The sequence below is a fragment of the Ammospiza caudacuta genome, chromosome 13, assembly GCF_027887145.1.
Source record: "Ammospiza caudacuta isolate bAmmCau1 chromosome 13, bAmmCau1.pri, whole genome shotgun sequence".
NCBI classification, from domain to species: Eukaryota; Metazoa; Chordata; class Aves; order Passeriformes; family Passerellidae; genus Ammospiza; species Ammospiza caudacuta.
The window spans coordinates 13,200,963-13,265,166 of NC_080605.1; the positions used below are offsets into that span (position 1 = coordinate 13,200,963).

General features: G+C 38.6%; 2 protein-coding genes across 2 annotated transcripts; one reads left to right on the forward strand and one right to left on the reverse strand.

Moving 5' to 3' along the window:
• Positions 1–23,196: 23,196 nt before the first annotated feature.
• LOC131563654 (leukotriene B4 receptor 1-like) lies at positions 23,197–24,675 on the reverse strand. The gene has a single exon (XM_058813771.1). The coding sequence runs from the start codon at positions 24,673–24,675 to the stop codon at positions 23,665–23,667; it is 1,011 nt and encodes a 336-aa protein (XP_058669754.1). The 3' UTR covers positions 23,197–23,664.
• Positions 24,676–38,858: 14,183 nt separating this feature from the next.
• Positions 38,859–57,222, forward strand: PLA2G15 (phospholipase A2 group XV). Its single transcript, XM_058813317.1, has 6 exons — positions 38,859–39,075; positions 46,493–46,649; positions 48,012–48,130; positions 49,539–49,637; positions 50,021–50,245; positions 52,988–57,222. Exons 1-6 carry the CDS (start codon positions 38,937–38,939, stop codon positions 53,497–53,499), a joined length of 1,251 nt encoding a protein of 416 aa, XP_058669300.1. The 5' UTR covers positions 38,859–38,936; the 3' UTR covers positions 53,500–57,222.
• Positions 57,223–64,204: the final 6,982 nt, after the last annotated feature.

The window sequence follows — 64,204 nt, forward strand, 5'->3', positions numbered from 1 at the left end:
TCATTGCTTCAAAGGAATAGCAGTCTCCACAATAGTCCCAACATATTGTTGGGGGGCAGAGAAGGAGGTTGTGTGCATACACATAATGAAACTAAACTAGTGGGTGTAAAGTAACAGCCAGTTCCATTTATTTGCACAGTTTATCTATAGTAGCAACCAAAGCCCCAGTAGGCAAACAGCCTGGACAGCTGCTGTGGAAGAATGGATTCCACAGTTCTGCAAGGATTTCATGTGAAGCAACACCCTCTTACTGGGATTAGCTGCCTTACTCAAGGCCAGCCTCAAAGGGATTTACAAATGCACTATATACCCTTATTCAGAGTCATAGGAATGTCTTCATTGTTTGTGGACAATATGCTGCATCAGAGACATTTGTTTTTTTCTCCTAATGTAGAAGAGAAAACACCCCTTCCTTAGAAAAATCATAAGGGATTGGTAATATGGGGATTAAGCAGGCAGGATTATACAGTCTCAGCTGAAAGAAATAGTGTATGACAACTGACAAAAACTGTTAAGTGCCTTTCAGGAAAAGGGATTATTAAGCCAACAGTTCTGCAAGATAGGCCCACAGTTCCTGGCTCTTGGGCAACAAGTATTCATTATCAAATACTGCTATTTAATATAAAATGTGCTCTCTTCAGTCTTCATGTGCCTTTCCACAACACAATCAAGGCCAGAGGACAAAAACACATTTGTCACATTTCAACAGGGAACTTGGTTTGACATTGGGCATGATGGGTTGTACAGTGGGTTAGGAATACTGAGGGAAAGGATGGGCACTGCAATGCTCTTAAATTCATAAAACCACAGTTCCTACCTTTATTTTTAATATGAAACAAGCAAATGTATGCATCAAGATGTTGTAATGTTTAAAGAAAAATTAGTATGGGCATGAAACACTGAGGAGTTTATTTGATCTACTCTCCTTGACTGAGACAAAAGACAGTAATTTCAAGAGCATTGTTTATACATGAAGGAAAATCAGAGTTCAGGGATCTATTTGTTTCTTTAGCCCTTTAGAAATAAAGATATAGACTGCTTGAACTGCTTCAATATCAAATTTCAAAGAATCAAAATATTAAAGTTCAGTTTCCTAATCTATTTCCTGAATTAAAATACATCTTTCAAACAAGGCAACATTAACATTTGGATAGCAAACTCCTCAAAACACATGATCCCACATTACAGACAAATATATATCTATATGCACATATATATAGATCCTTTGTTACATATTCATTTTCATTCCTCACCTTTCTGTTCCCTCAGAGTTCTCAAGTTTGGGCCAAAGGCATATACTTGATCTATTCTCATTTAGCATTTCTGACTTCTTTAATCTTCTTTTAATTCATATTTTTCTATCCTTTCTCTCAAGTATCTGAAAATACAGAACATTAGATGAGTACATACCAATGCAGAATAATCAAATGTCTGTAGAGATCACAGCTTTCCCACAACAGCATTACAAGTATAAATTGAATACATATTTCACACATCATTCACAAATTGCTGCCTCCCCCTGCTCCCCAGTGAAAGGAAGCAACACTTCAAAGAAAAACTGCCTTAGTAGTGTGACATTTACATCTGCTATAAGGCCATTTATGCTTAATTTCACATTTGATTTTGAGTGTGACTCTATAATTTTCCTACCAGCAGTAGATATGACCTTTTCAAGGAATGACTGCATAGGAGAAACATGCTCCTTTCACATAAGTGATTCTTTATGATACCTTTCCTCCACCCCTCCCAGCAGTGCCTTCATGTTTAAGCAGCTTCACCCTGAAGTTACTATAGCTATGCAACTCTTGCTCATTGTAGCCCTTAATAATTGCTTTCAATCTGGATAATGCTGTTGCCATATACTCTGTGTAAGGCTACACCTTAAACAGCTAATAAAATGAAGTTCATGTCAGAACAGCAAGGATTACTTCTGAACTGCTTGACTCAACACAATTTTTTCATGGGTGGTTATGAATAACAAGTGTTCACAGGAGGGTGGTAGAAGCCCTTCTCTTTTTCTCCTCATTACTCTTCCTCTGTGTAACACACACCAACACATGGCCACAGCTGCAGTCCATGTGCCTCACTGTTATTCTTGAGATAACAAAAGGCATGACTGGCAGAAGACTCTCTGAGGTTTCAGGACTCAGGATATCTGCTCCCACTTTACAATAGCATGAAATTATATTTTAGCCATAATTCTGAAGACACCCTCTCAGCAAGGCTTTTGGAAAGGGATGAGGATATACTCCCATTGATAAAGAACACACAAACCAGTTCTGGGTACATCAAACCAACTCCAGCATCAGGCTTTAGTCCAAAGTTGGATCATGACTGAATTTTTGCAAAAAATCCAAATATGATGTAAACTACATTTCTGCAAAAGATTTGGTATTTCTTAGCATTTGCACAGTTTCTCAAGAAGTTTCACTGGGACATGACAGGTACCAGCAGTGAAGGCAGAATTCAGCACAGAGCTAACTTTTTGCATTCAAGTTCAACAATGCTTCCTGTTAACCAGAGTCAATAGAAATCAGCAAATAAAAGACTCCCCTGGGCCTTGTCAAAATTCATTTACTAGTCATGAGTAGATCATGGGTGAATTCCTGTTGAAAGTTAAAGCCAAAGCTTTATTGTAATTAATTTTTATATAAATTAGCCATATTGTACTTCCTGGACTCTGGATCCATTCTGAATAAAGAATGCATTGCTAGTGTCATGTTCAATGTAACCTATTCCTTTGCAATATTTAGATGTATTTTATTTCACCACAGAAAGCTATGCAGCGATGGCAGGTTTTAAGGACATTTGTGATATTTGTCATTTTCATTTTGAACTTTCCAAAACTGTGTCCTTTGCCCACTGCTAAAGGGTGGAATTATATTAATGGAACATGACTGTCATTTAGTCTCTGCAAGGCCACACACTACTTAGGTATGCAGTCAAATATGCTCTAGAGAGCTGCATTTCTGTTCAGCTGTGTAACTATGAACCTCTTCCATGAGATGCTCTAGGAGAGGGGAGTGACACTGCCCCTGAGCAGTGCTCTGCAGTTACTGCCTTACCTTCAAATCTAATGGTGTTAGCAACTGAATCAACATCTCATGCTGAATTTTCTCCTCTGTACTCATTCAAAAAATAATCCTAATTTGTATGTTGTTCAAGAAATAGTAGAAGTAACATTAAGCTGTACTTTGACTGCTTTGATGATTGGACCACTGAGTTGATCTAACACTATTCAGACTTGCAAATCTTATATGATGAATTTTGTGTGAAGAGATTCTAGCTTTTGTTTGTTTTACAAAGTATTAGAAAATAAATCTCTGCTCAGAGTTGTGCAACCTCTGCCTTCTCTTTCTCTTTGCTTCCTTCAACTTAATTCTCATAATTCTGCTTAATGTCTTGGGAAGACTTGACAGTCAAATTTTACCCAATGATTAGACTTTTCCCTTTCCCTCCAGATTTGTGTGTTCTCTGGTCCAATTTGAATTTTTTGCCCTGGAGAGGAATATCAAAACAAGTAGATGTATCTGAAACTCACAGTAGGCATGTTCAAACAGTAATAAGTCTCACACTTTTGCACTACAAAGAAAACCACAGGATAATAAACTCATCCAATTTTAAGTATAAAATATGTATGTTTATATACATATAATAATGACATGTGGGAATCTGATACATGACTTTCATAATCTAGAGGTGATAGACAAAAGCCTCAAAGAGCCCTTGGATATTCTTCCCCTTTCCCTTTCCCTTTCCCTTTTTAAATGGGCATTTTTCTTTATAGCCCACCCAGAACTAGGTCACCTTTGAAAATGTTCTTGGGCAGTAACTGCACAATAAACCCAAGGCAAGAAGACAAACATACTCGTGCACCACTGTACAGTTTGTCTCAGTGAGGCAGGTGGAACAAAAGAATATTTTGATTTGCTAGAAAAGAAAAAAAAACCTGAGTATTTTACAGGAACTACAGCTCAAAAAAGACAAAAATAGAGGAAGATTTACAGTCCATAAGAACATTCAGCAGTAGCAGTATCTATGTCCTGTATGTTAAATGGTAAATGTCCATTTATTTGTTCAGTCTAGCTTACATCTTTACTTTTAACCCTCACAGCTGAGTAGTAGAGCATTCTCTGTTGAGGATGAACATTAGAGCTTGAACATTTTCTATTATGCAGATCATGTAGTCAGGCTATGATCCAGAAGGAAAACACAATTCAGCTCTCATGTGGCCTAAAGCTAACAATTTTTCATATTTTGTGTCACTTGTAGCTTGCTAACACAGAATCATGTTTGAATAGCTGGCCTGGCAAAGACATATTCAGCCTCAGAGTACGGTAAACGTTTCCAGACTGGTGTAGAACAAGAGCCACGTGTGACAACAGCCATGTGTGAAAGTATTCAATACTGTCACATTGCTGAGAGAATGCTGGACTAGCACTTATGAAACTGCTAAATTCATGGTGGACTGATGCACTGCTCTATCACTTTTCCTCTTAGTGGGCAGGATTACTGCAAAACTGGTTGAGGGTGTTTCAGTCTCTTTGTGTTTTGTTTCATTGCATCATAGAACAAAGGGAACTTTCTAAAACTTTCATATTGAGATAATACCTAAGTCTAAAACTTTATTGGTTTGAATAGTTAACAGACAACAGGCTCACATGACCACCTGCAAATTTGAGTTGAATTCTGAACTTAAACTCTGTTCAGAAAAATCTGAAATTTGACACATGTCTTTTCAAGTAAAGCTCCTGAACACAACTTTTGAAGTTAAATACTGCAGCTAAGCTGGTTTAACAGCTTGGCACTGCCAGAAGTGGGAAGCCCTTGTTGTTTCCCCACTTCTTTTTCCCAGCCTCATGTATCCCATCTCTTTGTACCTGCTGTAGTTGTGGTCAGACTCTGGCTGAGCCAAAACCACTTGTTAATTCACCAGTAAAACCCCTTTTGATCACCAGCCAGACTGACTGAATTCTGCTACTGCCAGAGCACACGTAAACAGAGGGGCCACAGTCAGGAGGCAGAAAAAAGAGTCTCCTTTTAGCAAACCATAAGACTGGCCAAAGCCTCCCTTTCATTACTAACACAATGTAAAAAGCTGATTTTGTCTTTTTAACCGGGGGTTTAGGACTTGTTTTGGCAAGTAAATTTTTGGGGGAATTTTTCGAAGCCTTGACTCTCTAACTACTCTTTAGCTGAACTAAGTCACAGTTTCACAACTTTTTTTTTTTGACAGTTGGCTGGGGCCAAAAATGCCATTTTAACTCTAAGCTGCTTTCACAAGTAGTGCTGTGAAGAGGAATCGCCATGATATCATGCCCTTACAGGGTCCTTCAAACAAATACTTTAGTGTGACAATAATGTAATCACAGACTTCCTTAAGGAAATTCCTTGGCTGAAGTGCTGTGGCATTCAGTTTAGTCAGTTTAGTACAGACCATATTGATCTAAAGACAAAAAAATAATGTACTTCATATGTAGGTACAGAAGGAGACAAAGCAATAAAGTGACAGTAAGCACCAAATTCTTCATCAGTTAATGGGTCATAGTTACTCATAGCTACTTAGCATATTTTGAAATACTCACAGCAACTACTTCAGCCTCTGGGTCGTTGGAATTTTACATTTTCAAATACTTTGAGAGTGACAGCTAGAGCACAGAAGAAGGAAAATGCTGAGGAAAAAAGAACTGTACAACACTGTACTTAAACTTTTTATACCATCAGTGCCTGAGACAGAAATTGATCTTGAATAAAAATGTCAGTGTTTGTTTACCAGAATATTACAAAAACCTGATGGTGTGAAGGGCAGATCTTTTCAATGTATTAGCTGCACAACCATATGGATTTTGAGTATTCCTTTCAGATAGTTCTGCACATGCATCTACAGTAGTATGCACTCTTTAAACAGTTCCTTTTAAAAGTACAACTTTAGTCAGCTACGAAGTGGTTCAGGTTTTCAAGAAAAGACTCCAACCTGATGGCTGGAATAGTAATTTTATAAACACCCTGTCCCCATTTGTTAACCAGCTTTGCTCATGAATAAATACCATGCTGCATTTTTCCTCCCCATCCCCACCTTTTAAGAACAAAAGCAGCCTCAGGCCATCGACTCTTCCCCATCACCCTTTTAATCTCTGAGAAACAGCTTCTTTCTCAATTGTTCTTGCTTAACGAATGCAACATTTAACACCCCAGATGAATCAGCACTGAGTTACAAGTAACCTTCTGACTACTGATCCTTCAGCTCCGCAGCACTAAATTTACTGATGAAAGTGCCTGGACTGTGAGCTCCATTTTGGGAGGTCATTTTAGAGCCCACATTTGCCTGTGATACTTTCTCACCTCTCGTTCCTTTGAATCTGTCTCTAGAATTCCAGTACATGCGATTCATTTCTGTGATGTGGTGATTTCTGATTGTCAGAACTCATGATATCTGTGTAGTTTTTGTTCTTATCTGGGCAGATCGTAGATGATGTTTGAAGTTTAGGGGTTCAGGGTTTAATACAATACTTCCAGAAATTCCCTGCATGACCTCACCAAAGATCACAAGGAAGCATTTGAAAAGCTATTGAAAAGACAGCAGCTCCAGTCAGCAGAAAGCTTCTTGTTCTCATAGGAACTAAACAAGAAACTCAAACAGATGATGGAAACAAGAGAACAGGTTTGTTACAAAATCTTTCCTCAACAACATGAATATGTATTTATTGGTACATACATATTTAAAATGTAAATTATGGAAATGTATACACACACACACACACACACCTTTTTTCCTCAGCAATTATTCCTTAGAGTGGACAAGGATGAAATCCTTTCATATTTTTGCTGGAGTTCTAACTTGTTCCTGTGTGCAAATTTTCTTTTTTTCCACTCCTAAGTTTCATCAAACAGAATGGTCTCTGTGTAATAGAAATAGCGTCTGTCAGCAAGATTGTGTCTTCAAGCACTAACAATTTCAACCAGCAAATAAAATGACCCAGAAATCAGAAAATTATATATATATATATATATAATTTTTGTTATTGTGTCTCCCCACTATCCCATCCAGGAAGAACATGCTGTCTTTAGGTAAGTGCTCTGTGAATGTTTTCCTTCAGTCGAACACGTGATCCCATCCACCCTCAAGAGGCGAAGGTGGGGCTGTGTTTGTTGTTTGTTGAGCAGCCTCTAGTGGTTCCCCAAGGAGCCACCCAAGGCTGTAACTGCTGCAGAGGCAGCAGGTACCTGCTCACACCTTGCCCTCAGAGAAATTCTCTGAAATTGTCATCTGGCTAGAACACTGAGAAAACTGTTAGGCCTTTCTTTAGCCACCTCCATTTAACAGAGAAATTCTCCTAGCAATGAAAAATCTTTATTAGGCACCAATAATTTGAATAAAACTTCCTATTACTGAGACATTCCTGCTTAGGCTGATAAAATCTTCATTCCTAAAACAGGTGGTCCCTGGGCAGCAGCAGTGTGAGCCGTTAATATAATAAAAAAAGTCCAGCATATGAAAGACTGAATATATATTAATAATGAAAAAATTAATTATAAAATGAATTATAAATTATTTTTAAATGTTTCCATTGTTTATAAAATTAATTGTCCATTAGTTATAAAATTAATTTTAATGGCTTTCTAACTGTTGCCACTGTTTATGTTTAAATACATAAACTTGGTGCTCTAATATTCTATTACCTTGAAAACGTAAAGAATTTCAAGCTTAGAAATTTTGGGCTCAGAAATGTACAAATCTATATCTAACTATTTTGTGATGATAGATTGATATTAATAAATTTTTTTAAACTTTTAGTACCAGATCTTTTCCACTAAATATCAAGAAGATTCAGCAGCATATATGTTAGTTCACGTGTAAAAACTAGCGATCATCACAGCAAAGAACAAAAGCTATATTTGAATTATCTACTAAATAATTCCTCTGACTGCCTAAAACTAAACTCCAAAGTGCTCCAACCATTTTTTTCAGCCTGGTTAGGATTCTGAGAAAAGATTTTTCAGCTGATTCTCTACATTTGCATCCTAAAACTACTGTTGAAGCTCTTCCCACCAGTAATTAATTACTCAGTGCACCAGGCATGTTTTCAGTACAGCCGAGATCCAGCAGCCCTGCCCCGAGGGGAGCACAGCTGCCCCACCTGTCAGCATGCAAATATGTTTGGTATGCCCAGTCACATTCACAGCAAAGCCTGCAGCCCACTAACAGAAAGATTAAGGTTTCCTATTACTGTGAGGCACGTTTCCAGCAGATCAAAACAATGGACTAAAGGGATACTCTGAAACTAGGAAGCCGAATTTGCAAGATTTTACACTTCTACTAAAGATACCTTGAACCCCTAAAAGAAAAAAAAATCTTTTTTTTTTTGAGTTTCTGAAACCCAGTACAGCCTGGGGTTTGATTTTTTTTTCTTTTTTATTTTAATTTTTTTTTCCCCAAAATGCTTTTCCAATTGCTTTTAGGTGAAAAAAGCTTCATGATTTTAGATCATTGAATAATGTTCTGAAATAATATCTCATCAATCCAGGATCACGAAATAATTTCAGAAATCTTATTTGTACTAAGTTAAAGAATATTTCTGTAGTCATTGCTTTGTACTTACTTCTTTGTATCCCAGGCTGGTAGTCCAGGATAGCCTCACAAGGTGGGAAGTGATAGGAAAGTTTGTCATCAAAGTTTCTCCGAGATCTGAGAAACAAAATGATTAAATATCTGGACTCTCATCTTTCATTTTTGCCCCCATCTCATCCTTACATTTACAGGCCTCAATGAGGTTGGTCCTCCACAGTCATTTTCACCTGTTATCCAATACTCCCAGCTAGATGCCAGTTTTTGCTGCCTGTTTATTTATGCTCAAACCTGTCTTTCACACTATCCCTTAAATCTAAAAAACCCTGCTCAAATTAGTTAGTATTCAACTTACCAACCTCAAGACATGTTTATGTCTGATGTTTACAGTAAACTGCCAGTTGCAGTGGAGAGGAAGGTTGTATGGAGGGAATTTTGATACCATAAACACTGTTACTTCCAGCTTCAGGAAGTCTTCTAAGTATGCAAATAACTCATTTTGCTTTATTGTTTATTATTTCTTCCACTAAATTAGCTGCTGCAGCTATTGCAATATGGCTGAAATAAATCTCAATGCATTGTTTGAAGATAATGGGACAGAAAGATGACTATTGCTGTGTCTATTCTGTTTGATACTGTGCTTGTATTAAGTAATTTCCATGTGCCAGGAGCAAAGCTACCTAATCAACATTTATACTCAGGTAGCACTGTGCTTAATTCACCTTTTAAATTTTTTTTAGACACAAACTGATTTTAACTGTTTTTAGAAACAAAGATATTTTGTTAGTACTATATAGTAAAATTTACATTTATCTGCCTTACTTTGGCAAAGGACTTGAAGGACTAAAACTTACTCTTTTACTTCAATCCTCACTCCATATCTCAAGGGGAAAATTCAGTTATCTGTAAAAAAGGGAGAGGGAAATGTAGTAAACTGAGCTCCATCAGATCAAATCAGCTTCACCACAATAAACTGGTCTGATTCTATATTATATTATGCAAGAAAGAAAATAATGAATTCCTGAAGTTTATATGCAGAAACTCAGTTTATCCCTGATTTGTAATGTATTTTCTGTGCATAGACACACACACACACACAGCGGAAAAGGGCTGTTCCCAGCAGCAGTGAATCTTTGATATTCCTGCTCGACTCAGCAAGGGTTAAGAGATAGTGTACAAATAACAAACTTCATTATTGGAGTAGTAGCTCTCACAATGTTAAAGGACCATTCACAGATAATCACAAAATGAATTAATCATGTGTTTAGAAGGACTATTCAATTTGTGCATGATGTCATGCCTCTATGAAGACAAGTTGAGAAAATAGACATACAAAGTACTGAACAGAATAATCAGATCTCTCATGGTGTGGCCTCTGTTGTCAAAGGCCAGTGAGGCTGTTCTCATTTACAAGTTCAAGTCATGACAGAAGGAAAATTCATGGGATAATTTTGCAAGACACAGGGTTAGCAGGACTTGTGTTAAGGCCTCACTGCCATAGTACCTCAAACACATTTTTCTTCCAATATTTGATATTGGGAGTTTCTTTCCTTATGCACCAACATGACAAAAGTGCTGTAAAACCTGTCAAAGAGGGGACTGAAAGATGACTGAAAGATGTGGCTAAGGAAACAAGGGAAAAGGAAAATAAAAGGGTGAATATAGGAGAAAAATTTCAAACTCAATATGAATGTTAAGGTAATATGAATGTTACAACTGCTAGGAGAGAGATACAAGAGAAAAAGAACAGTACACCAAAAACATCCGAGAAAGACAATCAAATGTGGAAAGAGCTGCCACAGAAGTCAGAAAGTGTTGACTCTTTTTCCAAATTCTCCAAATTTTTCCAAATTTCTCCTGTGTTTCTTGAAAATTGTACAGAGTTTACTTAACCTACTACATTTTCTGTCTGTAAAATCAGAAAGAATGCTTATCTGATAGGCTATTTGGGTATAGAAAAATCTGTAAGTAATCTTCAGGCCTATCAAATTTCATGCACTAAAATGAGATTTCCACAACTGCTCCCAAAGTCACATTCCCATAGAGCCAGCCCTCCATAGCTCTGCTGGGCAGTGCCACAACTCCCCTTTTCTCTCACCTCCCAGTCACAGCCCCAGGCTCCCTCCAGCCTCTGCTCCCAGCACTTTTCCCACAAATCTGTTCCAAGACACCAGTGTGCCCTGTGGGCAGGAGGACACTGCTTGTTCCAGGGGGTCTCCTGTTTGTGCAGCTACAGATCTAAGATGGTGCAGAACTGGAGAGAGTAAAGTCCTTTGGGTGGCAGAAGCATCTTCTGAAACAAATATTTGGCTAGATCTATAACACCAGGAAAATCAAATCTCTGATTCAGCCTATGTGACAGGGGTGAAAAAAATGAGTGAACAAGTTTGATGTGATAAAAAGTGTTGTCTCTTACTTTTCCTGAGGCTTTTTTCCTATTTGCTAGTGAAGTCTTGCTCCTTTGCAACCACCTGTGGTTGATTTTGTTGTGTTTTGTTTTCTGGGAAAAAAACCCCCCTGAAATAGAAAAATATATGTAATTGGAAAAATACCACAAATAAAAAGTTAGACAGAAGGCAAGGAATTGTAAAGAGAACTGTGTTGTCCAACAGCAAACAGCATTCACAGAAGAAAATTCAAGCAGACACAGCCAAAGCAACTACAGAAGAATGCAAACACGATTCTGTAGCTAGAGGAATACTAACAATGAAAATAAAAGATATATTGTTAATACAAATGACGGAATGAGAAGAATTGTAAACAAAGTCATTCACTGAAAAAAACCATCAAATTGAACATTCAGTGAATAAGTTAAAAAAAAATTTAAAGGTCCCACACCTGGAAATGTAAATAAAAGGAATATTGAGAGAGAGAGATGCCACACAGAAAAGATTAACAATGAAAAAAAGTCATTGAAAGACATAGAATATTTTCCAGCTTCCTGTGAAGGTTGGATTTACAGTAAGGAAGATGAAGGCAGGATATTTATACCATGATAAGTTACGCCTCTAGTTTAAGCAAACAAATTGTGAAAGTATTCTCCTTATTTTTAAGTATAGTTGATAGTCAAATAAGAGCTTCCCCTAAATTGCTTCAGGAAGTACTTACTCCTCTCTAGGTTAAATAGGGAGTCCAGAGAGTGAGAAGTGTCTCAGCCAAATCAACAGTTTCTGGAGGGAGGGCACTGAGTCCTGTCCCCACCTTTCCAGCTCCTATTTCTTTTCTCCCACATCTTTCTTGTGCTGTCTCTGAAGTTTATCAGATTCTTTCCAAGGTCAGACAACAAAATTCACTAACTTGGCAAAAAATGTACACTTTGGAAGGTGGGCAAAGGTAACTCCTGTTGTTTTATCAGGTTGAACAGCCTGCAGCCAGATGAGCTGCAGAGGTGGCTGGAGGTCAGCAGGGGGTCCCAGAGCCAAGAACAGAGTGGGGTACAGGAGAAGGGCAGAGGGAAGAGGGAAGTGATTTCTGACAACAATCAGCTTTTAGCTGAAGTCAGCCAGTTCTGTAACTTAAGCACCTTAGTTAAATACATGAAGTTATGTGGAGGGAGCTGAGCACTGCCATCCTTTATGTGCACAGAGGAGCTGCCATTACTGCTCTTGCATCTTCACACCCTTATAGTTCTTATTCATGTTAATCATCTCCCCAGCAGTTTACTAAAGCTGAATTAGAATATTTTCCACTGCCAACCTTTTATTGCAAATCTCATTATGCTTGTTGGGTTTTATTTTTAGACTCAAACCCTTATATTGTGCAAATAGATAACAGTCCACATTTTCAAATTTTCATTTCTCAGTGGTGTTCTCTGTTTTCTTGTTTATAGAGCCTTTTGTTATATATTTAAAAATCCCTGATTCTTTAACATACCTTAATATATATTTCAATATGCCTTCCTTAGTCAGGAAGGTTTTGTATAGTATTCAGATTAAATTTAGCCAATTTACAACTTTTTTTTCTATTTCTAATAGCCAGGCCGCTTGCCCCTATTCATCCAAGTTTAAGCAAAAGGTGTAACAAGGATTCTACTGCCTGTAGGAACAGATGAACAAACAAGCTGCTACAGGGCATGCCAGGGTGTGAACACAGCACATCACATGCTCTGCAGAAGCTCTACAACCTGTTCCTTCTCCAGTTTGTTGTGACCTCTTACTGCACAAATCTGCACTTTATGATACCTTGTTAGCCAGCAGGAATTTGTGTACAATATATTTATTCAGGCTACATGACCGTGCTGGGCCCTTTGTTCTTAATATACAACATTATTTTATTCTGGGAGTTACAACTTTCCAATATTTTTAGATAGCAGATGGATCTCATATTTCAACCACACACGCACATGGCAGTAGCCTACAGGTATAAAGAAACTTGTAGGCATCAGGAATCTCATCATGAAGAGTAAATACACTTTAGGAAACCCTTCCAAAAGGAAAAAAATCCTTGAAACCAGCTGTCTTTTTGGGCAAATTTTTATACTTTGATTCATTTGAAGATCTAAGCATTCAGCACATACCTAATTTTAAGCTTGGGAGTGGTCATATTAAAGTCAATGAGGGGAAATAATGTATGCAACAGTTTTGCAGAAACAAACTCCTTGCACCAGTAGGGATTTTCCTTGCTTTTATAAAAAATTACTTGATTGACTTTAGTAAATCAATCTATTTATACTGTGAAAATATGACCCTCTGTACACCAATCTCTCCCTATGCCTCCCAGAGTCTATCCCTGTACACAGATGTGTGCACACAAACACAAACTGTTCCTGTGTGCTCACTGGCTCCTCATGTTGCTTGAGCAAAAGGTAAAATGATGATTTGTTAGCTCATCAAACCTTTTCTGAACAGATATCCTTTTTCTCTGTGTTCTGGTGGATATGTAAATATTGTAGATTCTAAAAGAAACAAATGCCAGAGGCACTGAGGTAGGTGTGTCACACAAACTAAAGCTCAGAGAAAAGTTGGGTGGCATCTGCAGCACCTGCCCAGCCCAGCTGGCTGAGCTGAGTGAGAGGGTGAGAAATGGAGAGCTGAGGGCACAATAACACATCAGCACTGCCAGGGGATTGAGCTTTCTAAATACACTGGTGCATAATGGGCAGCCTCAGTTGGAGACATGTTTAAATTCCTGAAGGAAGCTGTGCATGATAAATACCTGAAACTAAGACAGTACCTGGGATAAATATGTTTTAGACTGAGAAGGAAATCAGTTTTGACTTAATTATAGATGTAGCCTTCACTTTGGCTTCTCTGAAGTATAATTTGCCCAAAACAAAACTAATCTGCAAAAATTCTCTCTTATGCTACTGTGCTCATTACATCTACATGGAAAATACATAATCATTTCAAAACATAATTTTAGAGGTCTGAGGTTAAAATCACTAATCATGACACAGCATACCAGAAAATACATCAGACATCTTAAATATATTAATAATTCTAAAAAGAAATTTTCATGCTTCTAAGATATCTTACAGTAGCTTCTGAGCTCATTTCTAAAAGAAGTGATGAACACAAGCCAACTATTTGTGTAGGATCTTCCATATAAGTGTAAGATATAACCTGAGATTTCAGTCTGACCTCTGAGACATGTTGAAATCAAATGCCTAAAATGCAGGGGTTCACTCTGGAAACTTATTATTTAGTTTCTGCAAAATGATTTTTCCAGATTAAAATTGCTGTTTCAGATTGCTTTGTGGCTACACATTCCTTGCTTTTGTTTAAAACATCTTTAGAGGCCTTTGCAACCAAAATATAAAACTTTTACTTTAATTAAGTTGCAGAGAACTTTGTCTATAAAGGCAATTATTTATACCTTTAATATATACTTCAGTCATTCCAACTGTACCCTGAGGAAATGTTAATTTTTAAACTTTAATGTATTATTTTAATGTAAATTTCTCTGTTACTATTTCTGCCTTATTCTTAATTCAAGAAGCTACTTGGAAAACCCTGCTAAGATAAATTCCATACTAGTTTAGAAGTCTACCTTCATTAAGAGCTCTATTGAAGTACCTACTTAAGTAGTGTAAATTCCTTTAGAATTTATATAAATTTGATTTAAAAAATCTAAGTATTCTGATAATAAAAGTTTTTAAGTGTTTAGCCCACCTGTGCCATGTGATAATAATTTTGTTAGACTTATATTTAATTATGGTAATATATTATTACACTTATCTCACTCTTACAATGGCATTTACTGTGTAGCATTGGGTACCTCCCTTCACCTTCTGTTTTCCTGACTGTAAAGCAGGAACAATAACAGCAGGAGTCACACACAGCCTCTCTGAGCTGTGCAAGGGGGGCTTTGATGGCAGTCAGGTCATCAAGGCACCCCCTCTAACCCATTCTTCCCTCTGGCTTTCCTTTCCAGGCATAATGAAATTTCTACAGGAATGTTTTATATTAAATACAAAACTGCACTCCTTGCCCAGTATCAACAACCATCTGAAGTTGCTACGAATGTGAATTCTACTCAGAAAAAAACACAAACAAAACTCCTCTTTTGAGATGCAGGTAATGTTGGGGCATTAAAGGGAGTGCCCTCCTGACCCCTGCTCTTGTCCTGAGGCAGCAGATTGGGTTACTTGGTATCATTGCCTTGGCTTGGATAACTGCTCATAAAGTTACAGAGTTTTAAAATTCCTGCAACACCACTTATTTCCACAAACACCTGCAGCTCTGGTTTCCATAGGCCAGTTTTAAATTCAGTAGACAAATATTTCTTGTCTTTTACTGCCTTTCTTACTAAGGATCCCCCTAATTTCTTGTGGACTGAATGGAGTCCTACCAATTTTGTTAATCACTGCAAAAAAGCAATTTTTCATTTCCTGAACTTCCTTTTGTACTGATTAAAATCCTTCTTCCTTATATAATAAAATAAAAAGAAATTAATGCTGTATTACTTATTTGCTATCATGTTATCATTAATTACACACCCAGAGTTAGAGTTTAAACAACAGATTTCAAAGATAATTAACTGTTTCAAATTAGTTCAGGATGTTATAGAAAAGGAGAAAAATTCTTCTTTTTTTTTTTTTTGGAATTGGATACTTTAGTTATTACTGTTTATTTAATATTGCTCTTTGAAGAATTGAATGCACTATAATACTGAACAAAATATAGGAAGTTGCTAGCTCAAGAGGCTTGTCTTTATCTTCTGATCAGAGAAATGAAATGGGATTTCCTGTGGTTCTTTTTTGCTTGTCTGTTCACTTTACAGCAAAGTACTGATCTAAGGCACATTTCTACATCACAGTTCCAGCCTTTACCAGTGACCAGACATACATCATCCTTCTCCTTAAACAGAAATGGTGGTGAGCTACTTTTTGTGGAAAGGGGAACCAGTAGAAAGAAAAGGAAGTGGTTTTGCCTCAAGCAGCCAAGGTGAAATGTATGTTTACACTTACCCTGACAGCAGGAAACTTCACTTCCCAGGCTTAGCAATGCCACACTGTGTGTTTATTTTTGCCTATACACGTTAGAAATGAGAAGGGATTTCGCTGGCACGCAGACAGCTGTGGCAAGGTGGGATTTGGAGGGGTGTCTGTTCACTCCCTGTGCTACTCTGGCAGCTGAGGAGAGCTCAGTGAGTTCCCCTGCCAAGGGACTGCCCCGGGCTGGCCTGGCTGCAGCCACCAGGGCCAGCAGCTCCTAAAGCAGGGCCCCAGCTCCTTCAGAAATGGTGGTTCCAGGCTGCCACACGCATTGGGGAACCCAGCAACTCTAGGAGCAGCTGAAGCACAAAAAGGGTGTTATGTCCCCTGCTGTAAGGAGGAATGTGAGTGTGAGGAAAGTGTAGGACAGACCACACTGCCATAGGTCAGCCTAGAGCAGAGACCGGCTCACCTCCCACAGCTCCCTCACCCACAGGGAAAAAACACAGCAAAATATTCCCTGGGTTCTTAAACAGCTTCATTGCTTTTGGTACTCTTTAGCACTTGTGGATAAACACCACTAATTTAAAAGATTAAAAGATTAAATTTAAAAGATTAAATTACACCACTACCTCTCTGTGAAATTATCAGTGTGCCCAAAATTATTTACTAGAGTTAAATTATAGAGCAACAAGGAAACAAGTCTATAACCAAAGCAATATGAATTTGGTGCTTAGGAAATGCATAGCTATGTTTTCAAACACAAGCCAAGAATTTTTCTTTTCGTGCTCTTGTGCTCAGGATGCTAAATATTTAACTTTATTCAACCAATGGTATTATGAAATGAAATGAAAGATCCTATCACATGGCCAACCCAACAGTTACACTGGGCTATTTAATTGTCTGGTTAACGCCAGCCAAAGTTCAGTGACCCACAGCAGGTGAAATTCTCAGTGCAGAGTGTGATAACATCTTAGTGATCAGAACAGCGTATGTTTTGCTTGCTCTTGTGCTCAGAGAATTTCCGTGTATTTCCAGTGGTTAAAAGATGTAATTTTCTGTATCTTGGAGAGAGCAAAGTATCTTTCTGTGTATCAAACATAGAAAAACTGTGATGAGAATTGAAGAATCAAAGGAAGAAAAAGGGTGAGAGGTAGGAAAAATATTCTGAAGTTTTTATATTATAATTCTTCATTTGTAATATGAAAGAAATGTGAGTATAAGTGAAAAAATAGCAACCTTGAAATGTTAAAGTGTAAAAACAACATCATTTTTTCTAGGAAGCTTCCCTACTTTTTACAAAGTTGCCTAACTTAAGCCATTACATAAAACGGCAATTGTGGCTTATGGCCATTATTCCTTGAATAATTTGCATTTTCCTGTTCTTGTTCTTTGTGTTTCCATTGCTGCTGGAAATGTATCAGGTCCCTGGGTGCACTAATTACCCTTAATGACCCTCCACTCCACAGACCCTGCCTCTAGGCCTGGAAATCCATATAAATTCAGGCCTGGAACTTCACCCCTACTTGACCTGCGTTGCTGGAGTGCCTGTTTGAGTTCTGCCCTGGCCATGCCTGTGCTTGGCCATGTACCTTATTGATACAGGTCCTGACCTATGGTCTGACTTCCTGACATGACCCTTACTGACCACTGTGGTCCTGCTTGCTCATCACTGGCTGGTTCTGATTTTCATTTTACTTTAGCTGTCAAAGAACAAAATAAGGTGTGTAATGTAAAATAGTTGGGTTATAATGTAGCATACAATGCAAATCTTGGGGTAGAATGGATATTTAGGGAAATGGTTATTGGGTAGAAACCTTTCATTCAGGATCTCTTCTTTCTAGAAGTGCTAGGAGAAGTTCTTCAGCAAAATAAGTTTCTTCTGATAATTTTAAAAGTAGGATTAATCAATTAGTGTAATGCTATTCAACATTACAAATGTAAGAGGATTAAACCAAACCTTGTTGAAAGACACCAAAACCACTACATACAGAAGCTGAACATAGCAATAGAGAAAAAAGGTATTTGAAACCAAATCTATTGATTCTGTTTTCTGCTTTACCCCCAACACTTCTCTTATTTTCTTAAAGGCAAAGCTTTTGCAACATTCTTATAATGGATATCTTCAAGATATTTATCATCTGCAAGAACCATTTCTAATTTAGCCATAAGGAAGTCAAGTCTTTCTGAAACTTTTTGAGAGCATCTCAAAACTACCAAAATCCTAGAAATCAATAATATCACCTGGCAGGAGATGGGAGCTACTCAAATTCAAGTCAAGGTCCAGCTCTACATGCTTATTGATGGCTTGGCAGGGAGAAGTTGTTTCCAGCACAGACTTTTCACAGACTGGCATGAGGCAACTGTTAGGCATTCTGTCAGGCACTCTCAGATTGCCTAATTTGTGCAATATTTGAAACAATGTGGGCTTAGGCTCCTGAAGAGCAAAAAAGAGATGAACTAGATCACTCTGAAATGAATGCTTAATATATTATTGTGGATTTTTGTGAACATTTCTGTCTCAATGACTTGAACCTTAAATAGGTTCACAACTGAAACAATGAACAAAGTATTTCACTGCTTGTTTCAGTGACTTCCAGAGTATTAAACTTAAGCTTAACTTTTTAAAATGGAAAAGCCACATGGTGGCAGGAGAGAACAAGGCATGTAAAAACCTGTGATGCTAAATGCTTCCCTCAGATTTAACTACCTAATATTCCCTTCTACAGCAAGCTGAAGCTCTGTGGCTGTATTTTTAAATCTAACAGGCACTCATAGTTGCAATGTTTAAAAAGTGTCCATGACTTCTAAGTTTCTGATACTAATCACCAAGTTCACCAGTAAATATTAATATTATAGTGACTTGTGAAATTATGCAGTAGAGTTAAGGTATTGAATCTGCAACTTGTTTTCAGATTGTTTACACTGTAATACATTCCCACAGCATCAGAGGTGCAACGACTAGAAGTGATCTTCACACAGCTATTTTCATATTGTGGCTCTTATGGTGACACCACCAATGACAGGTCATAAACACTGCTTCAAATTCACAATTCTATGAAAATGAAATATTTAGCCATTAATTTTTTGTGTAATGTGCTATACCATGAACAGGTCTGTTGTGCAAAAATGAGAAGTCTGATTTTTCAGTTTAAGATCCAGTAAGAGCAGGCTAAACTTCTAATCCTCCAATTTACAACCATCTGAACATACCCTTCACTTTAATCACAATACATTGTTTGTAGGTGTCTCAGTGCAGTTCACACTGTTTCCTAGTTAATAGCCCATGGAAATACTGATGCACTTACCTGCACACACTATTGGTACCTATACAGGTGCAGCCAAAACTGAAGACTGACCATTAATTTTGCAATCAAGATTTAGTTCTGATAGCTGACTTCTAGTAGATAAATAATAAGTGGATTTTTCTGTTTAGCAGATGTATAATTGATTCCTAATTCAAGAGCTGTGACTCTTTAACCTGTATTTGAAGACTTCATGGCATCTTTTTCAATAATGCCATCATTTAAATCACTGACTTGACACATTCCATAAAATAATTTTCTTCTAATCTGAATATTTCTTCAACTTCAATCTATTTTAAAATGTTGAATCTTTCTAAGAACCATCCACGTCATTTTTAGCATATTTGATTTAACGGGAAAGAAGACACAAAGAAATTCAATAGTACACAACTCTCTTATCTCTTATGGAGATAAGAGCATGAACTTTTACAGTCCTCAGAGCACGAACTTTCTGAGGACTGTAAACAGTGTTGTAAAGTTTCTGAAATCCTGGTGTCCCTCATCATAGCCCTGGTCACAGCCAGCTCTTAATGCTAACAGGAGCAGCATAGGCTACTCACCCTCTCAGAGGACAGGCTTATGTCTCTCTAAACTCTGGTTTATTGAATTTTTTTCTTAAATCTACTGAGCACCAGTGTGGATCACACTGAGAAGTTTTCGAATAAGGAATTGTTTCAGTGATTAACTGCTCTGACAAGAAAGCATTCACAAAAATCTGAAAATGTCTTGCAACTGAATAGTTTTCACTTCCCTGTCTGCTCTCTTTCTATACTCAGTTCTCATGGCTGAACTTCTCAGTTCCAGTTTAAGTCTATATAATTCTTAATAATCTTGACTAACTTATTTCTCATGCTTTTCTACTCAAAAAAGCAATAGCTTTTCCTTTGCCTTCCCTTTTCCCAATATATGCAGAAAAGAGAATAATACAAGAGCTGTACACTAACCTGTAGAGGAAAACTTCACGCTGTTAATATTTGCTACTTCCACGTCTTCTGAAATATTTATTCTTTATCAGACTCTTGCTTGAATGTGAAGAAATTAAATTCCTATGTTGTTTCTGTGTCATCTGTTAGCTTCTTTTATTCCTTTCACCCAGGCACTGCAGGCAAATCTTTCATTTAGTCCTGCTAATTGTAACCCTAAAAGTTCCATAACTGCAGCCTTAACTGTCTTTAAAATGTGTCTTTTGCTCTACTTCTTCCTAGAAAACGTTCTGGAGGTTTAAACATTTTTTTTCCTAATATAATGCAGTTGCCCTGTTTCTTCTTGTAAATAAGGATCTCTGATTTCCCTTGTGCTACTCCTTAAATTGTGAGTTGCCTGTAAATATTCACAAAGCTTCATTGTTTTAATCCAGGTATAACTCTTTTGCCTTGATGCTTTTGATGTCAACAGGCAACAAATAGTGTAAGGCTGATGCTTTATGTCCTTTTCTATCCTTCTTGTATATTGGCTGCACGAGCTAAAAATTTCTCAGGCTTTCCTTCAATCCATTTAATATTACATGAATTCACTTTAGGCAGCATAATCCTACTATAGTAAATGTGAAAAAATCCTGATGTAAACCCATGGAATGTTGACAGCAAGTTTCAGGCTAGGAAATATTGAAATGTTAAGAGATAATTGTCAGAAGATGATTAATTTTTACAAATGTGAGAAATTCAAAGTATTTGATCACCTCCTAGTACTCAGTGTTCTAAGCAGAGTTGCACTGACTCCACATGATGTTCCCTGCACTTCAGTGTAGTCTGAGGTGATTTCACTCAGGTGACTGAAGTGGCTCTCTCTTGGCTCAGCTTTCTGCCTTGCTGTGTCACGAGAAATAACTGGACACTGAAAACACACAGCAGACCTCATAAACAAGGGTAGAAGGGTTAGGAAGAAAGAAAGAAAGAAAAAAAAATAAGAACTCAAGTGACATGAAGCCTCTATTTTCCTGGGAGAATCTGAGTGTCTCTCAAGTTAATAGGAGGTCACTATTTTGATCTAGCTTGAGCAACAGATAGAGGTGAGAGCATGTTAGCCCTGATGAAGTGCAAAATCTGGCTGCATTCCTAGGCCTGATGTGTACCTGCTCAAGGAAGCAGCAGACAACCAAGTCATCTGCTTGGACTTTTAGGTGGACTCTTATTGTCCCAGTTACATGACTGTGTGCTGACAAAAATATTAAATCAGTGAGGATTTTAACTGTGCATACCAACGGCAAGAATTACCTCTATTTACTCTACATAAAAATGAAATTAGTTAATGTTGCTGGTTTAGTATGTTCTAGTACTTCTCAAACAGCCTTCAAAAGAAACACAGTTCTTAGAGATGACTGTCTGACTATCTACTGGACATAGAACCAAGGTCATTAATGAGAAATTAAGAGGGACAGTTCTAGCTCCTTGATGGACCTCCTGATGGACAGGGACTTCAGTACTGTGAGTAAAAAGCAATGGAGAAAATGTGAAAAATTAATATTGAGGCAGAAAATTCAGGCATGGACTGATAGAAAAGAAAATATTGGTCAGGCAGCTTGTACTAAAGTTTGCCTGCGTGTTTTCTAACACTCTGAGTTGGGAAATACTTGACTCTTTGTGGCCTAGAAGTTCAGTTGCAGTGCTCATGTGCTTATCAGATAGCAAATCTCCTGGTCTACTCTGTGTTGTTGAATAGTGAGTGATTCCTATCTCAAGAACATATTGGGAAATACAGCTTCACTTTTTTATGAGTAGATAACTGAAACTGCTGTTTTTTTGTGAGATAATGTCACATTGCTATATTGAATGCCCTATAGCAATTAAAAGCTATTAGAGGGGTGAAAAATAGTGGTAGGTAAAGGCTGGGGTCAAGTCTAAAGTGTTTCATCTGTTGCTTACTTTTTGTCGCAAACAAGATCTTGCTAAAGTTTTCTTTAATTCCAGTGAAGGAGTCCTGTTGAAGGAAAACCCTCTGTGCTGTGGACTTCTATTCAGGAGAAAAAGTACTTTTTAATAAGAAGCAGGAATAACAAATACATATGCAAAGTTTAGAGAAATATTCTTCCATTAGGAGCTAAGGATTTAACCTCCCTGTGTTTATTTCAGTTTACAAGCTAAATTAATACAACTCAAATATCCTGCACTTCAAAATTCAAAATTATTCAAAATTTCAAAAATTAATGGCTGGTTAGTATTTGTAATTTCTTTTTAAAGATGAGTAATATAGCTATTTAGCAACTGTCCAGAACAAGGAAAATGAAATTACAACATGCTTCGTAATCAGTAGTTATCTTGATCTTATTACAAATGTTTGACTTAAAAATTTACAAAGCAAGTGTAAAAAATGTTAAGCACAATTGAAATAAATAAAACTTCAAAAGCAAACACTTGATGCCATGTAATTTTTCACAGTGAGTTTACACACATTCACAAAACTAAAGCCCTTGCAAATACTAATTTTATTGGTTTCCTATGGCAAGGTCCACTATTCTATAAGAATAGAAAAATATAACTCTTTTATTTGCAAGGTGAAGTTTTTCTGATATGAGACACTTTGTACTACTACCATAATTTTCTTACACATAAATTTAATAGGAAGGATGTCTCCTTCCTCCTCACCTGAGCCTGATCCAATTCTTCCACAATTTAATAGACCTCTTGGAAACTTAACTTCTTTGAATCAAAATTTTTGAGGATACTCAAAGTATATATATTTAACACATCAAATTGTTACTGAAGTATGCAATGTGTTTGCCATCAGATCCAGCATGCAGTCTGCAGTGGTGTTTGCCATACAACACAGTTCTCATACTCCATGTTTGACTTGTTCAAACCCATTACCCCAAGATAATGCAGTAAATGATCTTGACTGTATAAACAACCCTTACTACTTTCAAACCTAAATATAGTAATGAATAAAAAACAGCTTTGAATTTTCCATCAACCCAGAAGACTTTTGTGTCATTAGTACAATAATTTAAAACCATTATGAGCCATATAAAGAATTTAACTTCTTAAAACTTTAGATTGTATAAGGATTTTTGAACATGTAAAAATTTTTTTTTCTGCAGAAAAACCTTAGTTTCATTAGTTTCAAGCTTTCAAAGTCTCTCTTTTTTACATGCAGTTCTTTTCTGTTTTCTGCACACAGACTTTCTAGAAATCAGAAATAATTTTAATGGAAAGCAACAATGCTGTATTCCTCACAATTTTAGCTTTTAGCCACCTTGTTGATGTTCTCAGCAACAGTGAAATAGTGCCCATTTTATGATGTGAATAATAATTTATGAACTGAACAATGTTGTTCATGCCAATTCTTATAAAACACACAAGAAAAAAACCCAAAAGGCTTTTCTTTCTTTACAGCTTTCCCTGGACTGCTCAGTAAATGAAACTGAGAGAATGAGGAGAAAGGACGGCTGAAGAAATGACACAGATTATTCACTGAGTTCCTTGTTAGAGATTTTCTGTGCCTACCAAAGGATCTTCATGTTTGGCTACAACCAGATTTCTTTTCTTGTCTTCCTCTGTTACAGTCTGACTGATCTGTTCAAACAGCTTTGACATCTTGGCAAACCTCAGGTGGTTCTGAAACTTTCGTGCAGCAAAAGCATAAAGCAGAGGGTTAATACAGCTACTGATGAATACAAGTGCTCCAGAGATGTATGCTCCTTTGTCTACAATTTCTTCCAGTGCCAAAGACATCTCCTCATTCGAGAGCTCTATTTCAACAGAAATGACATCCAGGATGTTAAAGATGTGGTGAGGGAACCAGCACAGAATGAAAGCCACCACGACGCTGGCAATGAGACGTTCCGATCGCTGCTTGGATTGGTAAGTCATTCTGCTTATTCTTCTTGCAACACACACATAACAAGTGCAAATAATTAAGAAAGGGATTACAAAACCTGCAAGGGTCTCCAGCAGAAGATAGGACACTTTCTGTCTATTAGAAGAGTAGTTGCGACACGTGCACAGAAGCCGACCGTCCATTTCTTCTGTCTCTTGAAATGGAATGACAGAAATGCCAAAGGCAACAGACAGAAACCAAACGAGGAACACAATTAAAGAAATTTTTTCTTTTCTTCTGTAGGTTTGAATTGTGAAAGGGTAAAACACAGCCAGTAGCCGCTCCAAGCTGAGTGCTGTAATCAGAAATATACTGGCATACATGCTGCAGTAAATAATGAAAACCAGCACTTTGCAGAAGATGATTCCAAAAACCCATGAGTCAACAAAAGAGTAAATCCAGATTGGTAAAGTGATCAGTACAAGGACATCAGCAATGGCCAGGTTCAAGATCAGCAGGACTGAAAGAGATATTTTCTTAATTTTTGTACAAACAGTCCAGATGACAATGCAGTTCCCAGGAGTGCCAATTATAAATGACAAAGCCAGTATTATGCAGACTACTGACCTCACAATATTCCATGCTGAGTTCCCACTGCTTTCCTCAGCTTGACTCATTCTGGAAATTCTTCTGTTCTTGGTTGCTCTGTGCTCTGCTTTTATTCTGTAGGTGTTGGTGAACTAGTTGAAAGTTCTCCTCCAACTGATGTTCTGAAGGCTAATGCAGACTATGAGCTCACATCCTCATGTTTACTCTTACTGACATCTGACCACATATGGCAGATGGCCACATATGGCAGTTCCTGTTGTTTAGGAGGATAGGTATTTTTGCATACAAAGCAAAAGCAAAAATACAATGCAGGACCTGACTTTGCTGTTAGTTATACATCCATTGTGCTTCAGCAAATTTTACAGCATGTTGGTGGTCTTTCTAAAGTGTCCCTATTTAAAGAAATGTGCTACTGTTTTGATGTTACTGATCTAATCAACAGCTGTGAGGAGAAAGAAACCCTTTTTATGCTATTCTATTCTTGCTCCTATGAACAACTTGGCACTTTATTTTATAAAAACAAAAACCAGAGGAGTAGCAGGTCAACTACAAATGGGCATTATATGTTTGGCAAGAATTTTAAAGCACAAAAATTGTGCTTACTACCTTCATGTCATCTTTTTTAATTCAGCAGAAAACAGTCAATCATATTTATAAATACCCTGGCATAAAGGAAATCAACTGTTTGTACTGGTACAACAAAGTGGGTAGGAGTTGTATTTCTAATTCTCTGGGAAATTGCAGTTCTTTACCAAACAATAACCCTCAGAGTATTCTGTCTGGATGTAGACTTATAGGAGGAAGTGCTCCATGCCAGAGAGAAAAGATATGACTACATTATTGTCCTGCTGTGCCAGCAATGGGCTATGATGTTTATGATTTTTCCTAGGAAACTTGGTAGTCAATGTAGTACTCAAATCCTAAATGAATCATAAGTTCTTCAGAGCCTGGCCAAAGAGTATGAAACTATTTTGTTATCCTGATTTCAAAACATTTTCTGAAGTTAATTTCTAAAATGTTAAAGGAGGAACTAGAACAGCAGAGCCAACAGAAATATTCAAGAAGTGGAACTGGATGGGTATTTACCACTAAAAAAAGTTCACTGAAACAAAGGAGTTATTTATAAATTTCTTAAATTTAAGAATGTGATGCAGATTATTTCCCTAATTTTACAAACCTGGCAAATGTAGTGCACAGTATTAAGTTTAAAAGTATTTTTCACCATGGAAAAAGGATTGTAACATCAGCACCCCCAAAGCAGCTTAGCTGGTTTTGCTCTTGTAAGAATATAATGAGATCAAAAGCAAATCCAGAATAACCCCACTGAAGTCAAGTATTATATCTTCAAAATACTATTTGTGTAATACAGATTTTAATTGGGATTTAATCGGATACATGATTCCAGTTCCTTTCATTTTTAACCACATTTAATGAATATCAGGTAGAGGAAAAAATGAAGGAAGCTGTTTGTATTGAAGGGAATTTCTGAAAACCACATGTGAAAATTAACTAATGGGAGGAAGTGCTGGGCAGGATCTCTTCTTCCAATGAAATCACCTTTACACACATTTTTTTTCCCCAGAAATATCTTCATAGACTGTTTTAGTTTATTGCCAGTGGCATATCTAGATTGAATTAAGTTGCAGATTTTTATTGGAAAAAGACAATCAAGCAGAGATGTCCAGTACCTCTTGTCACCCAGTGCTTCAGGGACTGGCAGGTTCTTTAAGTAAAGTCAATCTAGATTATGATTGTTGTGTCATACACTGATTATCAAGACTTTGACCTGAATTGCAGAGAGCTCAGGTGACTAAAAGCCTACATAACCAAAGACTTTAGATAGTAAAGAAAGCTACACTGATCACTAGAAACTGCTTAACTGAAAGGTGGGATAATTGCTAAAAATCCTGTGTAGCAGTAAGATACACAAACTGCTAGAAATTGTAGATAACAATAAGGTATGCTCTTAAGTAAATTTTTATGTCATAATAAGTGCTCTAAGTGTAGCTACAATCTTGTGGCCAGCCCTCAATCTACCAAGGATCCCTAAAAGGACTTGTATGTTCTGTACCATTGTGTGACAGTCTGTAGGATTTTTTTGTATAACTTTATTTTTGGTGGAAAAGAGCAGTTGTCTGAACAACCACTGGTATAAGTATAGTTCTAATCCAGTAGTGTATGGATGTGGTTGAACTTCTGAAGGACCTGGCCTTACATTTTCCAGAAGCACCTTTCTCCACTTGAGTTGAAGTTTGCTTGCTAAATGGCCTCAGCCTCTGGCTGTGTCTTTCATTTAAGCTAGAAAACAAATGAGTCTCTCAATTGCAGCCACAGTCTGGAATTTCTGTTTCAGAAAAATCCCAAAGCAGTTTTGGACTGCTAAGATTTCCTTGAGTAAGACTCTGAAGCTAGGCTGTTAGACTAAATATCTCAGACATTAGAGTTAACATTAGCTCAGGAGCATGTTCCTGAACAGCTCTATGTGACTCCTGGATCACTAAGAAAACTTCACGCTGTAAACTGTCTTTAATATTCTCTAAGAGTGTCCGTTATTTATCAAATTTAAATTAGTAGAACACAAACTTTATAGGCAATTTAGCAAATATTTTCATTAACAAATATGGGGAAGAGTAATAACTTACAGATGACAATAGTGTAGTCAATAGCTGCTAAAAACAACAGTGGCTAAACAATTCAGTATCTTACTCACCCTTTTGGCCACATGTGGGTGGGCTTTAAAGTATGAATGCATTTGGACTTCGAATCACAGAAGCTCTGGTCCACTTCATCACAGCAGTGAAATTAAGCTGCATCTGTATGTTTAAAAAACACAGTTTAAGTTTTTTGTGTACATGCATATTATAAGTAGTGCAATAAGTCAGTCATCAATCCAGGAAACTCTCTGTAGATGGGCAAATAACTTCTGAAACCTTTCCAAGCTCAAAAAGTCCATGCTACTGCTATGAAACAATTAAAATAGAATTTGCTTTGCCCTAAATATCAGGTGTGTGTTTCTCTCATCCTTCAAATTATTTATTTCACTCTGAATGAATGCATGAGCTTCCCTCTGGTGGATGTTCTGTAATTTACACTACCACTGAGCATTTTCAAACAGCCATGTTTGCATCCCTGCATGTAAATTGTAATTGATATTTCTACCTCTTGCAAATTTATTCTGAGAAACAGAGTTTCTCTTCAAAATGCTGAGAGACTTTGGGCTAAAAGTCTCTGCTCAAAGTGTATCCATCCTTCCATGCCGTATGAGACTCCCCTGTAAGGACTTACAGAGTAGCCAATACATGGCAAATAGCAAATCCACAATGTGGAACTTGTATTCAGAACTCTACCAAGAAGATTTTGAAAATCAGAAGGATCCTCTGGATGTTTGTCTAGTAAGTGATTGCAGAATAATGATTATCAAGTATCATGGATCTACTGAGATGCTGCAAATTGATGTTATAACCTCATTTATTTCTAATGTGAAAAAGAAGTAATTAGCCTGAACCTCTCAGTTCTTCAGCCACTGCATCAAGGTGTATTTGCAGGATTTGTACAAATGCCTTGTAACAAACTCAAGTCCATGTGCTACTGAGGGCAGTGTGAAAGTGCCACCTTGATCAGAGAACTATGGGCTACTTCACAGCTGATCTAATTATTGCTTTCTTGATTACAGGAGGGGCTCCTATGTAAGAGGGATTCCAGGGGAATGTGCTCTGCTCTGAAATTACTGCAAAGGGAAGTGCAGTGTAGGAAAAGATAAAAAGCAGATATTTCTATGGTCTTGCAGTGTTTGTGGCAGCAGCCCATGGGGCAGCAAGTACAAATAAGAACACTCCCAGGGCTGCTTCATCAGAGAGTAAATAACTTAAGGAAGAACTTGGGATCAGTTCCAGAATGTAATAAAAGATGTGTACTTTGCCCTATAAAGTTTGAAATATTCTGTGCTGTGTGTATTGTTGTTAATCAGTATCCTAACATTATTAAAAATTTGTATGAGAAAAGGTTTCCTGTTTGTTCTGTTCAGTTTTTTGGCTGGCTAGAGATATGGCTGGCTAGAGAAAAGATTTCCTGCTTGTTATGTTCAGGGAAAACTGCTTTAGGATTTGTGACAGGGAAGAGCTTCCAAGGCACCTGTTTTGTGTGCACCAGACATGCTTACATATTGGCACCTCTCTTGCCCTAACAGACGGATCACTGACAATCAGAACATGTTTCCATGGTGAAAACCACAGAGAAATACTTTCCTTGTACAGACATACCAGGTGCATTAGATTAGAGGTGTTAATTAAGATAGTGGAGAACTGTATTCATACTTCTGACTACAAGCAGGAATATGAATAACAATTAAGCAGAGATTATGGAAAAACTTATAGACACCTTTTCTTGACATTATGAATGTATACAGTTTTAGTGCCCTCTTACAGTACAAGCTTTTGAACAGTAAATGTATAAATTTGTTACAATTAAAGGCAAGGCTGGCCCATTCTGAATCAGCTACTACTAGGTAGCTACTTGTACACAAACTGTTGCTATCCAAAATCCTTAGGGGTACAAGCATATCTGGCACCGTGGTTGCTACTGAGAAAATCAAATGCGCAGTTTATATGCTCTTCCTTTTGAGAAATAACTTACAGATGGCAAATACTGCTTGGATGATTTGCTGCCAAACAGGATTGAATTTTTTTTTAATTGTTTAGCCAAACCTACTGGCATTTCCACCTTGTTTACTGGGATTGCATGTAAATATTATTTTGCTATATGATCGATGTCTCTTTTTGTTATTCAGCAGTGATAAAAGAAAGTGTTCAGCAGAGCATGTGTTAGTGAAGGATCTGTGATTACAAACCCTGCAGTGCCTGAGCAGCAGCACCAGCCGCTCTGCCCACACGGCGCGGGCTGTCCGTGCGCTTCTGCGTTTGCAACACAGGGCGGCGCTGGGGAGCCGTCCCTCGGTGTGGGCCGGGCCTGCAGGCCCGCAGGTGCTGCCTCTCTCTGCGCTGCGTGCTCGGCCTTCAAGGCCACGGCTCTCCACAACACTGATTCTTTTGTAACTAAAACTTCAATAAACTCACGGGGGAACATCACATTGTGCTTTTTTGTCTTGTACATCGCATTATTTTCTAAATATTCATCTTTCTAGCTCTCTCAGTTCTGTTTTGATACGTGTCCATTTCTGTTTTAACTGATCTGGTAAGGACAACTCCCTCTGCGACAAGAAAAAACATTATTTTAATAAATAAATTTTATTTTCTATGTCTCTGAAGGAACAAAGTTTGGAAAGTTTGGTAATTATATTAACATTTGCTCCTTCAGTGTAGCTGAATTTGTGTGTTCTCTTTGAAAAGCAAATCAAATTGTGATCTCTTGGGTTGTGAAACAACCCTGTCCAGCAGATTTGAGCACCTTTAAAGACTTATTTAATTCCTTTATTACACATGACTTAACCTTGCTCCCAGTGTGACATGAAGTTTTGATTTTGTGGCCTTGTGTCAGGAGGCTGGTTAATTGTGCTGCAATTAGCAGACTGCACTGATTTTATGGGGAATACAAAGCTTTTTCTTCTGCTCTGTAGCATCCACCACGTGTGTGTAAGGAATGCCTGTGTGCTCAATCACTCAGTAATTAGCATACCTGACATTCTGTTCTGCATAGCAGAGAAACCAGCACCCTGTGCCAAGCTGCCCTTCAGAATGGTCTTGTCCAAGCATTCTTGATCTGAAACAAAAAGTAGTCAGGATTCATTCTGAGATGCTACACAGAGCCACACTAACAACTATTTAGTAAACACACACACAATATACTGTATGGAAAAGTGCAAGATATGCAAGCTTCAGGCACAGATAATGTTTTATCATTCTGAGCTGTTGTTTCTGTAGAATTTCTCTATAATATTAGAAATGACTGTGAGTAATAACTTCTCCAATAAATGAAGTGTTTTCACTGGCAGACAGTGGCAGCACCATTTTCTTAGTTAAAACGTATATCTATTTATGAAATGTAATAGAATGTACAGCTAATAGACTCTAAAATAATCTGATGTCTTATTTTTCCTATATTTGACTCTCGAGCCTAATAATATGACCTGGTTTTAGGCAGACTTATTTTCTATGTTCCTGTATTGAGTCAGATCAAAAAGTACTTTTAGCCTGGTATCTTGTCTCTGGTAGCAGCCACAAGCAGGTGTTTAGAGAAGAATGTAAGAACAAGCCATGTGTGTCTGTACTTGTCCTACACATCCTCTGGCATTCAGTCAACCACAGCTGAGGAGTTTCTTGGATCAGAGATGGTTTCTGTGTGTTTAATAAAGCTTTGTGGACATTTATTCTGAAGACTTCCTATCCTTGAACTCCAGTGAACTTGTAGCACTGCAGCTTTGATCCATGCTGTGTGAAGAGCCATCTCCTTTTGTTTCTTTGCTGCTCTTCTGTTGGCTCCAGCTGGCTCCCCACAGCTCATCTGTTGGAAAAGCAGTGAACAGCACACCTGTGTTCATGCTTTCCACAGTTCTGCCTTGATTAAAGCCTGCATCTGTCAGTCAGTGCTTGGCTGCAGACTGAAGAATTCTTACATACATGAATATACCTACAGACCTTCTTATACCCAGTAAAGAATTTCTCCCATGCTTTTTAACATCTCTTCATTCTTCTCACTGTCTCTTCATTCAGGTCTTTTATGTTTTGTTCAGACAGAGGAACAGACTAGCTCTGAAATTCAATAGTTCAATTAAACCACAGTGTGCTGATGAGGGAAAATGAAAGAAATCAAGACATTCAGAGGTCAAAGTTCCCTCATCTCCAGTCTGTTTGTCTCACCCTGCTGCAGTGTAACAGGGCTGGCCATACTGCACCCAAACATGTCCTTTTTTTTTTTTTTGTCTAATTGGGGATTAGTGTAGTTTACATTCAAAGCATAAAAATAATAATTAGCTTTTGTCTTTCTCAATGCCAGTCTGTGCTCTAAGATTTAGAAGACTTTGTTCCAAAGGTCACTGTGTCATTCTTCCTTCATTTACTCCAGATGCTTCACAATCATAGAAATCCTCATGTGATACAATGACCTTGTAATCCTTAAACCTCAGGTTATCCCGACTGGTGGAGGTTTGTAGCTCTGCTGTGTGTCCTATTCTGTGTTTAAAACACTAGAAGTCAAGTATAATCTAAAATTGCCATTATTTGGTGCTGTATGAAAGGCAGCTTTAATTGCACCTGTTACCTTTTCCTAGGTAGCTTTGTGTCTTGTTACGTCTGGCTGTGTGGGAAGCATTTAATCCTCTGTGATATTGAATGGTATCTCTTTAACACCTCCTCTTTTCTGACACAGCAAATGTGTGACTTCTCTTTCTCTCATGATTGTGGTTTTCCTGTCTTTTGAGCTTGTGACTGGGATCTGTTAGTGAGTGAAAAACAGACAACATAATACAGAAAATATGGCTAAGGCTCTTGGTAGACACTGCTGATGAGTATCCATTGATCAAATTACTAAGGATCCCCCTTGGCATGACAAAACACAGACCCAGTCACGAACTTTATCCATGTTCTAGTCCTCTGATTGAGGTTTTGAACACTGTCAGGTTCCAATTACAATTTATAGATTATACATCTCTTATTTTATAAGAGATTTGCTAGGTTGTTGTCATCATGTAATACTAACTTCTATAGAAGTTTATACAGATATCAAGAAGACATCTGTAATGGATATAAAAGCAAATGTTATCCACACATTTATAAAGAACTCATATTTTAAACATTATTAGTCTTTCTGTGTTATCTGAGAACAAGCATCTTGTGTAAACACTAGAGAAAAACATCAGTACTGTCTAGCAGATTCCCAAAATGAGGAAATATCCAATAAAACAGAGTAAGAGAGCAGCTGTGAGAGAACTGCTCTCTGCAGCTAATCAATGCATCTTTGCAGCACACAAACACAGCAGAACTGTTTTCAGATGTCAGAATGAGGTCCAAGTAGAAGAGCTGAAATCGCCTCATAATGGTATAACATTTTACAGGAACACTCATGTATTTCTTGTTTCAGCAGAAAATTTGTTTTCATGTCACATGATAGCAGTACTCATTTTTTACTGCTTCTTTGGCTTGTAATCTGAGCAGCTTCACATCCAGCTGCCAAGCACTGATAGCCAAATTAATTTCACCATACCATGAAGAAACTTTTATGAGTGTTAGTCTATTGTCAGTGTAGCATGGCAACAATATTTACACCATCTCAAGCTGTCTTTAGCATACTAATTAAAAAAAATAATTTTCCAATAAATCCATCTTCTCAAACTACAATGCCCAGATCCAGATAGCCTTTGGCAAGCTTCCTCTTTCTAATATGTCCACAAGTGTCTCTAAATTGTCATTATGCAGGTTAAAACATGACAGGTCAGTTCACTGCTACCTGTTTAAAATGTACTTTATTCAGTGCTGTTACCAGGAATGTGTTAAAGGAAATTGTGGAATTTTATTAGAATTTTCATTTTATATTCACTTATCTGCCCAACAGAATGGTCAAAATAATTGTCCTGATCCAAATTTGATCATAGATATGATTTGAACATGAGGATTAAAATAATGACCTTCAATAGTCCCTTCCAACCTTAATTTCCCTGTAACTGTATTGTTGCACTGACATGTTTGACAGAGCCTCACACGATGCTTCTCATGATGCTGCTGATTCAGGCATTTCCCCATGATTAACTGTTCCCAGCTGCCTGTGTCCCTCAGTCCAGAAGGGAACTCTGTCCTTACAGGAATCATCAAGCAACACTTTTCAACTTAATCTGCCCAAAGGATGGGACAGAAAGTGCCTGTGCATTCGTAGCCTATCTATGCCTTACTTTAGAACACAGTACCAGCCAAACAGCAGATCAGGCATTTCTTTTTGCAGTCAGTGGCAGTTAAAACTCAGATCTCAACAACTAGTTTTGTTAATTTTGTTTGTTTTAAATGTTAATCAAGAAACTTTGGTAAAATGTGGGTCTGTCCTATTCAGTTAAGTGTAGTCAGTTTTCCTATTCATATCTAGTTTTTAATGGGGTACTCTGGATTTGAAGGATAGAAAATAAACATTTTGTCTACAGAGACATTACATCTTCATATCTAAGATGACATTTGCTTCACAGATGCATCAGTTAGTGAGATTGTATAAGCATTTCAGAGCCAGAGACATAACTGAAGAAAAAATCTTTACATATCCTTTAAACTCAGGTGAACTCTCATTTTTAATGCACCAGTGAAAGAGAAACTCTCAGATTTGTTTCTTACAGGCTGAAGGGAAGTCTCTCAACATATGTGATCAGGGTCAGATGGTTTTCCATCCCTCAGTGTTGGGAAAATTCAGCACTGAAAATGAGTGAGTGAAACCTTGTGAAGACTAGACAAAGACCAACATCCCCTTTGATACAACACTAAATTACTGACAGCAGTTTCAGTTCTTCTGGACACACTTGTGTTTCCAGAGATGGATTCACTTTTGTCACTAATCTGTTGGATTCAGTAGCAGCAGTGTTGTGTCTCTTCAGAAGTACTCTGAGCTAGCAGATTTCCTAAGGCCTGTATTTCCCTGTGGCTCCCCTGACACTGTGTCCAGCTCTTTGGGATACCAAACAGGTGTGACACTGGATGAAACACTGAAATGCTTATTAAGCAGTGGCCTCTTGCCTTTTCAGTACATGTGGACTAGAATCCCGAAATGCTGCTGCTTGACTTGTGTCACTGTGCCCTCTCTAACCACACTCAGTCTTGAAAGACTTGTTAAGCCTTCCAGTAACAGCACACCAAATTCTGCTTTTCCTCCAAATTTCTTCCTCACAGAAAAAAGTACCTTGTCTGCAGATTAAACCACCTTGTCAGCTTTCTTCCTCAGAGGGCCCAAGTTTCTCTGCAGAGCAAAAGGTGTCAGGTTCTACCACTCCAGCAATGTGCTGGGAAGTTGTTGTACTTTGTGGGAACTTGTGCAAGACACAAACTGTGCCTGAGGGTTCAACCTATTCAGTTTTCATCACAACATGAATTATATTTTCAACACTTTTCCCCATATATTCATCCTACACAAAATAGTATCTCCCCATTTCATCTTCCCATGCCGCCTCTTATTTTTAAATTATTTTTTCACTTCCATATATGGCTTAGCTCCAGTTTCAAAATTCTTCAGTGGTCCAACCCAGAACACCAGCTCTGAGTAAATCTTGAGTAAAAGTTCCACTAGTTAAGTTTGAGCATCCTTGCTCAAAATTTCTCACTCCCAGATTCTAACAAAATTCTCTCTGAGCAGGAATTCTGAAATTCCAAGTATTAGTAATTAAATCCTCATGATTTACTATGAAGCTTTATTACATCAATAGTTTACAAGGACAAATTGATTTGCTTTAGCTAAACATGAGCCAAAGGAGTAACATGATCTCTATTATATGGATTAAAGGTTTGAAGATAGGAGATATGACAGTGACTGTTACTCTGTTAATTGTGGTTACCCCACGTTGGCTCTGAGTTTGTGGGTTGATGGTTATGTAAGCCTGCATTTTCAGTACTCCCACTATTCAAGTGCTCTCTTCCCTTTTTTCCAGTCTCTGTTTGACACTGTGACCAAATTTAGCCTGAAAGACAACGAGGAACACGGGTTTTGTTTACTGTCCTAATGCTACTGAGCAGCAGCATGGGGAACAATATGGAAGTGGATGTGAAGCACTGAGGAGAAGTGAAAGTAAGAATTGTCTTTGCAGCCCTGGTTCAAATGCAAGTCAAGTTGTGTCCTGGCACTGTGCTACTGCACTGGGCTGCAAGGACAGAGGAAATTTGTCACAACACTTTTGGTTGTCTTCACATCTCTCTTTGAAAGTAGCTGTCTTCTACTTGTGTGTGTAAGTCAGCACAACTGTGTTTGAGGGTATTTGAGCCAATGCAAACACCACTTCAATGGCAAGGATCACAGGCAAATAGAGAATTCTGTTCAATCAAATAAAAGACATTTAAGCAAACAGTAGATTTCTGAAAAGGATTGTTTCTCTTAAACAACCAGTGTGGAAACTCAAATTCAATTCATGGTCTCTGTCAAGAGTGCAAGCCCTCAAAGTGTCTTAAACAAAGATAATGCTACTGACACTGTAGTTTCTGGCATTTAATATGGTTTATTTCTATGGTGTGGGTTTTTTGAAGAAGTAAAGAATATTTTCTTAGAAGATGGATTATGCATATGAAAAAAATTCTACAGTGATAGCAAACTGGCCTCTGAAGTATGAATAATGATTTTTTTTCACTTCATACATAAATGAAAAGGATGTAGTCCTCCTTTTATCAGTAGTTTAACTGCAACAACTTCATTTTCCATTTCTAGCCAACTTTGGATATCAAACATGTGAAGGAAGCAGTATATAAAATGTATTTTATAAAATAATGAGTTGGCTGGCATTTTACTGGCAGTTCAGATGTAGAGTTGGTTCTGTTATTTTTTGAATCTGCCTTGGATGATGACTGGTAGATTTCTGTGTGGCTACACACGCTCACGTTCCCAAACTGCTGTTAATCTACAAATCCCTGTTGCTAAATCATTCTCTGTGGAGAAAGAGCTGGATTGCTCTTCTAACAAAGCAGCCCTTGGAAATAGTTACACTGACTCAATTAATAGCAGGGTATCATCAGCTGGAAAGCAATGCTGTGTGTCCAGGTTCCTGGGTTTGTTGGTGTGAGTGACAATAGGACCAGGCACTCAGTGTGAAAACAGAAATTTGCTGTGCTACAAAAGCAAAGAGCTTAATGCACTTTGTGTTTAAATGCAAATGCTCTGATCTCACAAAAGGAGACAATAAAAGAAATAACTAACAAATGCTACTTGATTTATCAGCTGAAAGACTGCTATTTAAAGAGCCTGGGCTTGCAGGAATAGTTACTATGGTTTTAGAAGCCTTTTCCTGGGATAGAATTAGATGGAGAGTATTTCAGTGAAATGTGAGGAGGTTCCCAGCTGTCAAAAGAGCACAGGGATTTGTAAAGGAAATATTAAGACTAGTTTGAAGACATCTTGAGTAGAATCAATGAGGAAATTGTTACAGAAGTGATACATATGTGGTAATCACTAGGAGCACTTGTAAATGCTGACAAATGCAAAATGTACCTGGAGCCCAAAAGGTCTGTGCCCTTAGAGGCCCACAGCCAGGCACAGAAAATCTGCCCCAAGATGATGCTCTGAGGCCACCCAAGGGAACCCACAAGATGTGGAGGGCTTGACAGGTGCCATTCCTTGAACCTTGTGTCATAGCACAAGTGATCCCAGCCAGGCTATTGGGACATGTGCATTTTGGGCCTTTTGAGTATGAGAGAAAACTGAATTCAGACACAGTCATTCTTTTAAATAGTGTTTTAGCCTCCCATAAGGTGTTTTGCCGTATTTTGTAACTTTTAATTCGTACACGAGGTTCCCTGTTGCAATCACTTTTAGTCAGTCACACTTGCACACCCTGCAGTTTGCCTCAGTAGGAGGTAATTTCATGTCAACACTTGCATGGTGACTAAGCACCTGTCTTTGGGTTTGTTGGATGTAAACACACAAGGTGTGGCTCCTGCCTAGAAAAAGGCAAGTCTAGATTTATATTTAGCCTTACCTTCCTTGAATATTTGTTTTTTAATTTTCTTATTTAAGGAGGAAGATGTATCCTTCTGCTTCCATGTTAATGCCAAGACAATGCAGTTTTTTAAAACTCCTCTCAGTAGGCTGTGTATCTGATTTACCAGATTCTGCCTTCACATACAAATATCTGACATGTCTCTCTCCAGGAATTACAGAAGTTGCTGAATACTGAATTTAGTTAGGCCAGAAATTCTACTTCTACTTGTCTTTCCCTTACACCTTCACTTGTGATATTGTTCATGCTCATGTATTAACCATTCAAGGTAGGAATATTTCTGAAAATTATTAGACCCACTGGGGGATGTAGGAAGCTGTGAAGTAGACAGTGCAGTGCTCCTGTTGCAAAATAACCTTGTCAGAAATAGCTCTATCCTGAGCATGAATTGCTTGTCAGAAATAGTTTTATCCTAAGCATGAATTGCTAACATCTGGCTTAGAAAGTGTATTTCCACAGCAGGAGCAGATATATGACTGAATCAAGGAAATCTTGTCCAGCCCATCAGCACAATCATTACTGACCATGAGCTGTGATTGCACTGGTTCCATTTTTTTCTATTTAATTTCTGCTTCTATGGATACCCTTCCTTGTTCCTCTCCACAGGCAGACACCCATCAAACGACCTGCACACCAAACAGAGCACGTAGCCCCTACTAACCGGTATTGCTGAAGCACTAAGGCTTATAACACTTCTGGTTCCAAATTACTGTAATTACAGGACAGCCTGTTCTTGTTACATGTATAAAGGTCTAATGATTTTTTTTTCCTCTCAGTATTGCCAAACGCCTGATCCCAGGGATCCTCTGTACCAATTAGCTCCCGGGTGAGTTGGGTGTTGCCTGAAGTGCAGATATGCCCGTGGGCTCCTCTATCAGATGCCCAGTCCTTTGACCGTGTGACACTAATTCCCAGCTCTTCCAAGCACTTCGGCTTTCAACCATTCTGACCACGCCCCTTTTGCGCTACTTATTTTTAGACATGTTTTGCAGCAAACGCCCATTAACTTAGCTGTTAGATTTTCACGACCAAACAACTGTAGATGTAATAATGAGAGACATCTCTGCTCCCTTAGCACATCTCCCTCCTTAGAGTGTTCTGCCGGCCCCAACAGAACGGGGGGCAGCTGTCCCTACCTGTCCGGAGCAGCAGTCTGTGCCTGCGGCCGGGGCCGCCACACTGACACGGCTTTCTGAGGGGGAATGGAGCTCCCACAGCCGGGCCAGCCACACTGACACGGCTTTCTGAGGGGGAATGGAGCTCCCACAGCCGGGCCAGCCACACTGACACGGCTTTCTGAGGGGGAATGGAGCTCCCACAGCCGGGGCCGCCTCACTGACAGGGAACGAACTGCCACAGCCCGGGCCGCCACACTGACACGGCTTTCTGAGAGGGAATGGAGCTCCTACAGCCGGGCTCCCACAGCCGGGGCCACCACACTAGCAGGGAACGAGCTCCTACAGCCGGGGCCGCCACACTGACAGGGCTTTCCGCAGGAGGACCGAGCTCCCACAGCCGGGGCCGAGCGGCGGCCGGCCGGGCCCTCCGCGCTCGGCGGTGACGCGGGTGGGGGCGGGCCCGGCGGGGCGGGCCCGGCGGGGCGGGCGGGCCCTTTTCTGGCCGTGCCGGGCGGCGGGGCCGCACTCCGGCCGGGCCGCAGCAGCCCCGGCGCAGCGGTGGCGGCTCCCGGCCCCGGGGTTATGCGCAGGGGCGATGTTCCTGCCGGCTGGCGCCAGGCTCCTCCCGCGCTCCGGACGGAGCTCCTTCCTCAGCCTCTTCCTGCTGCTGCTGCTGTGTCCCGGTGGCGGGAGCGCGCCGCGCCGCCGGCCCGCGGGGCCGCCCGTGGTGCTGGGTAAGAGCTGGGGGGCGGCGGGGCGGGCGCTGCGGGGCCGGGCTGAGCTGAGCTGAGCTGAGCCCGCCGGCCCCGTTACCCACCCCCGGCGGGGGGGCCCGGGGCGCTGCGGGCTCGGCACGGCCGCGGGGAGCGAGCCCCGCCCGCCGCTGGCACTGCCCGGGCTCCGTGGGCACCGCGGGTGCAGAGCCCGCACCGAGCGGCGGCTCCGCAGCTGCCCCGGCGCTGGTAGCTCGGCTCGGCCCGGCCCGGCAGACGGAGCTCCGGGCTGGGGCTGCCTTGGCCTGGCAGCCGGAGGGGGACAGACAAAGCTCATTTTAATACGCATCGAGCTCATTAAGTAACACCAGAGCATCCCTGCTTAAGTCTTTCCTCTCTAGGAACCTTTCGTGAAGGATGTGGATGGAGGAGTGATTGGGTGGTTCAGCAGTTGAATTACAAAATAAAAAAAAAAAAACAAAAAAAATAGGCGTTTTATCATATGACATGAAAAACGAGTATTTGTTACTGGCCTGTCGTTTCACCTGGTAACACAAAATAATTTGTAATGAATATGCAGATAATATTCGTATGCAAGTTAATAAGTAATACTTGTTAGTTTCTTTTTGTATCCATTGGTAATAAGATGTAAATAAATTTTAAATGTTTCGATAACTTGTCTACTGAAAACTGTAGTTCTTAAGCATTCCAAGAAGCAAGTGCATTTAGTGACAGTAATGTCAGTAGCCAGTCCTGTGAATATATTCAGCATGTTGCATGTTCTTATCTTGATGGTCACAGGGGAAGAAAAACTAAGAAGATGGGAAAAGTGGCATGTTGTTCAGTTTCCATTTCTTGATAGTTATTTAGGCTCTGATGGTGACTTTGTTACTACTGTTACAAACTTGTGACTTATAAGGGCAAACTCTACCAGAGCATATTAAAAAATGTTCTTTTTATCTCAGGGTACAGTGTGTACAAATCCACAGTTCTTAGAAGGTCTCTCTACTGCCTGACAGGCTGTGGTTTGGAAGTAGAAACTGCAGAAGGGTGTCCTAAGAGGCAGGAGTTGAAACAGGAAGAATTCTTTGAATTCTGTCTGAGGAGGCTGGAAACAATCTTTTATGCCATCTTTCCACTCTGTGGTGCTGGATGTAGCAATAGGCCTTGGCACTTGCTCCAGTGCAAGCTTCCTGGTGACAGAGATGTTTTAGTTGCTGATTTTATTGAACTCTATCTGGAAAGGAATCAAAGATTTAAAAGCAACTGGCAGAAAGGGTTACTGACTGTAGAAGTGTGGATTTACTACTGATAGATCTTCTGTAAGTATATATGTTCCCTAAGGATGGTTTTAAGAACTGTGGCTGACCTACATTTCCTGAAGAGACATTCTGGTAAATACTGTGTGGCTGAGCACATGTTCATCCGCAGTGCTTTACAACAGACTCTCTTGCTGTTACAGTGAATTTTCATCAAATGCTGCAGAACTTGTATCTCTGTCTTCTAGTCGGTCTCTGCATTTTAAAATTCCCTGGATTTTTTGTTGCCCAGTTCTCCTCCTTCTTGCACTTGTGGCATGTTAAAATAAGCTTTTTAGGAATTGCTTTGATGAGGATAATGGAAGGGCTTATGAGAATCATTTAGGGAAGCATTCGAAGTGCTGGCTTAACACAGGTGTTTGCGGGAAGGGAGAAAAACCCACATCACCTGGATATGCAAATGAAAACGATTTAGAGCTATAAGTCTGCATTATAGAAGCCTATACAAGCTTGTATAGGAGATGAATATGGAGCCCATACAAGGTAGGAATCCAGAGTTGATCCTCCTGATTTATCAGACTGGCATCCGGACTCCTAACTTCTCATGTAAGTTCATTTTTAAAATAAATTTTTATCTAACTTTGATCAGTTCTCATGATCAAAGCACTCCCTCTTGATTTGTTTGGAGGTTAACATGCCTCAGTAGAAAGGGGAATTAAGTTTGGTCACACTCTGTATGTGACAAGTTGGCCACCTGATCTTAAGGAATAAAGAGAGAAGAAATGCTGTTAAAAGGAATATTGTCAACATAGTGATCACTTCAGAAATGTTTTGGACCGGGGTGGTCACAAGACACAGTGTAGCTTGCTCTCAAACCTTTTGTGTAATGACCCCACTTTGCAGTTGCAATCTGCTCTTACCCAAGTAACAGAGGGCAACTAGAGCAAAATCTTGCAAAAAATGGAGTGTTGCTCATGTGTGGGTAACTTCTGTTCTGCTGCCCAGGTACTGACAAACTGTTGCTTCAGGGAATCTCACACCTGAAAACAGCTGAGCTGCACGAAGACAGCCTTGTAACTCTTGGCCACAGCTGTGATGGCAGCAGCTCGGATTTGGGGAGCCCCCGCTGGCTCAGGTGCAAGGTGGCTCTGTGGAACAGCTGTGCCAGTCTAACAGCTCATTAGTGCTCACCCAGCTTTCCTTGTACCTGTTTGCTGGCCACTTCGTGCAGTCCTTTGTCTTGCTAAAGCATGAGGAAATAACCTGATGAGGAAGAAGTGATTAATTTTGTAGTTGAATTACTTTAATGGAGGAGCTGGCACAAGGAATGTGGAGAATGGCACCACATGGCTTGGGTTAGGTTGCTTTTAAGCTGGTCTGTGCATACTGGAGGTTCCTTAGGAGCAGGAGCTGCTCTGCCTGGAGCTGGTGTTCATTCATACCAAGGGAGCAACACCAGGGACCAAGTGCCATAGGTAGTAACTGACAGCAAAATACTGCAATGCAATTGCTTGGTTTTCTCTGAGATGTAAATAAAAAAGTATTGAAGTATATTTACACAATAGTGACATTAGAGAAGAAGAAGCAGGTGAAAGTCAAAACCTTATTAGAGCCTGCTTGAAGACCTGATATAAGACCCAATTCTCATTAAAACCTAAGGTGATTGTCTCAGATTCCTTTCCCAAGTGTTTTGGGGGAAAAGGGGACTAATTATGGTCCCGACATGCTTTTATGCCTTTTTTAAAGTGTTTTCTATTTAGCCAGGATGATGTAATCATACAGAAAAATCTTCTTTAAGAACCAAAATAACTCACTGAATGCTTCTGTTCTACTAAAAATGTATCTTACATATATTCTGTGCAATCACTTCTGCATATCTGCTTTTATTTAGATGAACTGTAATTTTTTACCCTTCTCTTATCAGTTTGGTGATGTTCAACAGGCTTGTCTTTAATGCTAGTTTCAAGTAGTTTTTGTGGCTGTTCTTCATTCTCTGATACAGTCCATCAATAATCACTGCATACTATCTCGTGTCTTGGACATTTTTGGAGCTGGTAACCCATCCTTATAAGATCAGTGTCAGATGCACTGAACTCTTTACCTTTTACAGCTGACTCAACACAATAACTATATCAATGTTCTGATACCTTCTGCAAACAATTTGTTAGGTACTTGGCTAAAGTTTTCTAGAAAGACACCTAAATGAAGTTTGTTAATAATTGATTTACATGCAAAGGAGCCGTGCCTGTGAATTCCTGCTGACTGCTAATTGAGCTGTGTATGTTTGTATGGTCAGCTGGCTAGATGTCAGGAGTGATTTAAATGTTTATGCCTCATGTGATCCAAGGTATCTGGAAGTATCATGTGAGACGTTGTTTGCTTTCTTGTTCCTAATTTTAAACAAGGCCTTTTCTGTGGCAGTCTATGGAGTCTAGAGCTGCTTCAAGACATTCTCAGAGACCTGTAGTCAGAGTTTAAAATTAGTTTTCCTGGGAAGTTGCTTTATTTTGCAGGAAGACTAATTTATAGAACCAAAGAGACAACAGTTATTTGAGGAAATAATACTGGTTAAAAAGTTAAAATAGTTGATAAATACCCAAAGGCATTTGCATTTCAGATAAAAGCAATAAAAAAGTACCAACTGCTGGCCCTCTTTTTTTCTTTTTCCCCTGCATGAAAAAATATCCTGGCTCCCCACCCTGTTATTAAATAGATGCCTTTTTTTTTCCTAAGGATCCTCATATTTGGACATTTTTTGGATGATCTTTTTTCTTTGTTATCTGAGCGGTCTTAAGGCAAGTCACTTTTAGGGTGCAATTTGCTTCTTGTCTCTTGGTGGGAACTGTGAATCTGTCATTAAGACTTAAGGATAGTGATAGGCGGAGTAGGAATGTGTCCTAAAGCTAATTACTGCAATTCACAGTCTATTACCTCTCTTAAACTCTAATGATATTTCTAAATGTGCTTTTCTTTACAGTTTAATCATATAAAAACACATCCCAGAGGGAGATCTACTAGTTTTGTCAGGCCATATGAGACCAAAAAATTAGCCAAGGATACTATGAATATTGGAAGTAAATTTGGCTTACTGATTATTAGAGTGAGTTTTGTTGGGATTAGCATGTTTGTGAAAAAGGAGGATGTTCTAGAACTGATAGAACACAAAATCTTATGGAAACACATTTTTCTGCTGAATAAGAAATCTAATTTTTCCAAATGTTGCAGTTCTGAAATCGACAGAGGAATTACACAGCTGCAAATCAGGGAAGCAAGGCACTGCTGAAGATCTTGTCTTGGACATGCGGTCTTAACTAGTGCTGATGTGTTTTGCAGAACTTCATGAACAAGTTATTTTGGGGTCAGTCTGCAGACTTTAAAAAGAACTTTTAGAACTTTAAAGAACTTTCTTTAATATTTCCAGCAAAAAGGTTTAGGAACTGCAGATATTGGTAGATGAGAGGAGTAGAAAAATTGCATACAGATTACTCTGCCTGCAGGTCCATCCTCTGTATGGCCTGAAAGCAAAGGAAACATGTTTTTCTACTGCTTTCAAATTCCGCCATAGAAAATTTAGAAAGCTATGTCCTTAACCTACAGAATTAATCTTCAGTGTGATATTTTTTAACCTGTTACTTATAAAAAACCACTAAGTAGTTCTCCAGCCAAAATGTAAATCATTAACACTGTTAAACTGGTTGGGTTGAAGGCTGAAGAGCTTGCATGTTTTTTTCCATAATCTCAAAATCAAAATTTTGTATTTTGTTTCCTATAGGTTCATCACAAAGCATCTTCAGTTTGCAAAGTAGACTTTAGAAAACAAAAGAGCCCTAAGGTGTGAGTGATAGTGATTAGCAACTTCACTGTTAATATGGAAATGTAAACATGACAAAAACATTTTTGTTAGTCCCTGCTTTACAAACAAACAGGCATCATACCTGTACATCAGAATTTATTTTTAGCTACGGTATTTGTCTTTGCACAGGTAGAACTTGTCCTTTATCTTCTGTTTAGAATTGAAAAAATTGCCATTTTTCATCTTGTTTCTTATCATCCCTTGAGTAACATCAGTATGTCATGTTTTGCATCTTGTGTCCTGAATTGGACACAGGAGCAGAGCCTCTATCATCCAGAAGCTTGAAGATAAAATTTCTTAACTAAATGAAAGTTGCAGTTAATCTGAGATCATTCTATTAAATCCAAGTGAGATTTTGTACAGTTTCCTTCTTTCAGTGCTTTGTTGATAGATGTATCTTGATTATAATCTGAAACTTCTTCCGCTGTGAGTTTTCCCTGCTCTGAGCAGGAGTACTTGTGATTGATTGAGTGCAGTTTGGAAACCTCAGCAAGTTCTCCAAACTCTAATACCCCAGGTGTTTGTCTAAGTCTTTGAAGGGTGTCTTTGCTGGAAGAACTTTATTTTTACCCAAGGAAGTGAGATTTTAGGCTAGAACAAAATGTCACCCTTCTTTGTTTTGCATTGAAACTGAAGACAAAATCAACCTGTTCTGTCCTTGGCAGGTCTGCTGCCGAAACTGGCCAGTCATGAAAGATTGATATAAATAGAATTACGTTCTGTTCCCTTTCCAATTAAAAGCACTGATAGGGCAGAGGCACGAGACTGGAACAAGTTGTTGCCGTAGTTTTCTAAGCAATTCCTCAGTAGGATTCTGTGAGGTTACAAGACTGAACTTCAGTAAACTCTTTCTAAGGTGTGATGCAATGCTGAAATCTCCCTTACTATGCTTTCCAGTATATCAGAGTCCTTGAAATATGACCTAAAATAAACCGTGGTCAGCTACTGGGCCTTTTAACATTTCACTTAAGGTGACAAAAATAAAGCTCCTAAAAACCTAATGAGAAAGTAGAGGTAGTTAATAAAGAAATCCTGAGGTACATCTCATGGTAGAGCAAAACCTGCTGTGGTTGGAGGTTGTAAGAATGTGGTTATCTGAAGTTTTGGCCTTTTTCAGTTCTGCAATAACTTTTTTTCTAAAAGCACATCTGGTTTTCTGGTTAAATTAGGCATTCTGCTAAATGGTATTCTCTCTTTCCTTAAACCATTGCTAAGTACCAGTGTATTATAGAACTCAAACTGATTTGATTGCACAGTTTACTGGAGGATAGGGGGAACAAATGTGTGGGTAGACCTGCATTAAAAAACTTCAAAACTAAACATTGATATGCACACCCTAAAAAGGGGGCTTTGTGGACTCCTGAAAGGAGTGGAGGGAACCTTTAAGAAGTGCCTAACTTCTAATTTTTTCTAATACAGAGAAACTTTTCAGTTACTGAAATGCTTTTCTCTTTCTGGTTCTTGAGGAAAAAATGCTAAGCATAACAATGTAAGAAGTTTCTCTGAAAACTTTGTGCTGAAAATTGTTAATGTTTGGTTAAGACTAATTCCAATTTGGGAAAGCATTCATGCTTCCATCTAGGGTTTAAAAAATAATGAAGAATAAACCTTAGTCAAAGGAATACTGACATTTAGTATATGCCTTAAGAAGGTGCAAATAGCCAAGACCCTTTCCACCAAGTCTTACTCAGGTAAGGTATCCAAAGAAAAAAAGGTAACTGTTGTTGCCAAAACCTGAATGTAAAAGAGATAAAACTGCATTTTTACATTGTTAGCCAACCGTGTCTTGTGTTGTAAAAGTCTGGTCTTATGTGAAGAAGGGAAGATAAGTAATATAAATCAATCTTTTACTTTTTACATTTCTAATGTCAAATTGATAGTTTGCAGGCAGCCATTTAAAGAGAAGAAAATGGTGTAGTTGTGGTGCTCTGGAAAAAAAGTTCTTACAGAAAGATTCAGTCTGTATTTGGAAACCCAGATCAGTTTGATGATGTCCTACACAATCTTTTTTTTTCATACCTATGGCCTTACATGCTCCTTTATAATTTGCTCTTTGAAGTTAGGAGCTGTTCATCCAGAATCATTCTACATGTTGGTTTCTCAGGTAATGAGGTTTGAAAGTATATAAATATTTTCAGTGGAAAATGTATATGTAGAACCTTCTTATGTAGTATTTGTTCGCCAATTACAAAACCTGATGGTGTCTGGGTGCAGTGGTCATGCACATAAGGGCTACAGTATTTAGCTGTGTATACTGCAATAGAAAATGTTATATGCTTTAATTAACTGTCTCCTTTTTACATCTCTCTCTCTTTATATTTTTCAGTTCCAGGGGACTTAGGTAATCAGTTGGAAGCAAAGTTAGATAAGCCATCAGTGGTGCACTATCTCTGCTCTAAGAAGACAGACAGTTATTTTACACTCTGGCTGAATCTAGAATTGCTTCTGCCTGTCATCATTGACTGCTGGATTGATAATATCAGGTAAGAGCAGAAATGTTGCTCTTTGCAGTTCCATCCTTTCCATAGGTTGACATGCAGAATGGCTGCCTTTAAATTACTTTTCTGATTCAAGAGCAGTGAAAGGAATGACTTGGAATTCTGCTGGGTAGGCTAACAGGATGGGTCTGAGGATGCAGCTCTGTTTCATCTCAAGTGGCTGTAATTGCTGATGAGGAGCAGAGGCTCTCTTAATTTCTTCCCCTTTCTCTTCTACCAGTGACTCAGTGTAGGTTTGAGCACTTGTTAGACTCCTCTATGGCCCTTATCTCAAGGAGGAGGTTTTCTTCTCTTTTTTTTTTTTTTGCCAAGCAATAGGACAAGAGGAAATGGGCAGAAATTGATGCACAGGAAGTTCCAGCTGAAATATTTAGGTTTTAAGAATTGCCTAATTTAAAGCTTTCATGTTATTTCCAATCTGTTTTCATTAGTGTTCCTGTAAAATAATATATGTATGAAAACAAGAAATAATTAGCTGGTGCAATTAAAAACTATTGTGTCGGCATTTTGCTCTTTTATGAATGTACTGAGCTGTTGTAAAGTAATCTGCTTTGTCTTGCCCTGTGCCTTATGGGTTAGAGATTTTTGTTAAGAGATTTGTGCATCAGTGTAGATTCTTAGACTCCATCTAGGGGCAAAAACTTGCATTCAGAAATGGCAATTGTATTGATATGGTACTAAAAACAAACCAACCCCCAACTGTAATAACAGGGATGATTAAAGAAATAAACTCCTGACTCAATGCTCCAGATTCCTCACATCCTAAATTGATTTGAAAAGTATTTACACAACACTCAATACCTCAATGTGTTTACTGAGGTGCTAGTTGTCATTAGTCAGGAAATAAAGTATTCCCTTATGCTGGTATGGATGTTTCTAGTTAAATAGAAATTAATTATTTTTAGGTAGGTTAATATTTTTGATGTCTGATTTAATAGGTATTTTCTGTCCTAGTGCCACATTCCTATGCTCTTCATAAGTATTTCCATTTTGTGGCTCAATGCAAAGTCAAATGGTGTAGAACTATATAAAGAAGCTGATATTTTAAAGATGAAGTTCAGTTGCACTTCCATATGCTCAGTTTTACAGAGACAAAAAGTTTTAGATTCTGCACCATGAAGCATTGAAGTGTAATTAAAGTAATTGTTTGCACTGTATAATCTCTTAGCCATGAGAGTACTCTGATCATGTCTGCTTGGGTTGGGTTTTTTCCTCCTTCTGAGTTACAGCACTTAAAGTTCTTGTACTGCACTCAGAATGTAAGACCCAGTGTAATTGAGGGTTGTCATGTGGCAATAAAACATGGTTCATGGCTTTTTTCATTGTTTTCCTTCCCCTCCTCCCCAGGCTGGTATATAATCGAACAAGTAAGATCACAAAACCACCAGATGGGGTGGATATCAGAGTGCCCGGCTTTGGGCAGACGTTTTCCTTGGAATTTCTTGACCCAAGTAAAAGGAGTGTTGGTATGTACAAGCTGTGTCTGGAGTGCTTTGTCACTTGCAGGGTTTTTCTCGTTTGTCTTTATGCAACAAGCTCCTGAAATGTGATTTCAAATCACTTGGCTTTTAAGAGTTTTCATTGCATTGTATTGTTTCATTTGCTGCGTGGCCTGACAGATTGAGACAAGAAGATTCCATGGTATTTAGTCAAATCTAAGTTTGGTGGATGAAATCTGAGTAGGCATATTGAGGACAGATGTTTTCTGAAAATGAGATGGGTTGAGTAGAAAATTCTGTGACAGAAGCTTGACAAGCAAAACTGAAATAAAAGCATGAGTTCTGAGTAAGCTGTTCTTTGGGTTAATTGGATTGGGAGATATGGTACCACAATGTGTAGCTCCTTGTATTTTGCTGGTGTCAGAATAATTATATAATTGCATTTGTGCTGCAAAAGATTTCTGTATTCATGTGTTGGCAGGTTTTTTGTTTGATGCTTTTGTAGAAGTCATGTTTCAGAAAACTCTGAGTTTGATAAGCTTTTGTGAGTTGTTCACTGTGGCTGAAGACTGGAGGAGTTGAATAGTCAGTAATGGACTGAGCTGACTGAGCTTCACAAGCTGCATAGCATGGATCTGTTCTTTGAGGGCAGTGATGTGCTTAATGATCTGCACTAGGTCACTCTTACACCATGATTCAATTCTCCACTTGAGGGACAGTATGATAAACATTCAAGACTAACAAATGAGGTTCTGCTCAAAATTTAAACATGGCTCTCATGTTCAGTAGATTGTTCTGATGCATTTAGTCATGGTAATACTTAAATCCCACATGTCAAACCTTGTATTAAATAACATCTTTCAATATTCAGTCTGCAGCTATTTCCCTTTGTGCTATTACAGCTTTATCTTCAATTACTTAAGTCTTAGTCCACTACCCCAGAGATAAAAAAAGTTTTGGGGTAGTTTCTGGAGTTCTGCCCTAGGTTATATAATAAGCATTTGTTTCCAAGAAAAAATGTTGAAGTCCAGGCCAACTGTTACTCCCTACCTGTTGTCAATTTGTAATCAACAAAAGCTATGACTCTGAAAACCCCTCAGAAATTATTATCTTGCAGTTCAAGGGTAAACTTTCCTCTGCTGAGTAAAATTTATCCACTTTGTGTATGCTACATTTGGCTGCCAAAAGGTTTGAGAGGTCAGCCATCTAGTAAGTTTTAGTGGTGGTATTCTCTCGATTTTGGGGGATAGTGAGCATAACTCATTTTGTTTAATATGCATGCAGCTTTCTAGATTGCTAAAGGCAAACTGCAGGTTTAGTGCGTACATATGGTGTCACAGATACTGCCTCTGGAACATGTTTTGCAGTAGTGGCTGTCAGCTGCTTCTCACACTAACCTTGTTACTCTTCTGTTTCTCTTATCTGATATTTACAGGAAGTTACTTTTATATGTTGGTGCAGAGTTTAGTAGATTGGGGCTACAAACGTGATGAAGATGTAAGAGGAGCACCTTATGACTGGAGAAAGGCACCAAGTAAATAATATAATATCTCCTAGCCAGCAAATAATGTATTGAATCACTTCTCCCATCCTTCACAATCTAAAAACTTAATTTTGTTTAGTTCTCAGGACCAGGGTACTCCTGGATACAAATTCAAGCTCAGTGTCGTGGCTTTTTTTTTTTTTTCTTCTTTAAACAACTTGCTACTTAAAATTTGCTGAAAACCAGAACAAAACAACAGAAAAAACCCATTTCAGCAAAGTATGAAAAACCCCCAACCCTCCCATTCAATATTGAAATTTCTAAGGTCTGCATTATTAATTCTGCAGACAGTTCAACACCATTATTTAAAAGCTTGTTTTTAAAGCTCAGCATTCCCAATTAAGAACTCTCACTGTGTAATGTGTGTATTTTAGATGAGAATGAAGACTATTTTGTGGCGCTTCGCAAGATGATCGAGTTGCTGTACGAGCAGTATGGGAGCCCTGTTGTGCTGATTGCCCACAGCATGGGGAACATGTACACCCTCTACTTCCTGAACCACCAGCCCCAGGATTGGAAGGACAAGTACATCAAGGATTATGTGTCATTAGGTGCTCCGTGGGGCGGAGTGGCCAAAACTCTGCGTGTGCTGGCCTCAGGTGGGTAATTTGAGGCTTTACCCTGTGCTGTGTGTAGTGCACAGTGCTAACGAGGCTGTGGACTGTGGGACTGCAGGATGAGAGTTTAAGGTACCATGAAGGGAAAAATAATTTTTTATAAGCAATAACAACTAGGTGTTTCAAGCCCTGCAACCCAACTGTTATCTTTCATGCTTGTGGGGGTGGACTGAGATTTCCCACATCCTTTAACCAGGAGCTTTCTCCCTTCTTGACCTCTCCTGACCCTTTTCAGCAGATTGTTGTGTTGTCTGCTGTTTGGCCTGATGCCTTCCCTTTCTGTCTCTTCTGCCACCAGCCAGATTGATCTCTGTTCAGTACTGCAAAGCTACCAAGGACTCCAGAACATTCAGCAGTTTCCTTTGATTAAAGATCACACAGCTGCTTGAGGTTAACGTTAAAGGAAATTTGTAGAGATGGTGGGGAACTTGTGTTCAGTGTTAATGTCAGGTGAAAACTGTAACTCTGCAGATTAGGAAAGTGAATCTTTGAGGTCTTGGGTTTAGCACACTGGATATGCCAGAGACTAAAACCAAAAAAATTGAATAAAGCAGCATAATGTATTTCACTAAGTAACTGAAAATGACTGATGGAAAATGTTCACTTACCCATCATGTGATAACATAATTGCATCATGTGCTTTGACATTTAGTTCTCAATGTTTCTGGCTTGGTTTTGTAGCTTGTTTCTGACTTGTTAGCTTTGGATATCCACTGTCTTCGTCCTAATCAAAGCTGACATCAAAAATTGGACTTCATCAAAATGCAAAACACACAGCAAGAGTCAGCCATGCATGGACAGAGCAAAGAATACTTTGCTTAGCAAAGGCATTTGATTCTGAACAGTAGTGCACTACTCCATTACTAATTAGAAAACTTGACTCCATACAAACATCCAATTTACACATTGTTAAAGCTGTTGAAATGTCACTGTAAAAATTTAATTCCCTTTTCCCACAGACTTTGTCTGACATGCTTGATACAGAAATGGCAAGAAGTGAAGAATGTTATCACCCTCATAAAATTACACTGTTATATTTCATAGTCCCTTATCTCTGTTGGATTAAACTTTTCTGCTTCATACCTTGTCTACACTTTATAATGCATCTCAAGCAAAGGGGCTAATTCTACTAATGCATAATGAATAGCTGAATTTCTACTAAAATATAGTCAGTCATATTTTAATCTGTGTATCTGTTGTACTAAACTTCTATGTTTTGGAGCAGAAACTTAAGAACCATGTGGGAAAATTACATGGGCATACATAATATCAGAATGTACAGGTTTAAGCTGTTTCTGTCTCAAATATCTGTAGTAAAGCACCACCATCAGCCCTTGGACTGCATTAGTCCATTTAAGAGTTTCTAAAATTATTAGGGTTAGTATGCTGAAGAATTGTAGCTTTAAAGGAAAATACTGCATTTCAGCAGGAAAGACAAGGCACTCTATGAATGCATTCTTTCTGCTCCCATTCCTGTTTATAATATGTGATGCCAGGAACTTCATGTCAAATCCAGCTGTGTTATCAAAGTGGTAAACAGTACACAGGTGGAATTGTTTTCTGGAAATTTCTGTGATACTTTCAGCTACTTGTACATGAGCTTTGCTGTATCCCACTATAGTGGGCAAAGACACAAAGCTCACAGTGGTTTGTTTCTATTTTTAATGTGTTGAAAAGTTGAAATATTAGCAGTGTCTTCCTTACACCTAAGGTTTTGATGTGTCTGCTGACTTAAATGTGATGTTGGCCATCGTGTACTTCTTCAATTACAAGAAAAGTAAAGGATTTGAGAAGCACTTTGTGAGAGTTCTGTAAGAGAAGGCTGGGATAGTCAGGTTCTGTGTTTGATTATTCTGCTGGAAATAAATCTTGTGCACATTCTTTTCATTGTTCAGTTCAGAACTTGGGCTTTCTTTGCTGAAAGCTGCCAAGCAGTGTTCAGTAATGTAGCAGTGAGAGTGCACAGTGAAGTTGTTACACCACACAGTATCATGAGACCCATTTTTCAGGACCTTTGTGATTCTTGCTGTGCATTTGAATTTCCTTTATCTCTTTCAGACTAGCAATGTCTCCATATAGTCCTCCTAAAGATGGCATTACTGTGCTTTGTTTCTCCTTGCTGAAGCAATAGTGCCACCCCATGGAATTGAAATACCACCCAAGTATATTTTTCTTTGAAGAGTGGTTTCAGTTGCAGCATTTCAATTTTTATGGCATGGTTGACCTGGACCACTACATGCTGTAACCGCCTGGATCTAATAATGGAAAATAAAATTCAAAGTTCAGCTGACAAAAGAATTGAGATGTGACATCCACTGTGATAATGAAAAAAAAAAGGAATATAAATTTATGTTTGTCTCAGGGTTTTTTTTTTTTTAAGTAATCACTGTAATTAGTAAGCAGCTTTTGATTTTGTGAAGATGGAAGAACAATTGTTAAAATATGCAGAAAGGTGCATATAAATTATCCTTTAATAATGTGTTAGTTTAAGCCATTTGTTTCAGTCATTCATCAACTCATATTTAAATCTTGGAAGTTATTAAAAGTCAGTTTGCAGAAGTTAATTTACGAGACAATCATAAATGAGGAAAAACTTTTCAAATTGTCACTGTAAGCCAGGGGAACAAACTTGTTCATGTTATCACCATGAGTGCTAGTAATTGTTACTGATTAAGATTGATGTCTTGCTTTCTGGATAATGAAATTCTACTTTTTTTCCCTAAGGTGACAACAACAGAATCCCTGTTATCAGTTCCCTCAAGATCAGAGACCAGCAGAGATCAGCAGTTTCCACGAGTTGGATGCTGCCCTACAACTACACGTGGCCTCCAGACAAGGTGTTTGTGAGCACCCCCACAGCCAACTACACACTGAGGGATTACTGGAAGTTCTACAGGGACATTAACTTCGAGGATGGCTGGCTGATGAGGCAGGACACGGAGCCCCTGGTGTACGCCATGACCCCGCCCGGCGTGCGCATCCACTGCCTCTACGGCACGGGCGTGGAAACCCCCGACTCCTTCCACTACGAGAGCTTCCCTGACAGGGAGCCCAAGATCTTCTACAGCGATGGGGATGGTACAGTGAACTTACAGAGTGCCTTGCAGTGTAGAAAGTGGGTGCACAGGCAAGAACAGGAAGTGGTGATGCTTGAGCTTGCAGGAAATGAGCACATTCAAATGCTGTCCAATGAAACCACGATCTCCTATGTGAAAAAGCTGCTCTTTGAGTTGTGATAACCTTGTGTTGATAGTTATTTTCCTCACCTGTGATGCCTTCCCTTAAATATGGGGAAATGCCTTTTAATCCCTTGATACTTAGATATTTGAATTATTTATTTTGCTTTTTTAAAAGGTTGTTTTCAAGTTGCTTGGTATTCTAAATGATTGTTTGTCTCTGATTTGTGTTCATGATGTTTCATAATATTTTCACATTCTGAAAATTTTGTCAAATATGCATTTTGGTGCCTCTGGTGTTGTGTCCAATGGTCATACAGACTTTCATTTGGAGACTGTGCAGCCCCTTGCACATACCACATGGAGTTATAGATCCCAGAGTTCCTTTGTGTGGTCTTTGCAGTTTTGGAGTGGAAGGCTAGGAAGGATGGCAATTTTGGATGCCCAAGGGAATGGTATTAACAATTTGGCAAACACAGTAAGCATTTTATAAGGTCTTGCATATTCTGATCCACAGTTCCCAGTGGATTAGTTTGTAAATGTGCATATCTACTAGGGAAAATAGGGAAGAGGTCTGCCTGGAACTGTCCTACCATTGTAATCCAGACTTTTATTTATTACAGCCTGTGGGGGGGAAAGAAAGATGTGTGAATTACTCAAAGCTTCTTTATTAGGTGCCCTACTGGGTTATTTTAGAAAGAGGAAATGGTTTGCTCATCAACTTCTAGAATCCCTGATCACATACAGTCTGGAGTCTGAGGAGTTCTCAGCCTGTGCTTTATTTCTCAGTGAGGGAATGAAGCTAAACTGTGGTTGGTGCTTGTAATAACTTGGAGCAGTGTGGAGTAGCACACCAATCAAAGCTAATTGAATACTGGCAATCTCTAAGGTATAGAATTGCATTTCTGGGTGGAAAACAACCTCCTGTGGTGGAAATGATAATGGATGGTAGGCAGTATTTAAAGAAAAGTGAACTTCTGAAATAGAGTGGGGAATGAAAACCAGTATGGAGTATACACCTTGTTCTCAGTCAAATACTTTGGCTCTGATCCAGTTATCTGACTAAGCAGTGACTGGATCAACATTGCATTCCACTGAAAAGAAATTTTTTGCTTTAGGACTAAAAGTAATTTCCCATAGATTACAAGTTTCATTTTTGCTGTTTGAAGAAGCTGGGACATGTGGGTCCTTAAGTGTTTCTATAAACTGCTGAACACGCAGTTCTGTAATTTCCTACAGTGTTGTTCTACTCAATGTTAAAATAGTTATTTCAACTCTGACCTCCACAGAAGTTCAGGTCTAAAGGCCATCATATCTACCATCCCTGATTACAGATGTCCTGTTGGAGAAATAGTTATACTCAAAAATTTTCTCTTGCTTGCTTTAAAACAAATCACCCAGTTAGACCGCACTTAGTTTTCTAAAAACACAGCTTGGAATGCTTTCAAAATGCTAGGTTCTCCAAGAAAAATATTTTAAGATTTGCAGAAACTCATCAAACTATTAAGGATTTGTTACTTAAGAAACTGAATTTGTCTAAAGGCTAAAGTTTTAACTATTTTGGTAGCATGCCTAAAATGTTTTCTGCCACTGGACATATCAATAAGATCTGTTGAACTGATGGGCTTGAACTCTTGCTATTGTAGAATGGAATCAGGAGGTAGTTTTAAGACTTTAGTTTTAATTCAGAAATCTTTTGTTTATTCAAAACAATTAGAACAACTAGAGTCATCACCAAGCTGATTATCTTACTAGGTTTTAACTTCCTTATGTAGCTTTGTTTCCCCCTCTGCATTTTTGCCTAGTGCTTATGTTGAGGGAGTGTAGACGTTTTCCTGATTTTTAAAATGGATCATTAATCTTGTCCTCACTTGTCCAGGACCCTATAGTCCAGCAGCAATATTGCCTAGACTTTTCCAGAGTAAGTACTGACTTGTCCACAGCCTTTGCAATGTGTAACTGCTGAGATTGAAAAAAAAAACCAAAAAAAAACCCAACAAAAACCCCCCCAACCAGTCAACTTAAACAATCAATCCCCACAAAAGAAGAAGTCCTACAACAACAAGGAGGGAGAAAAAAGCCAACTTGACCCCTCCTTCAAAAAATCCCCACAGAAATTGCCCTTTAGCCAAGTGATCTATTTTATGCAGGGCTTGTCAGCTGGATAAGCTTCAGGCTTGTGTTCCAAGACTGCTCAAAGATGATAAAGCTCTTCCTTGGTCTGACTCAATTTTTGAATAAATGGCTATCTGAATAAATTACAGAAAACATATAATCACGATCTGTGTTTCTTGCTGAAGGAGAATGCCTGTTAATAAGCACTGGATTGAGTGGAGCTGGAGGCTCTATTGCAGGATACCAACATAGACATCAAGGGCTGAAAAATGAGAAAACAATGTAGGTAAACAATTCTTAACCTGATCTGGAGAATGTCTGTAAGATTCATTTGGATCCTTACCCATTAATCAATAGCATTTTCAGTCTCCTAGCAAGAATTTAGCTGCAGGGTTTTTTGTGATTTGAAGTTCCAAAATACATTATTCAAGAAATGCTTGGGCTCTTTTCTTTAGTACTTTTTAAATACACTTTTTGTGACCCAAAAGAAGAAAAAAGCACAACTTTTTTATTATTTTCTAATTTTGGCAACCTAGTACAGTTTCTGAGATTAGTTGGCTGTATCTTTTAAACGGAAGATTTCTATACCAGTTTTCTGTTACTAGACAAGCCTTGTGGTAGTTAATGTGGTAAATGAAGCTGAAGGTTTTTTGAGGCTTTTATTTGTTTGTTCTGTTGTTTGTCACTATAAAGCCTTGTTGTACTGTTGAAAAGAAATGTGTGTACCTGAGTCCTAAGTACTGTGTAAGAGCAAGCACAGCACCTCTGATGTTCTTTGATTGCTTGTGGTGCATCTGCAGGCTGGAGTTTTATGTCCAGAAAGTGTGGGGTCGTTTTTCCCCCTTCCAAATGATAATCAGCCCTTTCATTTGCAGTTTCTTGTATGTTAGGATGCAGTTCTCACTGAGAAGTGAATGCATTATTCCAGTTGCTGAAGTGGAAGCCCTGCACTGTGTGAGGAGTGGCTGCTCTCTGAGCAGATCCTCTGCAGGGGCAGCACTGAGCACTGCTGTCAGACCTGCTGCAGCCACGGGCTCTGAGCTGTCTCCATTCCTGTGGGGAGGGAGGTCTGAAAAATATATTTTGTGAGAATGTGGCACTTTGATAAGAGGATTAACTCAGGTGCTTTGCCACACTGCACAGCTGAAGTGTCTGAATTCACTAATGTACCTTTGTTATACCTAAAGCATTAATTATGTGTCTCTTTCCATAATTTTTACTTAGTTTTATTCTTCCAGGATATTTTCAGAAACCAAAACTAGTCTTGAGGACCAAATGTGTTTCTTATTTTTGGCAACTTGTATAGACAATGCTGAAGAAGCTTTCAGCTGTCATTGTAGTACTTCTGAAAAGGTTCAGAGTCACTATGTGATTTGTACAAAAGCAGAAAGCTTCACTAACTAGCAATAATTGCAAAGGACTTGCAGACCAAAGGAAGGAATGTTTGGTATTAAGGTAATTCTTGGAGCACAGTGTGTTCAAGGCCCTCTTAAATTCAGGGAATGTTTGGCAGTGACTTTGCTGCTCTACACTAACCAGTATTTTGTACAGAACATATTCTGAGGCCTGGCATTTTATATGTTCTTGTGTATGAATGTGTTCAATAGATTTTGAATATTTTATTGTCAAATTTGATAATATAATAAAGTTGATCTAATACTGATTGTCTCCTGTTGTGAATAATGTGCTGTCTCAGTTCTCAGAGGAAATGAAAACTTGGTGCTGTTTTTCTTCTCTAGAGATGATTGGTGGCTCTCACAGTAATTCTTTCTTATGCACCTACTGTCTTGTGGTACATTTGGAGTTCACTGTTAATTGTTCTTGAATTTAGGGAGGTGTGGGATTGAGTCTACTCAATTTCTTTTTGCTTGCATCTTGCTTGTCTTGTGTTAAAAAAAGTTCTCAGGTTGCCTTATAGTTCTGCTCAGGTAATTATTTTGAGATTAGTTCCTCAGTCATGAAGTGTTTTAAATGTCTGCAGCTCCTTTGTGGTGTTGGTTTCCAAACTGACCCACAAACCCATGCATGATGACCATACAGTTTTATAGTTGTATGAAACAATCTTTTTCCAATTAGAAATAGTGCATTGTGGCTCTTAAGAAACTGTAATGCTAGGCAGTGGTTCTGTGAGCATCTGGGGTTTTTCTAAGGTGATAATGACTGTAACACCAGTAGAGTTTTAGTGACTGCTTCTCCTCTCTGTGCCCTAGAGGCACTATTGGGACATCATGTCCCAGAACAGATCTCATTGATGCCTGCCTCAAGGTTTGACCCCATATGATTGTAGGAAAAAGCCATGTGCCAGCTCTTGCAAGAAGCTGGGGAGGAAGAGGAGGACAGGGTGATAACAGGCCTGGTAGAGTGATGCAAAGCCATGAGAGACATGTGTAGGATCTAATGCTGGATTAAAGATGTAACACTGGAGTTAGCAGGGCTTGTGCAACCTCCAAATAGCAAAGTTACAGCTGCAGATTGTCTGATGCTATTTTGTGCTGGCTTAAATGATTTCATTAATTATAGGATTGCAGCTTGGAGAAATTATTTTGACTTTTTCTTGCTTGAGTTGTGGCTTTCCTCTAAAGGTCTAAGTTAATAGTTTGCTTTGGTTTAAGACCGATGTCCTTTGTGCTCATTCAGATCCACAGATGAGGTAAGTGAAATATTTAGCTTCAAATCAGCATCCTTTAGGCAAAAATAGAAAGTAGTATGAGCCCAGGAAATGCAAGAAATTAATATGCAATATTTTACTAAAAATAGTGATGTTAAGTTTGTTTCAATGGTTTGTATATATATGTAAGTGCAGTAGAGGGCAGCAGTATATAAGTTACAGAGGGTTTTTAGGTAATGTTGAATGGCATTTGTGTTAATTTCACCTGAGAGATACAGCATTGCAGGGAAATGAAGACCTAAGTTTGATATCCACAAAATGTTTCCTGCCCTGAACCAATTGTACATATGCAGGAACCTTTTTCCTATCTGATGTAAACAGCAAGAAACTTCAGCTTGATTCAAAATCTAATAGAATTATCTAAGTGTGAATTAGATATTTGTCCCTATTTTCATGCTCAGATTAAAGCACAAATTGGACACTACAACTACATGCAGTGGATTGGTGTGTAGTACTATGATGTACAAAAGAAATCATGTATTTTAAAAAAAGTGCTGCAAATGCTGTCAGCTCTGTTTTCTTATTGCACTACTGAATAATGGATAAATCTTGTACCTCAAAGTTTTCACTTTGCTTGTAACCACTGACTCACACCTAGTAACCTTTTTGGGAAGGCAGATTTATTGACCAAGCTACAATTCCATGTATAACTAAAAATGTCACCTTATGTGAGTAAAATCATCAAGACAGATGGTAAATTTGACTGCATGAAAATACTGTGCCTACAGATCAAGTGTTTTCATCACTATTAGTATTTTTGAGATTATGTTATGTCTGAGGTAGTCAAAGAAGGATTCTAGTCCAGGTCTAAGCAAGGTTAAGAATAGCCAGGACCACTGCTGTTATCACAGCTGTGCTAGCAGAGCCTTTGTACCTGTATTGAAAACAAAAGGCAAGATTGCAATATAGGAAATCTCACTAAATGCCCTTGTGACCAGTGCAGATGAAAGATGACAGTGGAATCCATAAAGAAATCTGGGAGACAACACTTGCAAGGGACACAGCTCAGGTCTGGAAGGACTTTGGAAGGAGAAATTGTGTAGTGAATTCTTAAAGAGGTTTCAGTAGGAGAAAAATTATACAGCAAAGAATGGTATAATCTCTGATATGTGTGAAATCCTCACTTTGCTTGTAACTGCTTCAGCCTTGAACTCTTGTGGTTTTTCTAGATGCAGGAAGTGCTATTGTCCCTGTTTGACTCAGACATAGGTAACTTGTTTGAATTCTTTTAGGTGGAATCTAATAATGTACCTTAAACTCCAAAGTTCTCTTGTCATTAAACCATCTTCAGTCTGCAGATTATTTGCAAGTGAGAAAGGGCAAAGCAGCCATGCCCCTCTTGGATAGAGGAAAGAATACTTGAGGAAAATGTAATGTGTGAATAAATGCATTGTCTGTATAACACATTCCTTGTTAGTAATTTCATCTTGCTGAGCTAACTCAGGGTTCCAAAGCCATTTATCCTCTAGGAAGGTGCATCCTTTTTTTTCAACTACTGGTGAGTGTATGTTGCTTCACACTTTCCATGTTTCTATTATGTCCATTAGTACTTTTATGCCAGGCCATGATGTGATGAAGAAAAACAGAGCTAAAATAGGACATGAAAGGGGGGAATGCCTTCAAAGTGGCAGTAGGTTTATGTTGAATATTAGGAAGAAATTCTTTCCTGAGAGAGTGGTGAGGCACTGGACCAGGTTTCTAGGGAAGCTGTGGATACCCCATCCCTGGAGGTGTTCAAGGTCAGGTTGGATGGGGCTTTGAGCAGCCTGGTTTAGTGTAAAGTCTCTGCTCATTGTAGGAGAGTTTGCCCATGATCTTTAAGACTCCTTTGAACCCAAACCTTTCTATGAACATGAAACATTAAAAAAAATCTACCAAATATTCAATTAAAAAGTTCCTCAGTCTAGTTTTGGCTCCTAATCCAGTGACATAAGCCCTTTCCTCCTTGCTTTCAATTCAAACCTTTCCAACCAGGCTTTTGTCATTGAGCCCAAGGTTTTAAGGTTTTTTCCTTGTTTAAATGATGCTTAAATCTCAGCACCTCATGCAAAAATAAACCTTCCAAAGCCAAACACAGCATGAAAATCTTCCACACAGACAGAAGTAAATTGTTGACAATCAAGTCTTATGTAGAGTCTCTTTTTGGAGAGAGACCAAATGCTTCAATAATGGCAAATTCCCTTAAAGAAACCCCAGTTTTCTTAGCAGGGATGCCTATACAAAGATAGCATTTAGCTGAGAGCTTAAGGGTGTCAGGAAATCAGAAAAGAGAACTGAAATGTCAGGCAGCATGAACAAGTGAGAGGCTGGGCTGGTAGAATGGTGTCTGTGGGGCTATGATGTATTTGTGTTTGTTTTTAAAATCTACTTCTTCAAAGCAAAAGGAAAATTCTGACTCCATGAGAGAGAAGGAAAAAACATGGAACTAGCAGGTCTGCAGTTACTGGCATCCTCCATCAAAGTCTACTTAGCAAGAGCTAACTTGAGGCTCCCTGGCCAGAAGAGGGTGATGTTGGTTTGCTAAAGACTGCAGCTGTGGGAATCCTGAAGTTATCAAATATTTGCACGGGACCTATGTATGTATAGATCATTTGTCTTAGGAGAATGCTTCCTGTGAGAAGCAGCAAAGGATCTGGATTTACATGAAGATAGAAAACTTTGTCTCCTTTTCTCTAACTCCACTTAGCTAGAAGTCAGTCAGCACTGCAGGTCTCAGAGACCTCTGCTATTCATGGGGAGTGAGGTGCCCAGCTCTGGTCTCTAGGCTTCATCTGAAGATGTCTCAGTTCCCAGCTAAGGAGTTGACACTCACCTAAGGCCCACAAGTTTCACTGTATTTTGCCATTTCCCATGTCTTCCATTTTAAGAATACAGACCATAGTTTACTTAATCTCCCTGTTCAGAGCAGCCTGTGCTATAAATTCAAGGTCATCATGTTATTGCTTTTCCATGTTTTTGTTATTAACTTTCTGAGGAGGATCACTTATTTACTACCACTGAGACAAGGACATAAACACACAAGACAGTACTATACATCTCTAAAACAGGAGTATCACCTAATTTACACAAGAAGCTGTTTCTGTTGGAGCTTAACAGTAGAACAAGACAAGTTTTATTACCTAATTCATTTGTTTATGATCAGTCTAGAAGGGTTCCATTTGTAAAGTAAAATTTATACCTTTTGTGATGATAATATCTCATAGGATTTAGGTAAGGAAATAGTTTGGTCCATAGCAAAAGTTAGAGAGAGCTTTACCAAATTTATTTTTAAAAATTGCCAGATTTTGTTAATCCATAAATTAAATCCGTTTTGTTAATGTAATAATGACCTGTTGGATGTATGCCCAAGTGTGACCAACTACTAGCAAATGGTTTTTTCAGAAGCATTAAACAATGAGGTGCAAGAAGAAGAAGAAATACTGCTGCTATGATTCTCTGCTTGTAGCCTCTGTTAAATATTTACATTTTCAAAGTTTTATTTAGTTTTTCAGCTGAATACATTTTCTGTAATACTAAAGGCTGAACATCACCCTATTTCTGTACAACAAAGCAGCCAGGATTTGGGATCAAATTTACATGAAAAAGTCATCTTATACTTAATGTAAGGCTGTTTTTGGGAATAAATATTTAGCATCAAGCTCTTAAGAAGTAATACATATTAATGGAATAGAGTAAGATACTGTGCATTTACTCTTTTCAGAAAGGCTTTTGTAAATGCTAAGTGTATGCTCAGTCAGTGTTTTTTCCTGAATGTTTCAGGTCAATGGAGTAAACAATTTAATTTGTTATTGTTTGTTGTTTGTTTCTAGTTCCTGTAGTCCAATTAGTGAATTGAGAAATTAAACTGATTTGTCTGGTTTCACTAATGAATAGAAAGCAAATAGAAAGGTCAGGTTCAGACTGAGTTTTCAGAAATGTACAAACACATTATCCATAAAAATGCTTTCATTTATAAAGAGGCATGTTGAAAACAGGAAATGCCTTATTTTTCTCTGCTGAAATGAATCAAGTTGTGATAAATAATAGGAGCAGTAGGGTTTAGAGCTGACCTTACATTCCATCTGTTTTACCGCAACAGCTCTGAGTTCCAGCTGCAACCAACACTAAAACAGACTGGGAATCTCTGTCTGTCTTCAGCAAATAGGAGCAGGTTCTGGTGCTTTCTATGAGACACAAAACTGACTGAAGCAGCCCAGAGCACGTCTTGAAGGCTCCTGAGACTTGTCACAAACTTTCACTGATAAGCTGTTACTTATTCCTTTCCTGTTGTCATGTCATCCTTACTACAATTCAGTTATGAATTGGTTGCAGGGAAAGAACTCATTTTCTCCCAAGCTCTGTGTGTGTGTCATCAAGGCAAGCAGTGAGTCAACATCAGAGCAAATTTGATTTCAGTGGTTTTGCGGTTTAACCCTCTGTAAGGTCCTTGTTTCAAGGTGCTGCATCTGCAGCTTTCCAGTCCTCAGCACAGGACCACTGTTATCTGCATTACCAACTGCCCAGAGTTGGGGCACTGACTTGTCTCAGTAGCAAAGTAAAAAGTTATGAAATGCCTATTAATTCAAAATGGATGTAATGGGTAATTTTCAACCCACTGCACTAGTAGTTTGGGACATAGCTATAAGACTCATTTACTTTTCTAAATAAGGCACCCTATTTCAAAAGGTGTGTGGGAAGCTATGCACAAATGCAGTCAGTAGGAATTTGTATGCTAAACTCCCACATTACAGTAAAACGTCCTGCACCACAGGAGGTGGCATGTAGGAGTGGGTGGGTAAACTTCAGAACAGAAGAAGGTAGTGAATCACTTGAAAATTTCTCCTTACTCTTTATTTATGTATTCAATTACTTGTCCCAGTTTTTACCTCCTAAGCACTCTTATTTTACATGGTTATTTCAAGGCTGAATAGAAGCTCTACATTCTTGATGCAAACCTGTCTTTACTCCCACTTCCTCTTCTCTTTAAATTTGAGATGCAAAATTTTACTGAAACATGATAAACCAACTCCCAATGCAAGTTCCAAACCTAGCTTGCAGTTGTCAGTTATTATCCAGGACTCCCAAAGATGTTACCATGATTCTGCTACACTTGAATTTAAAGACATTTATATTTTGTTAAACAGTAACAGACAAACAAGTCCTGTTACTGTTTTATGGTTTTGTAGTAACTGTGTTACTGTTTACATAAAACAGGAGAGAGACATGGCACATATTGTAATACAAAATTTCATTGGATGCATCAAGAAATGCAACTTTTCTTTTTGGTTCATCCAGGTGTTGGAACTGTCCCAGAACTGGCAAACAGAATGTTCATTGATTAAGAAGCTCTCCTAGTAAAATAGCAGTGTGTGAATCCTAACACTGCATGGCCAGAAAAGGGACAATGGTGGGTGTCTGCATGGTTCTAGAGCAGTAAAATCATCAGGGCCAGCTCCTTGGACAGACAATAGTTATACCTTTGATCAAAGACTGCATTTTTAAGTGGTCACAACTGATTCTAAATTTGCCTGTTTATTAATTTCTCTATTCACAGAGAATTCAAACCTGTGTTTATTGCATTTAAAATTCTCCTCAGCTTTACCATTGATCTCTAAGTTAGATTTGCACTGGAAAGTCAACTGTGGAAGAAAGCACATCTTCTAATTTGTTACTGAATTCTCTATTTCTGGTAATTTACAAAGCTTCTGCCTGAAAAAAACTACATTTAGTCCAGAGACTTATTATATCGTGCTTTAAAATCAGCTTGTGACTTTTAAATCCAGTTCTAGACTGGCAGGGTTTCATTAGAGATGTTTCCAAAACTAGTAATTACCCTCCTAATGAGCCCTTGAAGATATTGTTTATATTTATAATTAGATTTACAGAGGACACTCAATCAGCTCAAACACAGCTGGGTGCATGATGCTGGCTGAGACAGTCAATCCACTGCAAAGTCCAGTCAGACACAATTGCCTTTTGACAAAGAGCACTGAGCACTGGGAC

Excerpts from the sequence above, each read along its gene's own strand:
- LOC131563654 (XM_058813771.1), bottom strand. The coding sequence starts at position 24,675 with ATGAGTCAAGCTGAGGAAAGCAGTGGGAACTCAGCATGGAATATTGTG.
- PLA2G15 (XM_058813317.1), top strand. The coding sequence starts at position 38,937 with ATGTTCCTGCCGGCTGGCGCCAGGCTCCTCCCGCGCTCCGGACGGAGC. Across the intron at positions 46,650-48,011 it reads TGCTGGATTGATAATATCAG|GCTGGTATATAATCGAACAA; the intron begins GTAAGAGCAGAA and ends CCTCCTCCCCAG. Across the intron at positions 49,638-50,020 it reads TGACTGGAGAAAGGCACCAA|ATGAGAATGAAGACTATTTT; the intron begins GTAAATAATATA and ends TGTGTATTTTAG.